We start from the raw sequence: 57,886 nt of genomic DNA, 5'->3' as shown, positions 1-57,886 counted from the left end.
TCTTTTATAAACTTTACCATAACCTAACCATTTTATTTCTCTCCGTCTCACTCACTTTACATGTGTAGATAATAAAGCATTTGACCTTTCCACTGCGTTAACAATAGAGGATTGGTTGATTTCCAGTTTAAGTATTTAAGATGATTAACGAGAAAAGTATTGTCCAACCATCGGGTAACTTGTTTCATGCTTATCAAAGGTGAGGGTGAATTTCAGATGTTTACTGCTTGTATTGATGAATGAGTGGAATCGATGAAGTTCCTCTGCTGTCCCCTGGAATAGATGGAACACGTCATCAATGAAGACTTTTTCAGAGCCTGGTGAGGTGCTAGAATGGATTGTTAGGGCTGACAATCACATTCTTCTCTAACAACCCCACATACAGATTGGCATAATTTAGGGTGACCAAATTTTAGTTTTCCAAAAAGAGGACATGTCCGGGAAAAAGAGGACGTATGGTCACCCTACTGTAAATGCAATATATTTGGAAAAAATCCCATTATTTTCCAGTGTTTCTTTGATGTATTGCGCGATCGTATCAGCTGTCTCATTTGGAGTGTTTTTAACTTCGACTAATTTACTTTGCACGCCACCATTCTTCCAATCAAAATACTGAATAAGCAGAGGGAATATTTTCACAGCACCGTGATTGCTCCCATCAGTAGAAACACCACAGTAAGGTATGTCTTCTAGTGCTTTCTGAGCTATGTCGACAGAATGTGGTGCTATCACAGCGTTAACAATTGTTTCGGTCTTAGTACGAGCGCTTGAAAAAGGTCAAAGCAATGCAAAACCCCCAAAACGCACACAACGAATGGCGACTGTAGGAAGCAAAAGCCGAATCCCGGACATTCTGGGCGATTTAGAAATCCCGGCCGGACGCATTTTTTTAGGTCCAAAAAGAGGACATGTCCGGGAAAAAGAGGACGTATGGTCACCCTACATAATTAGATGCTATTTTAAACTACAATGACCATAATGCACTGCGTGCCTACTTGTCTTGTCTGTGTTTATTTTACACCTGCTATGTAAAAGAGACAGAAGAATGCACGATGGTCAATGCTATCTGGGATCCTTGGGACATCCCTACCCTAAACCCTAACCTTAACCCCTACCTTAACCATTATAAAAGTCAACTTCAACAGGCTAGGGACGTCCCAAGGATGCATCTCTACCTGAAAATACATGATCTAAGTGATTGATAGTTGGTATTCAGCAGTCATAAAGCCTTATTTACTTTAATGAACTACTAAATTAGTGATTTTGTCAGACAGCAGCTCTACACTTTATTGACTGACTGATCCATTCATCCTTCCATCCCTCCTCAGCCTTCCTCTCCTCTGAAGACCCAGTGAGGGTGGAGCTCAGTCAGAGAGCTGTTGAGGGACTGGTTAGGAAGAACACTTCTACAGCCAGAGAGGTGAGAGGTCACACATGGTTTAGATGGTAAATATTTATGTCCCCTTAGCGGTTCATCACGTCAGCAAAAGGGAATATCTATGTTTATTTACATTAGTGCAAATTGTCCACTGATATTGGTGTAATTTCTCACCCCTTTTGGCTGTATGAAAGTTAATTTCCCCTCAGACACACACATTTGTTCTTTGATATTATGAAGGTAATTTGTGTCAAATGTACCTTTCCCCACTTATTCACCCCATCTCTTTACATTGCTTATGCATAATCAGTGGCCTGACTGCATCCAGACTATGTCAAAGGCCCATCCTGGTAGATCTGAACCTAATGCAGCTTGGAGTGATCAGATGACAGAAGTCACATTTAGGTGCCAGGAGTAACTGAGGCCATAGATGCTCCATATCCATTACTTTGAGTGTTTTATATAATATAACTAAATGTGTTTCTGTGTTGCAGGGACAGTCAAGAAATGGAACAGCAAGGCCACAGAACATGACATAATCAGAGCTGTGGGAGACCACCTCAAGCCCCTGGTAGAGCCGGGGGTGGTGTTTACCACTCCACCACGCCTTCAGCAGGCTGGAAAAGTGGGATTGATCTGGTTGATCCATTTGTTTGTTTCAATGTTTAATAGTTGAATCCTTTGTTGATTTCAACACTATTTTTGATATACATCATTTATACTGTTTTTCATACTAAGATATATATTTTTTGTTTAAAAAAATTACATGTATGTAACTAGGCAAGAACAAATTCTTATTTACAATGACGGCCTACCGGGGAACAGTGAGTTAACTGCCTTGTTCAGGGGCATAACAACAGATTTTTACCTTGTCAGCTTGGGGATTCAATCAAGCAAATTTTCAGTTACTGGCCCTACGCTCTAACCACTAGGCTACCTGCTGCCCAAAATATGTGTTGCTTTTGCAAGAGTCTGTTGATTGGTCGGTCATTGGGTTGATTCGTTTCGCAATATATTCAAATCAAGCTTTATTTATATAGCAAATTTCAGACATGGCTTCACGGAAAGAAAAAAATGAATAAAAACTCACATTTACTACATAACAAACTTAAGGATAAAAAACAAGATTAAATGGAAGACTAATGAACATTCTAAGGAAATGCCATTTGATTAAAATATTAACAATATGATGCAACATCCAACCCAAAATAGAAGTTTGTTTGTTGTTACGTTCCCCAGCAGGAAACCAGAAATGTCCCTTAAATAGAAGAGGAACTAACAAAGAGTCACTGACAACAACCACAACTAAACAGGTGGGGTTTTAGGAGGGGCTCTGAAAGACACTATGGGGGTGTCCACTGGAAGTTGACTAGTAACAACAACTGGGACCTAAAAGACACCCACCATGAGACCCACTAAATCTGCCCAAGAAGAGACAAACAAAAGAAAAACCCACACCAAACTTAAAGACAGGAAGCAAACCAAAAAGGTGGAGCAACTAAAGGTGTTGACTCTCCACATGTATCAAGACAACTGGAGCACTGGGCCAGACACTCTTAAATAGAACCTGGACCAGCTCAGGTGAAACACCTTCCCACTAACGAGATGGACAAGCCAGCACAGGTGTAACACATACTGACTAACCAGGCGACACCAATATGTACCCAAGACACATTTCAGTTGAATGCATTCAGTTGTACAATCAATCAATCAATCAATCAATCAATCAAATCAAATGTATTTATAAAGCCCTTCTTACATCAGCTGATATCTCAAAGTGCTGTACAGAAACCCAGCCTAAAACCCCAAACAGCAAGCAATGCAGGTGTAGAAGCACGGTGTCTAGGAAAAACTCCCTAGAAAGACCAGAAACTAGGAAGAAACCTAGAGAGGAACCAGGCTATGAGGGGTGGAGTCCTCTTCTGGCTGTGCCGGGTGGAGATTAGAACACAACATGGCCAAGATGTTCAAATGTTCATAGATGACCAGCAGGGTCAAATTATAATAATCACAGTGGTTGTCGAGGGTGCAACAGGTCAGCACCTCAGGAGTAAATGTCAGTTGGCTTTTCATAGCCGATCATTCAGAGTATCTCTACAACTTCCATTTCACTTAATCATCTACAAAGCTTCACCTTCTACAATATAAACATGGTGTCTACTGGCTGTCAACAAGAAAAAACACGTATTTCTAAATAATAATATACAATCAACAAATAAAAACAAGAAAACAAAATAATAATTATTTATTACACGTATAATTTTTTTAATCCTTTTTCTTTCTATAGAATCCTAAAATTCTAGCTTCTAGAACTCTCGTCTTCCTAAAACTCACTAGCTTCTAGAACTCTCGTCTTCCTAAATCCCACTAGCTTCTAGAACTCTCGTCTTCCTAAAACTCACTAGCTTCTAGAACTCTCGTCTTCCTAAAACTCACTAGCTTCTAGAACTCTCGTCTTCCTAAAACTCACTAGCTTCTAGAACTCTCGTCTTCCTAAAACCCACTAGCTTCTAGAACTCTCGTCTTCCTAAAACCCACTAGCTTCTAGAACTCTCGTCTTCCTAAAACCCACTAGCTTCTAGAACTCTCGTCTTCCTAAAACTCACTAGCTTCTAGAACTCTCGTCTTCCTTGGAACGAGCCCAAACAAAACTCATCTCCAATACGGAAAAACGTGCAGTCAAAATAAATTGGGATCCATGGCAACGCAATGGCTAAACACAAAACATTTTTGACTGCCCACCCTTGAGACAATCAGCAACCAAGTTGTCCTCACCACAGACATGTCTGATTTCAAGAGGAAACTCCTGCAATATCCATAGTAACTTTCCACACCTCACTGCGGAGCTTCTCTCTCTTTTCAGGGTTCACTAGATAGGCATGTTGTTGGATCGGGGCCCAGTCCCCAATGTCATGCTCTAGTACATTTGGGTTGGCACATCTGAGAATGATCCCTGATATTATAAAATTACATTATAAAATTATCCCTGATATTACGTCAATATAATTGTACCCAAAAATTGTCAGTTGGTTGCATAAATCATTGATTACTAAATGTTACATTAATTGTAAATATGAAATATCAAACCAAATGTACACCCCTTTGTTAATATGTATTGGCAATAATTAACTTAATGGTGAGGCATGGAATAATAAAACACGTATCTTTTGTCAGGCTGAATGTTTGAAATATGAGGTGATTTGAGTCATGCTTCTTCAGTAGTGGAATAAAGACAATTAGAATTTGAATGTTGTCAATAAATGCTGGAGTGATGTAGGATTGTTAATACAATTGATTATAGACCAATTTATTATACTGAGTCAATGTGTATAGGCTGCAAGGACGTTGAATTTAAGTTGTTTTCAAGTCAATGAAAAAAACTACATCTTCTCAACTTTCACTTTCAACTAAAACTGAATGTGTATTGGATGTTGGGCATAGTCTTATTTTCAACATCTTTTCAATTACATTTTGCTGGGTGGGATATTTTCCATGCATGGAAAGGGGTTGGAGGCAAAGGACAAATAAATAAGTGCTACCAAACATAACAAGCATTTCACAAACACTACAGTGTATAAATAAGACGCATTAAATAAAACCACAATGAGGACAAGTTTTCATTAATCATTGGGTACATCGTACGAAAAGCATCACAATTATCTTAAATAGGAAAACAATTCAAGTTCAGAATCACAACATAAAATACATAGGCATTTCATCATTAAGTCCTTTAGGAAATAATGTCTGGTGGGCTGTCTAAATCAATAACCAAAATGCAGAAACAGTTTGTGATGTATTGAAAACCTAAACATAACATGTGCTATATACACAAACATCTGCCACAATAATCATATTACTTGTATTTTTATTAAACAAGCTTCTTATAAACTGCACAAGCACCAAAAACACTTGTTTTGACAAGTAGCAATAAATCACTGATATAGTCAGGGGGGAAATCAGGTTGTAGGTGCTGTTGAAACTAACACAACTAAAAAACACATGGAAATGGGAGATATATTTTACCTCACTGATTAGAGGACAACCTGCAGAAGACAGTCAGCTACATTTTGGAGTGACGCATTTAAATTTAGGGGTCGCTAAACAAAGGAACACAACACTTATTCATCGATATCATGCTAAAATCATTTGTGTGACAGGAGGGAGATGAAGTTGCACGTCCTGTTAAAACTAACAGCTCAAAAACCACACGGAATCTGGGAATAATGTGTACATCCCTGGTTAGAGGACAACTGGTAGAAAACAGCCAGATACATTTTGAAGTGTTGCATTTTGATTCAAGTGGGTCACCAACGTGGTAAGTGTAACAACCCTTTCAGAGCCTGGATTTTCCCCAAGGCTAATATCCATATCATGTTGAAATCAATTGATGAAGGGGCAAACGTTTAGGTGTCTACATTGTCCTACTACAATGTGTTAACATTCTACATTGTGAAGTTTATTTATTGATATCATGAAACAACTCCATGTATTTTCTGATATTTGATCAGAGATCTTTTATCAGATTATCTCTGGGCAGGTTTCTCTCCTCTATGTGTTCTCTTGTGTACAGTCAGATTCCCAGAATGAACAAAACTCTTCCCACATTGATCACAGCTATAAGGTTTCTCTCCTGTGTGTATTCTCTGGTGTAGAGTCAGATTGCTAGATGCAGCAAAACTCTTCCCACACTGATCACATGTATAAGGCTTCTCCCCTGTGTGTATTCTCTGGTGTAATGTCAGTTTGCTAGATCTTATAAAACTCTTCCCACATTGATCACAGCAATAGGGTTTCTCTCCTGTGTACAGTCAGACTCCCAGAATGAACAAAACTCTTCCCACATTGATCACAGCTAAAAGGTTTCTCTCCTGTGTGTAGTCTCTGGTGTAATGTCAGTTTGCTAGATCTTATAAAACTCTTCCCACATTGATCACAGCAATAGGGTTTCTCTCCTGTGTGTATTCTCTGGTGTTGAGTCAGATTGCTAGATGCAGAAAAACTCTTCCCACATTGATCACAGCTATAAGGCTTCTCTCCTGTGTGTATTCTCTGGTGTCTTGTCAGATTGCCAGATTCTGTAAAACTCTTCCCACATTGATCACAGCTATAAGGTTTCTCTCCTGTGTGTATTCTCTGGTGTAGAGTCAGATTGCTAGATACAGCAAAACTCTTCCCACATTGATCACAGCTATAAGGCTTCTCTCCTGTGTGTATTCTCTGGTGTACAGTCAGCTGCCCAAATTGACCAAAACTCTTCCCACATTGATCACAGCTATAGGGTTTCTCTCCTGTGTGTATTCTCTGGTGTAGAGTCAGATTGCTAGATGCAGCAAAACTCTTCCCACATTGATCACAGATAAAAGGTTTCTCTCCTGTGTGTGTTCTCTGGTGTAATGTCAGCTGGCGAGATTGAACAAATGTCTTCCCACATTGATCACAGCTATAAGATTTCTCTCCTGTGTGTGTTCGCTGGTGTACAGTCAGCTGCCCAAATCGACCAAAACTCTTCCCACATTGATCACAGCTATAAGATTTCTCTCCTGTGTGTATTCTCTGGTGAAGAGTCAGATTGCTAGATGCAGCAAAACTCTTCCCACATTGATCACAGCTAAAAGGTTTCTCTCCTGTGTGTATTCTCTGGTGTAATGTCAGTTTGCTAGATCTTGTAAAACTCTTCCCACATTGATCACAGCAATAGGGTTTCTCTCCTGTGTGTATTCTCTGGTGTAGAGTCAGATTGCTAGATGCAGCAAAACGCTTTCCACATTGATCACAGCTAAAGGGTTTCTCTCCTGTGTGTATTCTCTGGTGTAGAGTCAGATTGCTAGATGAAGCAAAACGTTTCCCACATTGATCACAGCTAAAAGGTTTCTCTCCTGTGTGTGTTCTCTGGTGTAATGTCAGCTGGTGAGATTGAACAAATGTCTTCCCACATTGACCACAGCTATAAGGTTTCTCTCCTGTGTGTGTTCTCTGGTGTACAGTCAGATTGCTAGATGCAGCAAAACTCTTCCCACATTGATCACAGCTATACGATTTCTCTCCTGTGTGTATTCTCTGGTGTAATGTCAGTTCGCAAGATCTTGTAAAACTCTTCCCACATTGATCACAGCAATAGGGATTCTCTCCTGTGTGTATTCTCTGGTGTAATGTCAGCTGGTGAGATTGAACAAATGTCTTCCCACACTGATCACAGGTATAAGGCTTCTCTGTGTGTATTCTCCTGTGTACAGTCAACTTCCCAGAATGAACAAAACTCTTCCCACAATGATCACACCTATAAGGTTTCTCTCCTGTATGTATTCTCTCATGTTTTTTAAGGTCTGTTGACTGGGTGCATCTCTTCCCACATTGAGCACAGCTATAAGGTTTCTCCCCCGTGTGTATTCTCTCGTGTGATTTTAAATGTCCTGGAGAAACAAACCTCTTCCCACAGTCAGAGCAGCAGTGAGTTCTCTTCCCTGTGGATCTCTGTGGGTGTTTCTTGAGGTGTTCTAATGTGGAGAGACTCTTCTCTGCCTTGTCAGCATCATGAGGTTGTTGAGGCTCCCCAGAGGATCCACGGTAGTGAAGTATCTCTCCTGTGTGAACAACAAAGTCATACAGATGATTTAAAGGCCCACAACAGCGGTAATCCACTGTAAAAGGTGATGCCAACAGCGTAGCCATGATGTTATACAACAATTGACGTCTGTAATGAATGTAAAAATTTGACATTTGCCTTAAAATGAGCAAGAATAGTCATATTTTGTCTTGTTTTCACATTAGTAGTAACATCGATGATTGTAGGCTAGAAATAAGATATTAATGTTGTTGAAACTCTAAGCAGTGTGCCAGACAACTTTTGGTCTCCAATATAGGCCCCTTTCTGTATTTGCTAAAATTGCAGCACGAGGGCAATTTGATTGCAGAAACTCCTCCCTGCTAATGAGGAAAGCGATAGTTATGGATGTACTATATCTGCCTGGAGCAAAAATGGTGAGCAAAGATTTTAGTTTTTCACAATGTATTCTGAATGTGAATGGGGGAAAACTCAGGGGAGTAACCTCCATTTCCAGGTTGCTTATGAGTACATTTCACACTACCTTGGATTATAATTGTAAGGATATTTGAATGTCCTGTTTAATATGTTTGCTAAAGCATTAAGAATTATGTGTAATTATTGAAGAACCGCGTTAATGACAGTATCCATTTGGGTGTTGTCAATAAAGTTAAGATTTTAGTTATTTACTTAACCAGGTAGGCCAGTTGAGAACAAGTTCTCATTTACAACTGTGACCTGGCCAAGATAAAGCAAAGCAGTTCGACACAAACACAGAGTTACACGTGGGATAAACAAATGTACAGTCAATAACACAACAGAAAAATCTATATACAATGTGTGCAAATGGAGTAAGGAGGTAAGGCAATAAATAGGCCATAGTAGCAGAGTAATTACAATGTAGCAAATTAACACTGGAGTGATGGATGTGCAGATGATGATGTGCAAGTAGAGATACTGGGGTGGAAAAGAGCAAAAGAAGTATATAAAAACATGGGGATGAGGTAGGCAGTTGGATGGGCTATTTACAGATGGGCTGTGTACAGCTGCAGCGATCGGTAAGCTGCTCAGATAGCTGATGCTTAAAGTTAGTGAGGGAGATATAAGTCTCCAAAGTCAGCAATTTTTGCAATTCGTTCCAGTGATTGGCAGCAGAGAACTGGAAGGAAAGTCAGCCAAAATAGGTGTTGGCTTTGGGGATGACCAGTGAGATATACCTCCTGGAGTGCGTGCTATGGATGGGTGTTGCTATGGTGACCAGTGAGCTGAGTTAAGGCGACCTTAGCAAAGACTTGTAGATGACCTGGAGCCAGTGGGTTTGGCGACGAATATGTAGCGAGGGCCAGCCGACGAGAGCATACAGGTCGCAGTGGTGGGTGCTATATGGGGCTTTGGTGACAAAACGGTTGGCACTGTGATAGACTGCATCCAGTTTGCTGATTGGAGTGTTGGAGGCTATTTTGAAACTGACATCACCGAAGTCAAGGATGGGTAGTATAGTCAGTTTTACGAGGGTATGTTTGGCAGTGTGAGTGAAGGAGGGTTTGTTGTGAAATAGGAAGCCGATTCTAGATTTAATTTTGGATTGGAGATGCTTAATATGAGTCTGGAAGGAGAGTTTACAGTCTAACCAGACACCTAGGTATTTGTAGTTGTCCACATATTCTAGGTCAGAACCGTCCAGAGTAGTGATGCTAGTCGGGCGGGTTGGTACGGGCAGTGATCGGTTGAAGAGCATGCATTTTGTTTTACTAGCATTTAATAGCAGTTGGAGGCCACCAAAAGAGTGCTGTATTGCATTGAAGCTCGTTTGGAGGTTTGTTAAAACCTCTTAGGGATAGGGGGCAGTATTTTCACGTTCGGATGAAAAACGTACCCAAATTAAACTGCCTCCTACTCAGACTCAGAAGGTAGGATATGCATACTATTAGTAGATTTGGATAGAAAACACTCTGAAGTTTCTAAAACTGTTTGAATGATGTCTGTGAGTATAACAGAACTCGTACTGTATCTACATACTGTATCTACTAAATCCTGAGAAAAATTCAAACAGGAGGTGGGAAATCTGAGAATTGTAGTTTTTCTTTTGAATTCCTATCAAAACTACAGTGTCTAAGGGGTCATGTTGCACTTCCTAAGGCTTCCATTGGCTGTCAACAGTCTTTAGAAACTGGTTTAAATTTACATTTACATTTTAGTCATTTAGCAGACGCTCTTATCCAGAGCGACTTACAGTAGTGAATACATACATTTGTTTTGTACTGGCCCCCCGTGGGAATCGAACCCACAACCCTGGCGTTGCACACACCATGCTGGCATTGCAAACACCATGCTCTACCAACTGAGCCACAGGGGGGCCTGCAGGGGGGTTTCATCCTTCTCCTGTTACTAGACAGAAAACAGGAGCTCAGTCAATGAGTGGCCTGTCTGAGGACATGGGACTTGGTGAGGCGCGCCTTTCCTTCTTTTCCTTCTGGAATGAATACGCTATTGTCCGGTTGGAAAATTATCGCATTTTTACATTAAAAATACCCCAAAGATTGATTGTAAACATCGTTTGACATGTTTCTACAAACTGTAATGGAACTTTTGAGCTTTTCGTCTATTTATGTGCGCCCCCGTCTCGTGCCTTTGGAATAGTGTTCTGGACGCGCCAACAAAACGGAGGTATTTGGACATAAATTATGGACTTTATCGAACAAATGAACATTTCTTGTGGAAGTGGGAATCCTTCGAGTGCATTCTGCCAAAGATCAGCAAAGGTAAGGAAAGATTTAATTTAAAGACCCTTGCTCCCTTCGGTCTCAACATAGACTTTGATCTGAAGCAATTTTTGTGATAATTGTGATTTTGCCATTGTAATTGTTTGTTAGATACATTTTAGACTACAAATGCTATGATCGTATGCTATCCATTTGTTTGTCTTTTTGTATGTTCTTTGTATGCCATTTTTTAAATATTTGAGTTAACCAATGATATTAGGCCATACTTGGCCATGATTACAAACACCTGTGTGTCTCTTGACACTATATAAATGACTCATCTCGCAGTGTTTGATGATACCCTGATGAAGACAGCTTCGCTGTCGAAACGTTGGTTATTACATTTTTGCATCTGAGCTCTTAGAGTGTGCGGCTTTCCTTTATTTTCTAAGGAAAGATTTATAACACTATTTTGGAGTTTTGCAGATGCCATGACTTGGCGGGTAACTGTATAGCTTGCTTTGATGGCTGAGCTCTGTACTCAGAATATTGAACAATGTGCTTTCCCCGTAAAGTTGTTTTGAAATCTGACACAGCGGTTGCATTAAAAGTAGTATATCTATAATTCTTTAAATAATTGTTATGTAATTTGTCAACGTTTATGACGAGTATTTCTGTAATATGTGTGCACATTGTGTGTGAACATTTTCTGAACATCACGGGCCAATGTAAAATGCTGTTTTTGGATATAAATCTGAACTTGATCGAACAAAACATACATGTATTTTGTAACATGATGTCCTATGAGTGTCATCTGATGAAGATCGTCAAAGGTTAGTGCTTAATTTTAGCTGTATTTCGGGTTTTTGTGACGCATCTCCTTGCTAGGAAAATGGCTGTGTGGCTTTTCTTGTTTTGGTGGTGTCCTATCATAATGTAATGTATTGCTTTCGCTGTAAAGCCTTTTTGAAATCGAACAATGTGGTTGCATTAACGAGAAGTGTATCTTTAAAATGGTGTAAAATAGTTGTATGTTTTAAAAAATTGAAATTATTAGAATTTTGTTGTTTTAAAATTTCATGCCATGCTATTTTGTCAAACAATCCCGTTAACGGGATCCTATCTCGAAGCAAGAGGTTAACCTGTTAGGGCTAGGGGGCAGCATTGACACGGCTGGATAAAAAACATACCCGATTTAATCTGGTTACCACTCCTACTCAGTAACTAGAATATGCATATACTTATTACATATGGATAGAAAACACCCTAAATTTTCTAAAACTGTTTGAATGGTGTCTGTGAGTATAACAGAACTCAAATGGCAGGTCAAAACCTGAGAGATTCCTTTACAGGAAGTGGCCTGTCTGACCATTTCTGGAACTTCTTTGCCATCTCTATCATTTACTAAGGATCTCTGCTCTAACGTGACACTTCCCACGTCGTCCATAGGCTCTCATAGCCCGGGAAAAAAGAGAATGTCGTCATTCCAGCCCCAGGCTGAAACACATTATCGCCTTTCTCAAGTGGCCCATCAAGAGACACTAGCTTATGCGCGTGACCCCGACCGCCCCCGCCTTTGGGATTTTTTCCTCTGTTTGCCGAAAAGGAGATTCCCTGTCGGAATTTTACCGCTTTTCTACGAGAAAAATGACGTAAAAATTGATTTTAAACAGCGGTTGACATGCTTCGACGTACGGCAATTGAATACTTTGAATTTTATTGTCAGGAATTGCGCCAAGCGCGCGACACTTCTTTACTATTTCGGATAGTGTCTGGAACGCACGAACAAAACGCCGCTATTCGGATATAACGATGGATTATTTTGGACCAAACCAACATTTGTTATTGAAGTAGACGTCCTGGGTGTGCATTCTGACGAAGACAACAAAAGGTAATGACATTTTTATAATAGTAAATATGATTATGGTGAGTGCTAAACTTGCCGGATGTCTAAATAGCGAGCCCGTGATGCCTGGGCTATATACTTAGAATATTGCAAAATGTGCTTTCACCAAAAAGCTATTTTAAAATCGGACATATCGAGTGCATAGAGGAGGTCTGTATCTATAATTCTTAAAATAATTGTTATGCTTTTTGTGAACGTTTATCGTGAGTAATTTAGTAAAATGTTAGCGAATTCCCCGTAAGTTTGCGGGGGGTATGCTAGTTCTGAACGTCACATGCTAATGTAAAAAGCTGGTTTTTGATATAAATATGAACTTGATTGAACAAAACATGCATGTATTGTATAACATAATGTCCTAGGGTTGTCATCTGATGAAGATCATCAAAGGTGAGTGCTGCATTTAGCTGTCTTCTGGGTTTTGGTGACATTATATGCTGGCTTGAAAAATGGGTGTCTGATTATTTCTGGCTTGGTACTCTGCTGACATAATCTAATGTTTTGCTTTCGTTGTAAAGCCTTTTTGAAATCGGACAGTGTGGTTAGATTAACGAGAGTCTTATCTTTAAATGGCTGTAAAATAGTCATATGTTTGAGAAATTGAAGTAATAGGATTTTGAAGATTTTGAAAATCGCGCCACAGGCTGGCAGTGGATGTTACGTAGGTGGGACGAATTCGTCCCGCCGGTCCCATAGAGGTTAACACAGTCTCCAAAGAAGGGCCAGATGTATACAGAATGGTGTCGTCTGCGGAGAGGTGAATCAAGGAATCACCCGCAGCAAGAGCGACATCGCTGATATATGCAGAGAAAAGAGTCGGCCCGAGATTTGAATCCTGTGGTACCCCCATAGAGACTGCCAGAGGTTCGGACAACAGGCCAGGTCAATGAAGACGGCTGCACAGTACTGTCCTTTAACGATCGCGGTTATGATATCGTTTAGTACCTTGAGCGTGGATGAGGTGCAACAATGATCAGTTCGGAAACCGGATTGCACAGCGGAGAAGGTACGGTGGGATTCGAAATAATCAGTGATCTGTTTATTAACTTGGCTTTCGAAGACTTTAGAAAGGCAGGACAGGATGGATATAGGTCTGTAACAGTTTGGGTCTAGAGTGTCACCCCCTTTGAAGAGGGGGTTGACCACGGAAGCTTTCTGATTTTTAGGAATCTCGAACTATACGAAAGAAAGGTTGAACAGTCTAGTAATAGGGGTTGCAACAATGGCGGCAGATAATTTTAGAAAGAGGGTCCAGCTTGTCTAGCCCAGCTGATTTGTACGGGTCCAGGTTTTACAGCTCTTTCAGAACATCACCTATCTGGATTTTGATGAAGGAGAAGCTGGGGAGGCTTGGGCAAGTAGCTTCGGGGGGTGCGGAGCTGTTGACCGGGGTTGGGGTAGCCAGGAGGAAAGCATCTCCAGCCGTAGAGAAAAGCTTATTGAAATTCTCCATTATTGTGGATTTATCGGTGGTGACAGTGTTTCCTAGCCTCACTGCAGATTGGCAGCTGGGAGGAGGTGCTCTTAGTCTCCATGGACTTTACAGTGTCCCAAATTTTTTTGGAGTTAGAGCTACGGGATGCACATTTCTATTTGAAAAAGCCTTTGCTTTCCTAACTGACTGTGTGTATTGGTTCCGGACTTCTCTGAAAAGTTGCATATCGCGGAGACTATTCGATGCTAGTGCAGTACGCCAGAGGATGTTTTTGTAATGGTCGAGGGCAGTCAGGTCTGGAGTGAACCAAGGGCTATATCTGTTCTTAGTTATACATTTTTTAAAGGGGCATGCTAATTTAAGAAAATCCTTATTTAGGAAATTTCTTTTAAAGAACAACCAGGCATCCTATACTGATGGGATGAGGTCAATGTCCTTCCAGGATACCCGGGCAAGGTCGATTAGAAAGGCCTGCTCGCAGGAGTGTTTAACAGTGATGAGGGGTGGTCGTTTGACCACGAACACATAACAGATGCAGGCAATGAGGCAGTGATCGCTGAGATCCTGATTGAAAACAGCAGAGGTGTATTTGGAGGGCAAGTTGGTCAGGATAATATCTATGAGGGTGCCCATCTAGCTTGGATTGTAGGACGGCCGGGGTGTTAAGCATATCCCAGTTTAGGTCACCTAACAGAACAAACTCTGAAGATAGATGGGGGGCAATCGATTCACATATGGTGTCCAGGGCACAGCTGGGAGCTGAGGTGGGTCTATAACAGCTGGCAACAGTGAGAGACTTGTTTCTGGAGAGATTCATTTTTAAAATTAGAAGCTCGAACTGTTTGGGCATAGACCTGGAAAGTATGACAGAACTTTGCAAGCCATCTCTGCAGTAGATTGCAACTCCTCCCCCTTTGGCAGTTCTATCTTGACGGAAAATGTTGTAGTTGGGGATGGAAATTTCAGAATTTTGGTGGCCTTCCAAAGGCAGGATTCAGACACGGCAAGGACATCAAGGTTGGCGGAGTGTGCTAAAGCAGTGAGTCAAACAAACAAGGCTTCTGATGTTAACATGCATGAAACCAAGGCTTTTACGGTTACAGAAGTCAACAAATGAGAGCGCCTGGGGACACACAGGGCCTGGGTTAACCTCTACATCACCCGAGGAACAGAGGAGTAGGATGAGGGTACGGCTAAAGGCTATCAGAACTGCTCATCTAGTGCGTTGTGAACAGAAAATAAAAGGAGCAGAATGCTGGGTAGTATAGATTCAAGGCCTAATGTACAGACAGGGGTATGGTAGGGTGCGGGTACAGTGGAGGTAAACCTAGGCGTTGAGTGACGATAAGAGAGGTTGCATCTCTGGAGGCACCAGTTATGCTAGGTGAGGTCACCGCATGTGTGGGAGGTGGGACAAAAGAGTTCTCTGAGGCATGTTCAGTGGGACTAGGGGCTCCGCAGTAAAATAAAACAATGATAACTACCCTAAACAACAGTATACAAGGCATATTGACATTAGAGAGACATAAAGCGAGGCAAAAAGCAATCACAGGTGTTGATTGGGAGAGCTAGCTAAGACAACAACGGGTAAGACAACAACAACAGGTAAAGTGGTGATGAATGGGCAGAGGGTCAGTTAACTACACACAGGGCCTGAGTTCGAGGCTGGGGCCAACAGATAAACAAAACAGAGTACCGTGATTAATGAACAGTCCAGCAGGCATCAGCTATGTAGCCAAGTGATCATAGGGTCCAGTGAACAGGAATATATGAACCAGGGAAGCCGTTAGGTAGTCATTACTACGCTAGCCGGGAGATGCGCCTGGCTCGAGGCTAACTGGTGCTAGCTTCGGGACAAGGGCATCACCGACATCTGGCAAAGGCCAGTTGAAGGCACATCAGACGGAATTGCGTCGACAGACCAGTCGTGATGGATCGGCGGGGCTCTGTGTCGACAAAGGGTCCAGGCCAATTGGCAAAAGAGGTATTGTAGCTGGAGTAATTTTGTTTGCTAGCCGGGAGATACACCCGGCTCGAGGCTAACTGGTGCTAGCTTCGGGACAAGGGCGTTAGCCACTATAGCCACTCTGGTGCAAAGGTCCAGAGCTTACAGCAGGAATCCGGTGATGTAGTGGCTTCTAGTCGTCTTAGTGAAGAGTCCGGGAGGCGTCAGCTGTGTAGCTGAGTGATCCTAGGGTCCACTGAGCAGGCCGGGAGATGGGCCTGGCTCAAGGCTAGCTTGAGGCTAGGTCACTCGGTAGCAGCTAGCTAGCTGCGATTATCCGGTGTAATGGTCCAGAGCTTACGGCAGGAATACGGTGATGTAGTGGAGAAAAACAGTTCGATATGCTCAGGGTTGATATCGCGCTGTGCAGACTGGCAGGTATTATCCAGGCTAAAAGCGGCTGGTATCTGAGCTAAAAAGGTAAAGACATCTAGCAGTGGTTAACAATGACTAAATAGCTGCCAGCTAATTAGCTGGTTAGCTGCTGATGGAGGTTCTAGCTATAAGGCCTAAAAAATAGCAGATCCGTATTATAATGGGTGAGGCGGGTTGCCGGAAGGTGTATTTAATTTAAAAATGGAAAAAAAAGATTGAAATATATTGCAATATATTTTAAAAAAGACGAAAAAAACATAACATTTACAACACGCCATTGGATTACAAGATGAATCTCAGTTAAAAACCATTGGATTTAGCAAACTCTGAAATTATTCAGTATTTCTGTGCCCACGAAAACTGTTTTCCCAGCATAACATAAGGAGCCACTAAATGATACGTAATTCGAGTGCATTTCAGAATTTAAAAAAAACTGTCCGACAGCAAGATCCAGTATTTAAGTTGAAGTTCATCATATGACAAGCGTAACGTTATGACTATAACTACTGTTCCCTTTCATTCGGTCAACTTCGGTACAACATACTATAGACAATCAATTCCCATGCCGACCCAAACGGACACTAAATGAAACGGCCCCTGGCAGACCACCCAGATCCGACCTCGCAATTTATTAATTGTCTTTGCTTGAAACACTCCTGTCAATGTTGAGTAAGGACGCACACCTAATTACGCATATAGAAGTAGGACTAGTCTACCTGGCCTGCACGCAAATGTAGGCCTATAAATGTGCCCATTTGGGGATGTCTGATAGTATTTCTGATTGTCTTAATGCACCACCACTAATGAGTTGTGGAGCTTCTCAAAGTAATTTTTCCTTCACCTCAAACAGCAAGTAAACAAAGTCTAATCAAAATCAATTGCGTACGACAATAGTTCCTCTAAGTATTTTCGTAAAATATTTCCACTCGGCATGAAAGGGAAAAATGTTATGCTCTGATCCAGTGGAAATGTCATAAAATACCTGATTACTTCTTTTCCTTTGCACAAATAGCCGACAGCTGTGTCTGTCCTGAACTCACTGGCGCCGGGAAACTGAGGGCCGAGAATATTTTATACAATGTTGCAAGCTTGCTATCACAAGTTTCGGAGGACCCAATTGATAGTTGATACAATGTTTCAAGTTTATTTTTACATAGTTGGCAATGGCAATAAAAGTTACTTTTAGATTTGTATAATTTTCATTTAGATTTAGATAGAATGTAGATTAATCACAGACAATGATTTTGAGATACTATTATGAATTAAATTAAACTGTTCCAGTAAAATATGCATATGAAAATCCTAACTGGCACGCAAATCGGTAGAAATGGTAAGATACATTGTCACTCTAAATGGAAAAGTTTTACGACCTCTGGTGTAGTCAATTACTGAAAAAAACTTCAGGAGCAAAACGGCAGAATTTACGAAGTCCAGCAGCAGCGGGGGGAGGAGGAGGGAAGAGTTTTTCTTGGTTAAATTGGTGACTGGCTCCCTCGAGTAACTTGTGTATCTGTAATTATTTAATCAAACAGCATGCTTACAGCATCAGACAAGTTACGTACATATAGTTGATTTTATAAAAACACATGGGGCGATTTGTAGAAAGAACAGATGACTCTTGGTTGACCAAGATGTATTTTAGTTGGGGACAGCACTAGAACATGATTTTGGGGCTCCCGAGTGGCACAGCGGTCTAAGACACTGCATCTCAGTGCTTGAGGTGTCACTACAGGCTGTATCACAACCGGCCGTGATTGGGAGTCCCATAGGGTGGTGCACAATTGGCCCAGCGTTGTCCGGGGTAGGCCATCATTGGAAATAAGAATTTGTTCTTAACTGACTTGCCCAGTTAACTTGTTGGGGATAGGGGGCAGTATTTTCACGGCCGGATAAAAAACGTACCCGATTTAAACTGGTTACTACTCTTACCCACAAACAAGAATATGCAGATAATTAGTAGATTTGGATAGAAAACACTGAAGTTTCTAAAACTGTTTGAATGGTGTCTGTGAGTATAACAGAACTCATATGGCAGTCAAAACCCTGAGACAAACCCTAACAGGAAGTGGAAATCTGATTTGTGGAATCACTTTCAACCCTTTGCCTATGAAACACACCGTGAGTTAGGATTCATTTAGCACTTCCTAAGGCTTCCACTAGATGTCAACAGTCTTTACAAAGTGGTTTGAGTCTTCTCCGGTAAAAACTGACCGAACGAGAGGCCTGGAAAGTTTGTCATAGAGGGAGGGCCATTACTACTATGATGCGCGTGCCCGTGGGTACTCTCTCGCTCTGAAACGTTTAGTAAGACAATGCAATCGTCCGCCTTGAATATTTTTGAAGTTCTGATTGAAAAAGGCCCTAAAGATTTATGTTATACAACGTTTGACATGTTTGAACGAACGTAAATACATTTTTTTTTGCACATTCGTGAGGACAAGTCCGCGCGCGCTTCGTAAATTATGAGTAGCCTTCGGAACGCGCTAACAAGAAGGAGCTATTGGGACATAAATTAACAACTTTTTCTAACAAAACTACATTTGTTGTGGACCTGGGATTCCTGGAAGTGCCTTCTGATGAAGATAATCAAAGGTAAGTGAATATTTACAATAGTATATTTGATTTTAGATGGTTCCAAGATGGCGCTAACCTGTATCGCCTAGCCTATTTTTCTGAGCATAGCACCTCGTTTATTGCAAAGTGTGATTTCCCAGTAAAGTTACTTTTAAATCTGGCAATGCGGTTGCATTCACGAGATGTTAATCTATAATTCTTTGAATGACAATATTATATTTGATTCACCGGAAGCATTTGAGGGAAAATATTTTCTGAACGTCACGCGCCGATGTAAAATGCTGTTTTTATATATAAATATGAACTTTATCGAACAAAAAATGCATATATTGTGTAACATGATGTCCTAGGAGTGTCATCTGATGAAGATTGTCAAAGGTTAGCGCTGCATTTAGCTGTGTTTTGGGGTATTTGTGATGCATGCTAGTTGCTTTGAAAATGGCAGTGTGATTATTTTTGGCAGGGTACTCTCCTAACATAATCTGTTTTGCTTTTGCTGTAAAGCCTTTTTGAAATTGGACAACGTGGTTCGATTCAGGAGAGGTGTATCTATAAAATGGTGTAAAATAGTCATATATTTGAGAAATTGAAGTGATAGCATTTATGAGGTATTTGTATTTTGCGCGACATGATTCCACTGGCTGTTGACTAGGGTGGGACGCAAATGTCCCACGTTGCCCAGACAGGTTAAATAAAGGTAACATTTAAATAAGTGTTTTTTGACAAACCGTCTTTCACAAATCCGTCAAGGCACCAACTTTGAGAAGGGTTTAAAACAAAGGTTTCAAACCAATTCATGAATGTTATTGAATCTAGGAATGTTTCGCCTTTTATGTAATGGCATGAAAAAATTGTCTGAATATTATACAATGACTTATCAACAGCTGTAATAATTTGACCCCCACAGGAAATCTACACTGGTAATTCTAGAATATACTATATAGTCTAGAAACCTGGTTAAACTATCATTATGACATCATGGATGAATTCTAGAATATACTATAAAGCCTAGAAACCTGGTTAAACTATCATTATGACATCATGGATGAATTCTAGAATATACTATTTAGCCTAGAAACCTGGTTAAACTATCATTATGACATCATGAACAGCCAGTCTTTGTATTCATAGTGTAGTGAATTCAGGGGATAGCCTGAAGGTTGCTACAATAGCTTTCTCTTTCAATTTGAGAGTGATTACATTTCTCCTTCCCCCATCCCTCAGCTGTTTACCAAACCAAGTCTCTAGGCAGCCATTTTGTTGCTGTTTAAAAAAACTCACACAGCAATCACTCAACCAATCTGCGGTTCAAACACTGTTTTGGTAATAAGATGATGGGTTTGGAGAAATGTAACTACTTTCAAATGCATAGACAGACCTATGGATGCAATGACTGACCATCCATGATATCAACATTACAGTTTTAACCATGTTGAGGCTGTACAGTGTTGATTTACATTGTTTCTAGATGTTGGAGTAAAAAAAAGCTTATTTGGGGATCTGATGGGGTAAACTAAGCTCATGAGGCATGTGTTATATTCTTCAAGAATCAATGGCTATATATAAATCATTTAAAAGTCCAAATATGGATGTAGAAATTTTATATTTCCCCTTTAACACCAAACATCAGTTCAACAACTGCAGAGTTTGTGCCTCTGTTAAGACAGTACTTACTAGTGTTAATCGGGGAACGGTTTCTCAAAACCATCTTATGGCTAAGTTCACCGTTAGAACCATTGGATGCCTTAAGTTGCGTTTGGGAAACCGGGCCCAGATGTCCAGTTTCCTCCTCTATCGATGTAACAGTCATCTCCCCCTCTTCCTCTTTCACTCCATAAACTGCATCCTCCTCTTCTTTTACTGTGACATCCTCCTCCTCTTTCACTCTGAACGCGTCTTTTTCTTCTTTCACAGTAACGGCCTCACCCTCTACTTCTTGTTTTACTGTGATGTCCTCTTCTTTAGCAGGAGAGTAGCTCAGTGAACGCATGGTCGGAGATGTTAGCTAGGCTAATGCTAACTTAACCAGCCTGCTAGTGTGGTGGAAAATTGTCTTAAGAATAACACTTCTTACAAGAACTTGTAAATTTAATATAGTCTTTAATACAGAGTAGTAAAGCCGAGCCGGTCCGCGGAACAACGACTCCCTTCCTTAGGCCCCGGCTCTGCTTTTATGCACATACAATACATAGGTCCACCCTTTATGTAAATGAAGTAAAACCATGCGTTCTGCCACCATTTTCTTTCAACCCAATGGATAACGCCCTCATCTGCTTTTAGCTCTAACATAGTAGTGGCTGGATAACGCCCTCATCTGCTTTTAGCTCTAACATTTTGGTGGCTAGATTCTCCTCATATGGATATGAAAATAAGGCATGCTTTGCATGCTTACGCTTGGCATATATTTAGTCATGGCCATACATTCAGCTTGCCTGGCCGTTGCGTGGTTCCTACTTGGGGATGTATGGCCACCTGTTATCTCCACTCAGGGCCAGCTGCCAGTCTCCTCTTTCGCTAGCTAATGTATTTATATTTCTTTCCCTCAGCAGTCTCCCACATAAATCCCTCCTCTGGGACTAATTAGTCCCACATCAAACCTGATTAAACTAGAGACAATAAGGATGGAAGCAAAATAATAGATACATAGAATAGTAAGTGTGTTGAACGAAATGTGAACAGATAAAACATAATCATATACTGGACCAAACATCTCAAACATGGGTAGGAGTAAAAGATCCAGTCAGGCTTAAAATAGTAAATGAGGATACACATAACAAATTAGTATACTATGAAGAAGCATGAGCACGTAGTACATAGCCTTGTCTGAGGTTATCTCAGTTATGTAGAGTATAGAATATAACAAGAATTTAAAAGAATAATAAACATAATAGACCTAATTAAAGTTAATATTCTTACTATGAATCTGAACAAGGCCTGAGTGAGCAAAAATAAAAGTTACAGACAACATTCCAAATTGACACGATTCTTCCTCGCGGACCCCTTTCTAACAGAAATTAAGCATACATCACTCATTACTGCTAGAAGATTAAGGGCATGGTCCGTAGACACTTGTAACCGGAATACCTTCTGTTACCTAGCGTGTAATAAATGATCCTCATTTTAGGAAGGCAAAACTGGCTTAAATTTAAAAGAAAATGCATACATTTATATATGTATGAAAACCATAAAACAAACATAAAATACGACATACACTTAAGGTTTGTTCAAAGTCATACCAGAATTTACATCATAGGGGCACATTCCTTATTTCCACATATAGGGCAATCCTCTCTTTGACACATTGCACATAATAAGGGTTCAGGATGATGGTAATGTCCATCATTGTCCTCTTGGGAGCACCACTTGCAACGCCTGGGTTGCAGACATTTTTTGTGTACATGGACAAGCACTATCTCATCTGAATCAGGGTCTTTGGCATACACAGGAAACCCACCAGGACGCCAATCATGGCACTCATAACCTCCCCCAAGAATTACCCCATGACGACAGTTAGGATTACCAAAAGGTCAATCAAGGGGTCCTCCAACAGCATTGCAAGGTTTTCCATACTTGTCCGTATAATGTCCAGGGTTACCAGGGACAGGATTGATTATGAGAGGTGGATCCAGTATATGTTCCTTAAACTTCTTTCTTGACCCCCCTCTTATGTCTAGGGTCTGCTCCATGTACTGCCATCTGTTTTTAACAGTGGTTTTGACCACAAGTGATTTAACCAAAGGCACCACACAGCAAAATACAATGCCCAATGCTACTAGACCTCCACCCATCATAATGGCCAGCCTAGTAAACATAGCACCCCATTTTCCCAAAGCCAGGTCCAACCAATCCCAGACATGAGAATCAAACCCCGCATTCACCTTTACTTCTGCTCTTAAGCCTTTAAGTTTATTCATAGCTAGGGAAAATGTTCCATTAGGTGCAGTGTTGTTGGGAATAAAAGTACAACAAGCATCTCCATACATTACACAAACTCCCCCTTTCTCTGCCAAAAGCCAGTTGAGAGCTTCCCTATTCTGCCATGTCATCTGGCTTGTGGCCTTTACCTGTTCTCCTAAGGCTGTCAAGGCAGAGTCAGTATAATTAATACATCTTTGTTGGTTATAGTATATATAATTAATCCACTCTAAGTTCTTATTGGGTGTTACCCACAAAAATATAGATTCAAATCCAGATTTAATCTCATCTCTGGCCTTAAACTCGTTGGGCACACCTCTGGGTTGTCCAATTGAATCAAGGTACACTCTAGGATCTGGTTCGTACTCCCTCCTAGTTCTAGTTTTAACATGTTCCTCCTGTGGTGTTTTGATGACGGTAACCTGTTGGACTGCTCTGACTAAAGCACATAATCCAGTCCATTCTTCAGGAAGAACATTCAGAAGTTTGTTTTTCCCACACATCCAAAAGCTATCAGCAATACCTCTATCTTGGTTCTTTAACATAGTAAGAGATGGTGCAACCTGAGTGATGTGGCCACATGAACCCCTCCTATTGGTAATTAATCCTTTCTCATCAAATTTGCTAATCCCCGCAATCTCTAACACCCAGATAGTGTCACATTTAACAGTTGTGTTTCCTACGTTAATCCCACCAATACCATAGTTATAGAAACATTAATATTTTCCCTTAACCACAGTACTTTTTTCTATGTGAGGTCTAGTTAAATCAGTTTTAATGTTGTATGCAGCACATTCCTTATTAGCCAGTACAGTCTAATTTAACATAGTTTTACCCCTAGTACTACCCAAGGCCATTCTGCATTCAATGTCACAAAGGAATATGGTACTTTCCCGGTTTACAATTAGCATTTTTCCAATTAGCACAACTGTCAAATGATGCAGGTTCAGGTACTATTAACACTTCAGACAAGGGTGATTTGCTGCACAAGATACAATCGTCCATTCAATGTCTGTCCGCCGTATACCTAGCCCATTTATACTAATCATTCTTTACTGCTTCTTCCAATGTTTTGTCCTTGAGCGGTTCTGGTTCTAACATATTTGCTGTTTCATCCGCGTCGTTCTCTTGAGGTGGACTGTTGGGTTTTGTCAACAAGTTCCAAATGTCAGTAAAGAACCCTGCTGTTTCTGATGCTTTTGGTTTTGTTGTAGGTATAGTGGATTTTTCACCCAGAGTAGTAGTTGGTACTCTGGTGGTGACCACTGTGGTGTGTACAGCAGCTGCCACAGTCGTCGTGGTTCTAGTCGTTGTAAGCACCTCTAGATTGGGTGCCGGTGTGAATTCGATTTTCATGGTGGTTGAACTGCTCCCTTCAGTCAGTCCTGTACGTGCCAGTTCAACTATAAATTCTTCTCCTTCAACGGGTTCAATGTTATTTATGCTGAGCACCCATTCATTTTCTTCTTTGGTTATTGTTAAGTCACATCCTTTCGGATCCCAAATCACTTCTCCCTTCGTCTGATGATGAGTCCATCCACAGTACGCGACATCAGGTAGGGGTTTTACCCTGTATATCGTGACCGATCTTTGTTCTCCTGTTTCCGTTATGATCTGAGGTGGGACTGGAATGCTAACCTTGTTTGTCCTACCCGGTTGTTCGGCAGGTTCCTCTCTTTTTTTCCTATTCAATTGTTCATCAAGGGGACCGGGTGAGTGTCGAGAAGTCAATTGTGGGAAAAGTCCCTTGCCCTTTGGCCCGTGGAACGTCTCCCTCTTTTCTCCATTGGGAAGTTTCTCCTCCTGCTGTTTGAGTAGTTTCTCCTTCGGCAGCTCCTGTTGGGCTCGTCTCTCCTTCAGTAGCTTCTGTTGGGATATTTCCTTCTTCAGTGGCTCCTGTAGGGGTATTTCCTTCTTTAGCTTGTGGATCTCCCTCCTCTGACCCACCTGGCTCCCCATCTGGGTAGTCATTAATTCCAGGGAAGAATTGTTCCCATTCTCTGGGGTGTACTTCTGGGTCCCATTGTATTGGGCTTTCGCCATAGATATCTGCCACAGCAGGCATATCACCAGGAGTATCAGGCATATCGTTCCCCCCCTCCCCTTGGAGTCTCTGGTCCCACAGGTTTGAATATTGTTGGTTGGCAGGTTTCTTCTCCCGCCCTGTTTCTTCGTTTACTTCTTCTGAGAGCAGTTGGTGGTGTATCAGTTGTTTCTTGGCTTCCACTTGGCCTGTTAGCTTCCTGGCTTCCTTTTGGAGCCACAATTTCTTCCGCTGCTTCTTCTCCTGTCGCGTCCCCGTTTGGTGTATCAGCATCCTCTTTTCTATCCGGTTGTTTCTTCCTTTCTGTTGGGACTCTGGTGCAGTGGTTGAGATGATACCAAGTCTTGCTTCCTTTCACCTGGACGGCTGTTGATGTTGCTTCGGCCACCTCGTAGGGTCCTTCTCTCCTTGGTTGATCCCACTTTCTCCGGAACACCCGAATGTAGACCAGGTCCCCTGGTATTACCTGGCGTGGCCCCTCTGGTCTCTACTCCGGTTCCTTCTTTTTCTCCTGTGAATATATAACTTCATGTATCTTGGTTAGGTGCTTTACATATGATTTTAGTTCTGTTTCTAGTATGTCTAAAGAGGGACCTTTGTACAGTCCCCCTAGTGATGGCACAGGCATGGGTCGACCCGTAAGCATTTCATGCGGTGACAAGTGCGTGTTTCTGTTAGTTTCCATGCGACTGCTCATTAGTGCAAGCGGCAAAGCATCTACCCAGTTAAGCCCTGTGGATAGGCAAATCTTTAATGCAAGGCTGCCAATCCCTGATAACAGGGTGGGTAGCCTTGGGCTACTGGATCTAATTTAGTACTGTAGCACGCAATAGGCTGTTTCTTCCTACCACTACATGTTTCCTGCATGAGAATAGCAGCCGCACAGTTGTCACACCTATTTGCTACGTATAACAAAAATGGTTTAGTGTAGTCGGGGGCCGCTAGGGCCGGTGCTGTCTGCATCTCTTTTTTAAGTGTTTCAAACGCAACTACAGCATCCGCGTTCCACTCCAGCGGTGCTCTTAGATTAAGCTGTCCTGCTTCCTTCATTATTTCTCTCAGAGGAGCTGTCTTGACTACATACTCCTTTGTCCAGTCAGGTTAAGTCCTGTCATTCCTAAAAAGGTCATCATTTGCGCTACCGTTTGTGGTAATGGTGCTTTGCTAATTCCCTCTAGCTGTCCTGGAGCTATGGCTTTGGTTCCATGGGCTATTGTTCTGCCTAAGTACTCAACCTGGGGTTGACAGTACTGTCATTTTGTTTTAGAGACCTTGTGTCCTCCGTCTGCTAACCGCTGCAGTACTTTTAGTGAGTCTGAGTGGCACTGTTCTACTGTGGAGGCACAGATTAACAGGTCATCTACATATTGGATCAGAGTGCCGTCAAGCATTAATTCTTCTAGATCTGCTCTCAATATTTGATTGAACAAGTGCGGGCTATTTTTAAATCCTTGGGGGAGACGAGAGTAAGACAGAGTTTTTCCTCTGTACCTAAATGCAAACAAGTACCTACATTCCTCCGCCAGGGGGACACTAAAAAATGCTCCACATAGATCAATCACGGTGAAGTATTTGGCATCTGGGGGAACGTTAGTCAACAGCGTGTGAGGATTGGGAACTTCCGCTGGACAATCTTGTGCTATATCATTAATAGCCCTTAAGTCATGTACCAATCTCCATTTTTTACCATCGGCTTTAAGCACAGGTAGCAAAGGTGTATTGCAAACACTTGGCATCTCAATCAATACTCCTGTCTTGATCAATCCTTCAATTGTTGAATTTATTCCTTCTTCAGCTTCAGGCTTCATAGGATACTGGGCTTTCCAGGGGAGTTTGGCGTCTGGTTTTACTTTTATGTTGATCGGACTTGCTGATTTGACAAGCCCCACGTCGGTGTCATGTTGTGACCATACTTCTGATGGTATGGTTTTTTTCCATTTCTTCTCTAAGCTCCCTAAGTAGCCCTATCCCTTCACCTAACACTACTTGTTGGCCTGCACTGACCTCTATCTCCCTAGAATCGCCAATCATCATTGTAGTGGTTACTATCTTGATAAATGCTTTATCTTCGGAATGGAAGATCAATGGATTGTCTGTTTTGTCCCATATTGTCTTTTTAGCTTTCCTCATCATGGGTCCTAGATCTTTTGATGTGAAACCTTGATTCACCAGCAATGTGATGTGAGGGATAGAGTCAGAAACATTGAACCATTTTTGTACAAATTCAGATCCATCTTCGTCCATCACATCCATGGCTGCTCCCTGTTCTCCAATGATTATATATTGGGACATAATTGGTGCTTTCCTACCATTTGCCCCCATAACCCAGAGCTGTTCTAATAATGGGTCCTGATGAGGGTCAAATTGCATTGTGCAGTGATATTCAGCTTTTGCTCTAACGGCTTTAGGTATTTGGGCCTGAATAAATTTACCCCATCTCCTCGCTGTTCTGTCTACATCTGTCTCAATTCCTCCTAACCAATATACGTTGGCCATGACTCCTGTGCTTACCACTGGTAATTGTAGTCCTATTTTTTCTATTATCACCCCGTCGGGGGAACATTTAATTTGTATACCCATTTTGCATAGGGCATCTCTTCCTAAAAGATTAACTGGTGTTTGATCTGATACCAGTATTGGGATTGTGGCTGATTTACCATTGGCAGTAAGATGAACTGGAGCGGTCATTGGAATTAGCTGCGTATTTCCCGAGAATCCTATTGTTTTGGCATATTTACCAGACATGGGGAGATGAGAGGCATAATTTGAACTCACACATGTGTAAGTGGCTCCAGTATATATCATCATGGGTATGTCTTTATTCTCTATTTGAACCTGCAACACAGGTTCTTGGTCAGCTCTTGTGGTTAGAATTGGGAACTGACCCTCCCCTTTAGGATTCTCTGGGCACCCCTAGTACGTCTGATTGGGTCCTGACCATGGGTTCACAGGGCCCGGGGGTGGGTTTTGGCTGCCCTGCCATCCCCCAGTAGGGCCCCAGCCATTATGGTTTCCACCAGCAGGTGGCCGCCAGCCACCGGAGCTGTTGTTTGTTGGTGGACGCCTATTGTAGGTGTTATCCCCAGTCCGATCCTGCCATGGGTTTGTGGGACATTCACGTCTGGTGTGTCCTGGTTGGTAGCAACCCCAACACACACCAGGCGACCCCCGCGGGTTCCTGGGCCCTCTCCCTTGATCCACCATGTTTTTCTGTTGTCTATTCCCACCATTCCAATTCTGGGGCTGTGCATACACATTTGCTACTGGCAATGGGGCAGGCACTTGGGCCCGCCCGGGGGTTGACGGTTGCGTCCCTCCTGGGGAAACAGCAGCCATTGTTCCAATCTCGGGCACAGGAGTGGTTACCGAGGCCTGGACTTTCTTCTTTCCCTTGGTCAGTTCTTCCAGCTGCAACTGGGCCAACCTTCTCTGGATTTCCTTTCCTTGTTCAGCTTGTTTCCAGTTACCATGGGGGTTCGTTCACTTCCCACTCTGTGCCGTTGATTCCTCCCTCCTGCATGATTTCTCCCATTCTCTGCACGCTCGTTACCCATGCCAACAATGCCCTTATGTCGCCCACCGCCAGCAATTTCCCCATTGTAAATTATTCAAAGGTCCTGATCCACTTTCCAGCTCCCTCATGGAGGTCCGGCAACCGGGCAACCAACCCTTCCAGGTCCTGCGTAGCCCATGGTATGTAGTGTTCTTGATTTCCTTTAATCAGGATTGGACATTGTTTATTCGGGACTATAGTGTCCTGCTTTCTTCTTTGCCCCTTCTCTGAGTACTCTGCGATCTGTTTCTGTGGGCTCATATCTCAAATAGGGGACAGTCTTGGTGAAGAATCTGAAGAAGAGGAAGAAAGTGGTAGACTTGGTATAAATCAACTAGAAAGAAGAAGTAAACTATTAACACAACAGATACAAGAGGAGTATGAACGAGCACAGGAAGAATATGTACAAGAGCAAGAAAGACAAGATGAGGCGATAGCTCGCAACCTACAGGAGAGCCTGAGATATGAGCCCACAGAAACAGATCACAGGTGGGGGTTCGTTCTCCCTTTTCCTCATGGGAATCTGTCCATGGGAGTAAGGTGGGGGTTCGTTCTCCCTCTTCCTCATGGGAATCTGTCCATGGGAGTAAGGTGGGGGTTCGTTCTCCCTTTTCCTCATGGGAATCTGTCCATGGGAGTAAGGTGGGGGTTCGTTCTCCCTTTTCCTCATGGGAATCTGTCCATGGGAGTAAGGTGGGGGTTCGTTCTCCCTTTTCCTCATGGGAATCTGTCCATGGGAGTAAGGTGGGGGTTCGTTCTCCCTCTTCCTCATGGGAATCTGTCCATGGGAGTAAGGTGGGGGTTCGTTCTCCCTTTTCCTCATGGGAATCTGTCCATGGGAGTAAGGTGGGGGTTCGTTCTCCCTTTTCCTCATGGGAATCTGTCCATGGGAGTAAGGTGGGGGTTCGTTCTCCCTCTTCCTCATGGGAATCTGTCCATGGGAGTAAGGTGGGGGTTCGTTCTCCCTTTTCCTCATGGGAATCTGTCCATGGGAGTAAGGTGGGGGTTCGTTCTCCCTTTTCATCATGATAATCTGTCCATGGGAGTAAGGTGGGGGTTCGTTCTCCCTTTTCCTCATGGGAATCTGTCCATGGGAGTAAGGTGGGGGTTCGTTCTCCCTTTTCCTCATGGGAATCTGTCCATGGGAGTAAGGTGGGGGTTCGTTCTCCCTCTTCATCATGGGAATCTGTCCATGGGAGTAAGGTGGGGGTTCGTTCTCCCTCTTCCTCATGGGAATCAGTCCATGGGAGTAAGGTGGGGGTTCGTTCTCCCTCTTCCTCATGGGAATCTGTCCATGGGAGTAAGGTGGGGGTTCGTTCTCCCTCTTCCTCATGGGAATCTGTCCATGGGAGTAAGGTGGGGGTTTGTTCTCCCTCTTCCTCATGGGAATCTGTCCATGGGAGTAAGGTGGGGGTTTGTTCTCCCTCTTCCTCATGGGAATCTGTCCATGGGAGTAAGGTGGGGGTTCGTTCTCCCTTTTCCTCATGGGAATCTGTCCATGGGAGTAAGGTGGGGGTTCGTTCTCCCTTTTCCTCATGGGAATCTGTCCATGGGAGTAAGGTGGGGGTTCGTTCTCCCTTTTCCTCATGGGAATCTGTCCATGGGAGTAAGGTGGGGGTTCGTTCTCCCTCTTCCTCATGGGAATCTGTCCATGGGAGTAAGGTGGGGGTTCGTTCTCCCTCTTCCTCATGGGAATCTGTCCATGGGAGAAAGGTGGGGGTTCGTTCTCCCTCTTCCTCATGGGAATCTGTCCATGGGAGTAAGGTGGGGGTTCGTTCTCCCTCTTCCTCATGGGAATCTGTCCATGGGAGTAAGGTGGGGGTTCGTTCTCCCTCTTCCTCATGGGAATCTGTCCATGGGAGTAAGGTGGGGGTTCGTTCTCCCTCTTCCTCATGGGAATCTGTCCATGGGAGTAAGGTGGAGGTTCGTTCTCCCTCTTCCTCATGGGAATCTGTCCATGGGAGTAAGGTGGGGGTTCGTTCTCCCTTTTCCTCATGGGAATCTGTCCATGGGAGTAAGGTGGGGGTTCGTTCTCCCTTTTCCTCATGGGAATCTGTCCATGGGAGTAAGGTGGGGGTTCGTTCTCCCTTTTCCTCATGGGAATCTGTCCATGGGAGTAAGGTGGGGGTTCGTTCTCCCTTTTCCTCATGGGAATCTGTCCATGGGAGTAAGGTGGGGGTTCGTTCTCCCTCTTCCTCATGGGAATCTGTCCATGGGAGTAAGGTGGGGGTTCGTTCTCCCTTTTCCTCATGGGAATCTGTCCATGGGAGTAAGGTGGGGGTTCGTTCTCCCTTTTCCTCATGGGAATCTGTCCATGGGAGTAAGGTGGGGGTTCGTTCTCCCTCTTCCTCATGGGAATCTGTCCATGGGAGTAAGGTGGGGGTTCGTTCTCCCTCTTCCTCATGGGAATCTGTCCATGGGAGTAAGGTGGGGGTTCGTTCTCCCTCTTCCACATGGGAATCTGTCCATGGGAGTAAGGTGGGGGTTCGTTCTCCCTTTTCCTCATGGGAATCTGTCCATGGGAGTAAGGTGGGGGTTCGTTCTCCCTCTTCCTTTTGGGAATCTGTCCATGGGAGTAAGGTGGGGGTTTGTTCTCCCTCTTCCTCATGGGAATCTGTCCATGGGAGTAAGGTGGGGATTCGTTCTCCCTTTTCCTCATGGGAATCTGTCCATGGGAGTAAGGTGGGGGTTCGTTCTCCCTCTTCCTCATGGGAATCTGTCCATGGGAGTAAGGTGGGGGTTCGTTCTCCCTCTTCCTCATGGGAATCTGTCCATGGGAGTAAGGTGGGGGTTCGTTCTCCCTTTTCCTCATGGGAATCTGTCCATGGGAGTAAGGTGGGGGTTCGTTCTCCCTTTTCCTCATGGGAATCTGTCCATGGGAGTAAGGTGGGGGTTCGTTCTCCCTTTTCCTCATGGGAATCTGTCCATGGGAGTAAGGTGGGGGTTCGTTCTCCCTCTTCCTCATGGGAATCTGTCCATGGGAGTAAGGTGGGGGTTCGTTCTCCCTCTTCCTCATGGGAATCTGTCCATGGGAGTAAGGTGGGGGTTCGTTCTCCCTTTTCCTCATGGGAATCTGTCCATGGGAGTAAGGTGGGGGTTCGTTCTCCCTCTTCCTCATGGGAATCTGTCCATGGGAGTAAGGTGGGGGTTCGTTCTCCCTCTTCCTCATGGGAATCTGTCCATGGGAGTAAGGTGGGGGTTCGTTCTCCCTTTTCCTCATGGGAATCTGTCCATGGGAGTAAGGTGGGGGTTCGTTCTCCCTTTTCCTCATGGGAATCTGTCCATGGGAGTAAGGTGGGGGTTCGTTCTCCCTCTTCCTCATGGGAATCTGTCCATGGGAGTAAGGTGGGGGTTCGTTCTCCCTTTTCCTCATGGGAATCTGTCCATGGGAGTAAGGTGGGGGTTCGTTCTCCCTTTTCCTCATGGGAATCTGTCCATGGGAGTAAGGTGGGGGTTCGTTCTCCCTTTTCCTCATGGGAATCTGTCCATGGGAGTAAGGTGGGGGTTCGTTCTCCCTCTTCCTCATGGGAATCTGTCCATGGAAGTAAGGTGGGGGTTCGTTCTCCCTTTTCCTCATGGGAATCTGTCCATGGGAGTAAGGTGGGGGTTCGTTCTCCCTCTTCCTCATGGGAATCTGTCCATGGGAGTAAGGTGGGGGTTCGTTCTCCCTTTTCCTCATGGGAATCTGTCCATGGGAGTAAGGTGGGGGTTCGTTCTCCCTCTTCCTCATGGGAATCTGTCCATGGGAGTAAGGTGGGGGTTCGTTCTCCCTCTTCCTCATGGTAATCTGTCCATGGGAGTAAGGTGGGGGTTCGTTCTCCCTTTTCCTCATGGGAATCTGTCCATGGGAGTAAGGTGGGGGTTCGTTCTCCCTTTTCCTCATGGGAATCTGTCCATGGGAGTAAGGTGGGGGTTCGTTCTCCCTTTTCCTCATGGGAATCTGTCCATGGGAGTAAGGTGGGGGTTCGTTCTCCCTTTTCCTCATGGGAATCTGTCCATGGGAGTAAGGTGGGGGTTCGTTCTCCCTTTTCCTCATGGGAATCTGTCCATGGGAGTAAGGTGGGGGTTTGTTCTCCCTCTTCCTCATGGGAATCTGTCCATGGGAGTAAGGTGGGGGTTTGTTCTCCCTCTTCCTCATGGGAATCTGTCCATGGGAGTAAGGTGGGGGAATCTGTCCATGGGAGTAAGGTGGGGGTTCGTTCTCCCTCTTCCTCATGGGAATCTGTCCATGGGAGTAAGGTGGGGGAATCTGTCCATGAGAGTAAGGTGGGGGTTCGTTCTCCCTCTTCCTCATGGGAATCTGTCCATGGGAGTAAGGTGGGGGTTCGTTCTCCCTCTTCCTCATGGGAATCTGTCCATGGGAGTAAGGTGGGGGTTCGTTCTCCCTTTTCCTCATGGGAATCTGTCCATGGGAGTAAGGTGGGGGTTCGTTCTCCCTCTTCCTCATGGGAATCTGTCCATGGGAGTAAGGTGGGGGTTCGTTCTCCCTCTTCCTCATGGGAATCTGTCCATGGGAGTAAGGTGGGGGTTCGTTCTCCCTCTTCCTCATGGGAATCTGTCCATGGGAGTAAGGTGGGGGAATCTGTCCATGGGAGTAAGGTGGGGGTTCGTTCTCCCTCTTCCTCATGGGAATCTGTCCATGGGAGTAAGGTGGGGGTTCGTTCTCCCTCTTCCTCATGGGAATCTGTCCATGGGAGTAAGGTGGGGGAATCTGTCCATGGGAGTAAGGTGGGGGAATCTCTCCATGGGAGTAAGGTGGGGGAATCTGTCCATGGGAGTAAGGTGGGGGAATCTGTCCATGGGAGTAAGGTGGGGGTTCGTTCTCCCTTTTCCTCATGGGAATCTGTCCATGGGAGTAAGGTAGGGGTTCGTTCTCCCTCTTCCTCATGGGAATCTGTCCATGGGCGTAAGGTGGGGGTTCGTTCTCCCTCTTCCTCATGGGAATCTGTCCATGGGAGTAAGGTGGGGGAATCTGTCCATGGGAGTAAGGTGGGGGTTCGTTCTCCCTTTTCCTCATGGGAATCTGTCCATGGGAGTAAGGTGGGGGTTCATTCTCCCTTTTCCTCATGGGAATCTGTCCATGGGAGTAAGGTGGGGGTTCGTTCTCCCTTTTCCTCATGGGAATCTGTCCATGGGAGTAAGGTGGGGGTTCGTTCTCCCTCTTCCTCATGGGAATCTGTCCATGGGAGTAAGGTGGGGGTTCGTTCTCCCTTTTCCTCATGGGAATCTGTCCATGGGAGTAAGGTGGGGGTTCGTTCTCCCTTTTCCTCATGGGAATCTGTCCATGGGAGTAAGGTGGGGGTTCGTTCTCCCTCTTCCTCATGGGAATCTGTCCATGGGAGTAAGGTGGGGGTTCGTTCTCCCTATTCCACATGGGAATCTGTCCATGGGAGTAAGGTGGGGGTTCGTTCTCCCTTTTCCTCATGGGAATCTGTCCATGGGAGTAAGGTGGGGGTTCGTTCTCTCTCTTCGTCATGGGAATCTGTCCATTTGAGTAAGGTGGGGGTTCGTTCTCCCTCTTCCTCATGGGAATCTGTCCATGGGAGTAAGGTGGGGGTTCGTTCTCCCTTTTCCTCATGGGAATCTGTCCATGGGAGTAAGGTGGGGGTTCGTTCTCCCTTTTCCTCATGGGAATCTGTCCATGGGAGTAAGGTAGGGGTTCGTTCTCCCTCTTCCTCATGGGAATCTGTCCATGGGCGTAAGGTGGGGGTTCGTTCTCCCTCTTCCTCATGGGAATCTGTCCATGGGAGTAAGGTGGGGGAATCTGTCCATGGGAGTAAGGTGGGGGTTCGTTCTCCCTTTTCCTCATGGGAATCTGTCCATGGGAGTAAGGTGGGGGTTCGTTCTCCCTTTTCCTCATGGGAATCTGTCCATGGGAGTAAGGTGGGGGAATCTGTCCATGGGAGTAAGGTGGGGGTTCGTTCTCCCTTTTCCTCATGGGAATCTGTCCATGGGAGTAAGGTGGGGGAATCTGTCCATGGGAGTAAGGTAGGGGTTCGTTCTCCCTCTTCCTCATGGGAATCTGTCCATGGGCGTAAGGTGGGGGTTCGTTCTCCCTCTTCCTCATGGGAATCTGTCCATGGGAGTAAGGTGGGGGAATCTGTCCATGGGAGTAAGGTGGGGGTTCGTTCTCCCTTTTCCTCATGGGAATCTGTCCATGGGAGTAAGGTGGGGGTTCGTTCTCCCTCTTCCTCATGGGAATCTGTCCATGGGAGTAAGGTGGGGGTTCGTTCTCCCTCTTCCTCATGGGAATCTGTCCATGGGAGTAAGGTGGGGGTTCGTTCTCCCTCTTCCTCATGGGAATCTGTCCATGGGAGTAAGGTGGGGGTTCGTTCTCCCTCTTCCTCATGGGAATCTGTCCATGGGAGTAAGGTGGGGGTTCGTTCTCCTTTTTCCTCATGGGAATCTGTCCATGGGAGTAAGGTGGGGGTTCGTTCTCCCTTTTCCTCATGGGAATCTGTCCATGGGAGTAAGGTGGGGGTTCGTTCTCCCTCTTCCTCATGGGAATCTGTCCATGGGAGTAAGGTGGGGGTTCGTTCTCCCTATTCCACATGGGAATCTGTCCATGGGAGTAAGGTGGGGGTTCGTTCTCCCTTTTCCTCATGGGAATCTGTCCATGGGAGTAAGGTGGGGGTTCGTTCTCTCTCTTCGTCATGGGAATCTGTCCATTTGAGTAAGGTGGGGGTTCGTTCTCCCTCTTCCTCATGGGAATCTGTCCATGGGAGTAAGGTGGGGGTTCGTTCTCCCTTTTCCTCATGGGAATCTGTCCATGGGAGTAAGGTGGGGGTTCGTTCTCCCTCTTCCTCATGGGAATCTGTCCATGGGAGTAAGGTGGGGGTTCGTTCTCCCTTTTCCTCATGGGAATCTGTCCATGGGAGTAAGGTGGGGGTTCGTTCTCCCTTTTCCTCATGGGAATCTGTCCATGGGAGTAAGGTCGGGGTTCGTTCTCCCTCTTCCTCATGGGAATCTGTCCATGGGAGTAAGGTGGGGGTTCGTTCTCCCTTTTCCTCATGGGAATCTGTCCATGGGAGTAAGGTGGGGGTTCGTTCTCCATTTTCCTCATGGGAATCTGTCCATGGGAGTAAGGTGGGGGTTCGTTCTCCCTTTTCCTCATGGGAATCTGTCCATGGGAGTAAGGTGGGGGTTCGTTCTCCCTTTTCCTCATGGGAATCTGTCCATGGGAGTAAGGTGGGGGTTCGTTCTCCCTCTTCCTCATGGGAATCTGTCCATGGGAGTAAGGTAGGGGTTTGTTCTCCCTCTTCCTCATGGGAATCTGTCCATGGGAGTAAGGTGGGGGTTCGTTCTCCCTCTTCGTCATGGGAATCTGTCCATTTGAGTAAGGTGGGGGTTCGTTCTCCCTCTTCCTCATGGGAATCTGTCCATGGGAGTAAGGTGGGGGTTCGTTCTCCCTTTTCCTCATGGGAATCTGTCCATGGGAGTAAGGTGGGGGTTCGTTCTCCCTCTTCCTCATGGGAATCTGTCCATGGGAGAAAGGTGGGGGTTCGTTCTCCCTCTTCCTCATGGGAATCTGTCCATGGGAGTAAGGTGGGGGTTCGTTCTCCCTCTTCCTCATGGGAATCTGTCCATGGGAGTAAGTTGGGGGTTCGTTCTCCCTCTTCCTCATGGGAATCTGTCCATGGGAGTAAGGTGGGGGTTCGTTCTCCCTCTTCCTCATGGGAATCTGTCCATGGGAGTAAGGTGGGGGTTCGTTCTCCCTCTTCCTCATGGGAATCTGTCCATGGGAGTAAGGTGGGGGTTCGTTCTCCCTTTTCCTCATGGGAATCTGTCCATGGGAGTAAGGTGGGGGTTCGTTCTCCCTTTTCGTCATGGGAATCTGTCCATGGGAGTAAGGTGGGGGTTCGTTCTCCCTCTTCCTCATGGGAATCTGTCCATGGGAGTAAGGTGGGGGTTCGTTCTCCCTTTTCCTCATGGGAATCTGTCCATGGGAGTAAGGTGGGGGTTTGTTCTCCCTCTTCCTCATGGGAATCTGTCCATGGGAGTAAGGTGGGGGTTCGTTCTCCCTTTTCCTCATGGGAATCTGTCCATGGGAGTAAGGTGGGGGTTCGTTCTCCCTTTTCCTCATGGGAATCTGTCCATGGGAGTAAGGTGGGGGTTCGTTCTCCCTCTTCCTCATGGGAATCTGTCCATGGGAGTAAGGTGGGGGTTCGTTCTCCCTCTTCCTCATGGGAATCTGTCCATGGGAGTAAGGTGGGGGTTCGTTCTCCCTCTTCCTCATGGGAATCTGTCCATGGGAGTAAGGTGGGGGAATCTGTCCATGGGAGTAAGGTGGGGGTTCGTTCTCCCTCTTCCTCATGGGAATCTGTCCATGGGAGTAAGGTGGGGGTTCGTTCTCCCTCTTCCTCATGGGAATCTGTCCATGGGAGTAAGGTGGGGGAATCTGTCCATGGGAGTAAGGTGGGGGAATCTGTCCATGGGAGTAAGGTGGGGGAATCTGTCCATGGGAGTAAGGTGGGGGTTCGTTCTCCCTTTTCCTCATGGGAATCTGTCCATGGGAGTAAGGTAGGGGTTCGTTCTCCCTCTTCCTCATGGGAATCTGTCCATGGGCGTAAGGTGGGGGTTCGTTCTCCCTCTTCCTCATGGGAATCTGTCCATGGGAGTAAGGTGGGGGAATCTGTCCATGGGAGTAAGGTGGGGGTTCGTTCTCCCTTTTCCTCATGGGAATCTGTCCATGGGAGTAAGGTGGGGGTTCGTTCTCCCTTTTCCTCATGGGAATCTGTCCATGGGAGTAAGGTGGGGGTTCGTTCTCCCTTTTCCTCATGGGAATCTGTCCATGGGAGTAAGGTGGGGGTTCGTTCTCCCTCTTCCTCATGGGAATCTGTCCATGGGAGTAAGGTGGGGGTTCGTTCTCCCTTTTCCTCATGGGAATCTGTCCATGGGAGTAAGGTGGGGGTTCGTTCTCCCTTTTCCTCATGGGAATCTGTCCATGGGAGTAAGGTGGGGGTTCGTTCTCCCTTTTCCTCATGGGAATCTGTCCATGGGAGTAAGGTGGGGGTTCGTTCTCTCTCTTCGTCATGGGAATCTGTCCATTTGAGTAAGGTGGGGGTTCGTTCTCCCTCTTCCTCATGGGAATCTGTCCATGGGAGTAAGGTGGGGGTTCGTTCTCCCTTTTCCTCATGGGAATCTGTCCATGGGAGTAAGGTGGGGGTTCGTTCTCCCTTTTCCTCATGGGAATCTGTCCATGGGAGTAAGGTAGGGGTTCGTTCTCCCTCTTCCTCATGGGAATCTGTCCATGGGCGTAAGGTGGGGGTTCGTTCTCCCTCTTCCTCATGGGAATCTGTCCATGGGAGTAAGGTGGGGGAATCTGTCCATGGGAGTAAGGTGGGGGAATCTGTCCATGGGAGTAAGGTGGGGGTTCGTTCTCCCTCTTCCTCATGGGAATCTGTCCATGGGAGTAAGGTGGGGGAATCTGTCCATGGGAGTAAGGTGGGGGTTTGTTCTCCCTTTTCCTCATGGGAATCTGTCCATGGGAGTAAGGTGGGGGTTCGTTCTCCCTTTTCCTAATGAGAATCTGTCCATGGGAGTAAGGTGGGGATTCGTTCTCCCTTTTCCTCATGGGAATCTGTCCATGGGAGTAAGGTGGGGGTTCGTTCTCCCTCTTCCTCATGGGAATCTGTCCATGGGAGTAAGGTGGGGGTTCGTTCTCCCTATTCCACATGGGAATCTGTCCATGGGAGTAAGGTGGGGGTTCGTTCTCCCTTTTCCTCATGGGAATCTGTCCATGGGAGTAAGGTGGGGGTTCGTTCTCTCTCTTCGTCATGGGAATCTGTCCATTTGAGTAAGGTGGGGGTTCGTTCTCCCTCTTCCTCATGGGAATCTGTCCATGGGAGTAAGGTGGGGGTTCGTTCTCCCTTTTCCTCATGGGAATCTGTCCATGGGAGTAAGGTGGGGGTTCGTTCTCCCTCTTCCTCATGGGAATCTGTCCATGGGAGTAAGGTGGGGGTTCGTTCTCCCTTTTCCTCATGGGAATCTGTCCATGGGAGTAAGGTGGGGGTTCGTTCTCCCTCTTCCTCATGGGAATCTGTCCATGGGAGTAAGGTGGGGGTTCGTTCTCCCTTTTCCTCATGGGAATCTGTCCATGGGAGTAAGGTGGGGGTTCGTTCTCCTTTTTCCTCATGGGAATCTGTCCATGGGAGTAAGGTGGGGGTTCGTTCTCCCTTTTCCTCATGGGAATCTGTCCATGGGAGTAAGGTGGGGGTTCGTTCTCCCTCTTCCTCATGGGAATCTGTCCATGGGAGTAAGGTGGGGGTTCGTTCTCCCTCTTCCTCATGGGAATCTGTCCATGGGAGTAAGGTGGGGGTTCGTTCTCCCTTTTCCTCATGGGAATCTGTCCATGGGAGTAAGGTGGGGGTTCGTTCTCCCTTTTCCTCATGGGAATCTGTCCATGGGAGTAAGGTGGGGGTTCGTTCTCCCTCTTCCTCATGGGAATCTGTCCATGGGAGTAAGGTGGGGGTTTGTTCTCCCTCTTCCTCATGGGAATCTGTCCATGGGAGTAAGGTGGGGGTTCGTTCTCCCTCTTCGTCATGGGAATATGTCCATTTGAGTAAGGTGGGGGTTCGTTCTCCCTCTTCCTCATGGGAATCTGTCCATGGGAGTAAGGTGGGGGTTCGTTCTCTCTTTTCCTCATGGGAATCTGTCCATGGGAGTAAGGTGGGGGTTCGTTCTCCCTCTTCCTCATGGGAATCTGTCCATGGGAGAAAGGTGGGGGTTCGTTCTCCCTCTTCCTCATGGGAATCTGTCCATGGGAGTAAGGTGGGGGTTCGTTCTCCCTCTTCCTCATGGGAATCTGTCCATGGGAGTAAGGTGGGGGTTCGTTCTCCCTCTTCCTCATGGGAATCTGTCCATGGGAGTAAGGTGGGGGTTCGTTCTCCCTCTTCCTCATGGGAATCTGTCCATGGGAGTAAGGTGGGGGTTCGTTCTCCCTCTTCCTCATGGGAATCTGTCCATGGGAGTAAGGTGGGGGTTCGTTCTCCCTTTTCCTCATGGGAATCTGTCCATGGGAGTAAGGTGGGGGTTCGTTCTCCCTCTTCCTTTTCGGAATCTGTCCATGGGAGTAAGGTGGGGGTTCGTTCTCCCTTTTCCTCATGGGAATCTGTCCATGGGAGTAAGGTGGGGGTTCGTTCTCCCTTTTCCTCATGGGAATCTGTCCATGGGAGTAAGGTGGGGGAATCTGTCCATGGGAGTAAGGTGGGGGAATCTGTCCATGGGAGTAAGGTGGGGGAATCTGTCCATGGGAGTAAGGTGGGGGAATCTGTCCATGGGAGTAAGGTGGGGGAATCTGTCCATGGGAGTGAGGTGGGGGAATCTGTCCATGGGAGTAAGGTGGGGGAATCTGTCCATGGGAGTAAGGTGGGGGAATCTGTCCATGGGAGTGAGGTGGGGGAATCTGTCCATGGGAGTGAGGTGGGGGAATCTGTCCATGGGAGTGAGGTGGGGGAATCTGTCCATGGGAGTGAGGTGGGGGAATCTGTCCATGGGAGTGAGGTGGGGGAATCTGTCCATGGGAGTGAGGTGGGGGAATCTGTCCATGGGAGTGAGGTGGGGGAATCTGTCCATGGGAGTGAGGTGGGGGAATCTGTCCATGGGAGTGAGGTGGGGGAATCTGTCCATGGGAGTGAGGTGGGGGAATCTGTCCATGGGAGTGAGGTGGGGGAATCTGTCCATGGGAGTGAGGTGGGGGAATCTGTCCATGGGAGTGAGGTGGGGGAATCTGTCCATGGGAGTGAGGTGGGGGAATCTGTCCATGGGAGTGAGGTGGGGGTTCGTTCTCTTGCCGTTTTCATGCTTCGTAATAGGCCCATTCCTTCTTCTTTAAACATTTTTAATATTTCATTTTCTCTTTCCCGTTTGTCCTTTCTTTTCTGTCTTTTGTCGTTTGGTTTATAGTTCTTTATTAAAATCTCCATTTCCTCACACACAGAGACATCCAATGTCCCCACTGCAGGCCACTTAGTGTTAAATTTTCTGGTGCGTTTTTTTCCCATTTTTCAGACGTTTTCTTTATTTCATCTTTACTTAAGGGGTGTCTGGCCCCCAAGGTTTCTACTGGCGTCCTATTCATTTTGAGGGTTATCTATACCTCAGCTTTACTTTATTCAATCCTTTTTTTTTTCCTTATAATGTCTATTATTTTCTTTTTATATTTATTGCTTCTTATTGCTTCGTTCCTATTTTATTCTGTCTATTTTATTATTCTATTTTATTATTCTGTCTGTTTATTTTATTCTGTCTATCTTAGTCCTGGTTCCTATTTTTCAGGGTTTTTCCAGCTCCTCTCTGTCTCTCCTAGTTATCGTAATCTGATCCTTTTTCCCCTAGGCTGCGGCCCCCTAGGGAACCAGCAGCTCTATGGTATTTTATTCTTTACTAGTGTTTCTACTGCGCTATGCTATAACTTTATATCGCGGTTGGGTGTTTTATCTTAGAATAAAATAACTTGGCTTTATTTAACTACTCTCTGTAGTTTATATTTTATTCTTTACTAGTGTTTCTACTGCGCTATGCTATAACTTTATATCGCGGTTGGGTGTTTTATCTTAGAATAAAATAACTTGGCTTTATTTAACTACTCTCTGTAGTTTATATTTTATTCTTTACTAGTGTTTCTACTGCGCTATGCTATAACTTTATATCGCGGTTGGGTGTTTTATCTTAGCTAGAATAAAATACCTTTATTTAAATCTGTAGTTTATATTTTATTCGTATGTTTTTCCTGCCTACACACTATGTGTATGCGTTTACTGCTTTTTATTGTATCCTATGTATTTCCCAGGTTTATCAGTTCAACATACTTTATTATATCAATGTTCTATTTTTACATATAGCTTTCCTTATCCGTTATCTATTGGTTTTGTCGCCTTTTCCCCAACGAGAGTTTAACCCCACTCTCCCTCCTATATCATATATCAAGCGGCTGACAAATTGGCCCATAACTTCACCTAGCAACAACATAGACCTGCTGTAGGACCCATAACTTCACCTAACAACAACAACATAGACCTAGAACTATAAATCATTTAATATTTCAGGTGAAACATGGAAACTAAAATGTCTTTGTCATGACAATTCATAACCTGATCACCAGATAATTTTGTGAATAATCCCACTAGGCTACTCTGTAATGTGTTGTCATTCTAAATGTCCTGAATAAAGGAAAATAGCTCTGTGTGTTGTACAATAGCCTATCCACCAAGGAACAGTTCTCTACACATTATGAGCTAAGTATCTCCGTTTCCAAACGGACTAACGAGACCCTACTGTAAATCAAGTAAACAATAACACATTATAAACATCAATTTGTTAGGGATGTTGGATCCAACATGGAGCACGGCATAACTGTCTTTACCAGGGTAATGAATGAAGAAGCACTTTGGTTAATTTTTTTATTTCACCTTTATTTAACCAGGTAGGCTAGTTGAGAACAAGTTCTCATTTACAACTGCGACCTGGCCAAGATAAAGCAAGGCAGTGCGACAAAAACACAACAACACGTGGGATAAACAAAAGTAGTCAATAACAATAGAAAAATCTAAATACAGTGTGTGCAAATGGAGTAAGGAGGTAAGGCAATAAATAGGCCATAGTAGTGAAGTAATTACAATTTACAAATTAACACTGGAGTGATAGATGTGCAGATGATGATGTGTAAGAAGAAATACTGGTGTGCAAAAGGGAGAAAAAAATATAAATAAAAACAATATGGGGATATGGTAGGTAGTTGGATGGGCTATTTACAGATGGGCTATGTACAGCTGCAGTGATCGGTAAGCTGCTCAGATAGCTGATGTTTAAAGTTAGTGAGGGAAATATAAGTCTCCAGCTTCAGCAATTTTTGCAATTCGTTCCAGTCACTGGCAGCAGAGAACTGGAAGGAAAGGCGGCCAAAGGAGGTGTTGGCTTTGGGGATGACCAGTGAGATATACCTGCTGGAGCGCGTGCTATGGGTGGGGGTTGCTATGGTGACCAGTGAGCTGAGATAAGGTGGAGCTTTTACTAGCAAAGACCTATAGATGACCTGGAGCAAATGGGTCTGGCGACGAATATGTAGCGAGGGTCAGCCGACGAGAGCATACAGGTCGCAGTGGTGGGTGGTATATGGGGTTTTGGTGACAAAACGGATGGCACTGTGATAGACTGTATCCAGTTTTCTGAGTAGTGTTGGAAGCTATTTTGTAAATGACATCGCCGAAGTCGAGGATCGGTAGGATAGTCAGTTTTAGGAGGGTATGTTTGGCGGTGTGAGTGAAGGAGGCTTTGTTCCTCTGAGGAGATGGGAGAACCTTGCAGAAGGACAACCATCTCTGCAGCACTCCACCAATCAGACCTTTATGGTAGAGTGGGCCAGACAGAAGCCACTCCCTCAGTAAAAAAACTGTGTTCTGCCCCTCCCAAAAGATAGAATTTGTAGATAATTGGCCCTCTTTCTGGGACTCACCCACAAACAGGACCAAGCCTGGCCTGTTTGAGGAGTGACGGTCTCCATCCTAGGGTGGAGGCGTGCTCTCATCTTATCTACGAACATAGACAGGGCTCTAACTCCTCTAGCTCCATAATGAAATAGGGTGCAGGCCAGGCAGCAGGCTGTTAGCCAGCCTGCTAGTTTAGTGGAGTCTGCCACTAGCACAGTCAGTGTAGTCAGCTCAGCTTTCCCCATTGAGACGTGTCTGTGCCTCGATCTAGGTTGGGTAAAACTAAACATGGCGGTGTTCGCCCTTAGCAATCTCACTGGGAATAAAGACCTCCTCCATTCCTGCCATTATTGAAAGAGATTGTGATACCTCACATCTCAATATTGGGTTACTTAATGTTAGATCCCTCACTTCCAAGGCAGTTATAGTCAATGAACTAATCACTGATCATAATCTTGATGTGATTGGCCTGACTGAAACATGGCTTAAGCCTGATGAATTTACTGTGTTAAATGAGGCCTCACCTCCTGGTTACACCAGTGACCATACCCCCCGTGCATCCGGCAAAGGCGGAGGTGTTGCTAACATAAACAATGACGTTTTCGTCTTTTGAGCTTCTAGTCATGAAATCTATGCAGCCTACTCAATCACTTTTTACAGCTACTGTTTACAGGCCTCCTGGGCCATATGCAGTGTTCCTCACTGAGTTCCCTGAATTCCTATCGGATCTTGTAGTCATAGCAGATAATATTCAAATTTTTGGTGACTTTAACATTCACATGGAAAAGTCCACAGACCCACTCCAAAAGGCCTTTCGGAGCCATCATCGACTCAGTGGGTTTTGTCCAACATGTCTCTGGACCTACTCACTGCCACAGTCATACTCTGGACCTAGTTTTGTCCCATGGAATAAATGTTGTGGATTCTTAATGTTTTTCCTCATAATCCTGGATTATCGGACCACCATTTTATTGCGTTTGCAATTGCAACAAATAATCTGCTCAGACCCCAACCAAGGAGCATTAAAAGTCGTGCTATAAATTCTCAGACAACCCAAAGATTCCTTGATGCCCTTCCAGACTCCCTCTGCCTACCCAAGGACGTCAGAGGACAAAAATCAGTTAACCACCTAACCGAGGAACTCAATTTAACCTTGCGCAATACCCTAGATACAGTTGCACCCCTAAAAACATCTGTCATAAGAAACTAGCTCCCTGATATACAGAAAATACACGAGCTCTGAAGCAAGCTTCCAGAAAATTGGAACGGAAATGGCGCCACACCAAACTGGAAGTCTTCCGACTAGCTTGGAAAGACAGTACCGTGCAGTATCGAAGAGCCCTCACTGCTGCTCGATCATCCTATTTTTCCAACTTAATTGAGGAAAATAAGAACAATCCGAAATTTCTTTTTGATACTGTCGCAAAGCTAACTAAAAAGCAGCATTCGCAAATGGAGGATGGCTTTCACTTCAGCAGTAATAAATTTATGAACTTCTTTGAGGAAAAGATCATGATCATTAGAAAGCAAATTACGGACTCCTCTTTAAATCTGCTTATTCCTCCAAAGCTCAGTTGTCCTTTGTCTGCACAACTCTGTCAGGACCTAGGATCAAGGGAGACACTAAAGTGTTTTAGTACTATATCTCTTGACACAATGATGAAAATAATCATGGCCTCTAAACCCTCAAGCTGCATACTGGACCCTATTCCAACTAAACTACTGAAAGAGCTGCTTCCTGTGCTTGGCCCTCCTATGTTGAACATAATAAACGGCTCTCTATCCACCGGATGTGTACCAAGCTCACTAAAAGCGGCAGTAATAAAGCCTCTCTTGAAAAAGCTGAATCTTGACCCAGAAATTATAAAAAACTAAATCGGCCTATATCGAATCTTCCATTCCTCTCAAAAATGTTAGAAAAAGCTGTTGCGCAGCAACTCACTGCCTTCCTGAAGACAAACAATGTATACGAAACGCTTCAGTCTGGTTTTAGACCCCATCATAGCACTGAGACTGCACTTGTGAAGGTGGTAAATGACCTTTTAATGACGTCAGACCGAGGCTCTGCATCTGTCCTCGTGCTCCTAGATCTTAGTGCTGCTTTTGATACCATCGATCACCACATTCTTTTGGAGAGATTGGAAACCCAAATTGGTCTACATGGACAAGTTCTGGCCTGGTTTAGATCTTATCTGTCGGAAAGATATCAGTTTGTCTCTGTGAATGGTTTGTCCTCTGACAAATCAATTGTAAATTTCGGTGTTCCTCAAGGTTCCGTTTTAGGACCACTATTGTTTTCACTATATATTTTACCTCTTGGGGATGTCATTCGAAAACATAATGTTAAATTTCACTGCTATGCGGACGACACACAGCTGTACATTTCAATGAAACATGGTGAAGCCCCAAAATTGTCCTCGCTGGAAGCCTGCGTTTCAGACATAAAGAAGTGGATGGCTGCAAACTTTCTATTTTTAAACTCGGACAAAACAGAGATGCTTGTTCTAGGTCCCAAGAAACAAAGAGATCTTCTGTTGAATCTGACAATTAATCTTGATGGTTGTACAGTTGTCTCAAATAAAACTGTGAAGGACCTCGGCGTTACTCTGGACCCTGATCTCTCTTTTGACGAACATATCAAGACTGTTTCAAGGACAGCTTCTTTCCATTTATGTAACATTGCAAAAATCAGAAATGTTCTGTCCAAAAATGATGCAGAAAAATTAATCCATGCTTTTGTTACTTCTAGGTTGGACTACTGCAATGCTCTACTTTCCGGCTACCCGGATAAAGCACTAAATAAACTTCAGTTAGTGCTGAATACGGCTGCTAGAATCCTGACTAAACCCAACATTTTTATCATATTACTCCAGTGCTAGCCTCCCTACACTGGCTTCCTGTTAAGGCAAGTGCTGATTTCAATGTTTTACTGCTAACCTACAAAGCATTACATGGCTTGCTCCTACCTATCTTTCCGATTTGGTCCTTCCCTACATACCTACACGTACGCTATGGTCACAAGACGCAGGCCTCCTAATTGTCCCTAGAATTTCTAAGCAAACAGCTGGAAGCAGGGCTTTCTCCTATAGAGCTCATTTTTATGGAATGGTCTGCCTACCCATGTGAGAGATGCAGACTCGGTCTCAACCTTTAAGTCTTTACTGAAGACTCATCTCTTCAGTAGGTCCTATGATTGAGTGTAGTCTGGCCCAGGAGTGTGAAGGTGAACGGAAAGGCTCTGGAGCAACGAACCGCCCTTGCTGTCTCTGCCTGGCCGGTTCCCCTCTCTCCACTGGGATTCTCTGCCTCTATCCCTATTACAGGGGCTGAGTCACTGGCTTACTGGTTTTCTTCCATGCAGTCCCTAGGAGGGGTGCGTCACTTGAGTGGGTTGAGTCACTGACGTGGTCTTCCTGTCTGGGTTGGCGCCCCCCCCTTGGGTTGTGCCGTGGAGGAGATCTTTGTGGGCTATACTTGGCCTTGTCTCAGGATTGGTAAGTTGGTGGGTGAAGATATCCCTCTAGTGGTGTGGGGGCTGTGCTTTGGCAAAGTGGGTGGGGTTATATACTGCCTGTTTGGCCCTGTCCGGGGGTATCATCGGATGGGGCCCACAGTGTCTCCTGACCCCTCCTGTCTCAGCCTCCAGTATTTGTGCTGCAGTAGTTTATGTGTCGAGGGGCTAGGGTCAGTCTGTTATATCTGGAGTATTTCTTCTGTCTTATCTGGTGTCCTGTGTGAATTTAAGTATGCTCTCTCTAATTCTCTCTTTCTCTCTCGGAGGACCTGAGCCCTAGGACCATGCCTCAGGACTACCTGGCATGATGACTCCTTGCTGTCCCCAGTCCACCTGGCCGTGCTGCTGCTCCAGTTTCAACTGTTCTGCCTGCGGCTATGGAACTCTGACCTGTTCACCGGACGTGCTACCTGTCCCAGACCTGCTGATTTCAACTCTCTAGAGATAGCAGAAGCGGTAGAGATACTCTGAATGATCGGCTATGAAAAGCCAACTGACATTTACTCCTGAGGTGCTGACTTGTTGCACCCTCGACAACTACTATGATTATTATTATTTGACCCTGCTGGTCATTTATGAACATTTGAACATCTTGGCCATGTTCTGTTATAATCTCCACCCGGCACAGCCAGCAGAGGACTGACCACCCCTCATAGCCTGGTTCCTCTCTAGGTTTCTTCCTAGGTTCTGGCCTTTCTACGGAGTTTTTCCTAGCCACTGTGCTTCTACACCTGCATTGCTTGCTGTTTGGGGTTTTAGGCTGGGATTCTGTACAGCACTTTGAGATATCAGCTGATGTAAGAAGGGCTATATAAATAGATTTGATTTGATAAATTGGTTGAGAACTTGTTGGAGGCTATTTTGTTGCAATACCCATCTATGTTTAAAACCTGTTTTCTCTACAGGATGTTTCTGATCTGCCAATGGCCTGGGGGAATGAGAATGGCCAAGACCATTGTGTAAAAGGGGGAGGAGTTGTGGTTTGTATGACTAACAATGTAGGCAGAGGAAGGTTGAGACCGGATTGTCATAGGTAACAGTAATGCCTCTGGCTCGGATGTACATGCATGGACGTGCGCATCGTACCCCCTGGTTTAGCACCTCATGAAATACTCACAGAAAGACCCATGGGAATCCTAAACACCCCGTTCCCACAGAACAGTTTGACACTGACGGGTTGCGAGGATCAAATGGTAAGCTACTGTGCTGCACTCAACAATGTTCTGAAGTCTATTTTCCCCAGGATAAAAGTGGCTTTGCCTGAACCAAAAGGAGGACAGCTCCAAAAATTGCAGCCAGGAGATTGAGTGATCAACAAAGACCTCCGCAGAAAGACTTGGCACCAACAGCGCTGGACTGGTCCATTCCAGGTGCTCCTGATGGTTGCAGAGCGGTTGACGTGGGTTCACGCAAGCCACTGCAGGAAAGTGCCCCACAACCCAGACGAAGATGCACCAGCCGATGAATCGTCATATGTGACCCCAGTGGCCATAGAAAGACCAGGACCGGACTCTATGCATCATTTCTTTTGCTTTCGTGGTCAGTCTTTTCATTGTTAGCTGTTGTCTGGGCCCTTGGACAAGTGACAACAATACAACTGAAGTATACAACACCAGCATAGTCCCACGGTGGGACTTAAATAACAGCCGCTCCAGCTCAAGCCAATGGCTCAGGACGGGAGTCCAGCTAATAATAGCTGCCCCGTTGTTTAACCTCTATGGGCTAGGTGGGACGCTAGCGTCCCCCCCGTGGTGCACTCCATCAACAGCAGGTGCATTTCAAGAGCGGCAAATTTGAAACCAAATAAATGTCAAAATTCAAATTTTTCAAACATACAACTATCTTACACCCTTTGAAAGATAAACATCTCCTTAATCTAACCACGTTGTCCGATTTCAAAAAGGTTTTACGGCGAAAGCATAAAGTTAGATTATGTTAGGAGAGTACATTGACAATAGCTGTGTGTAATGTTTTGTCAATTCAAAGACAGGCGTCACCTAAAAACCATAAAACCAGCTAAAATGATGCACTAACCTTTGACAATCTCCATCAGATGACACTCCTAGGACATTATGTTAGACAATACATGCATTTTTAGTTCTATCAAGTTCATATTTATATCCAAAAACAGCGGTTTACTATGGCGTTGATGTTCAGGAAATCGTTTCCTTCCAATAACCGGCAGTCAAGTCAGCACCACAAATTAAATAATTAAAATTAGAAAACATTGGTAAAATATTATATTGTCATTTAAAGAATTATAGATTTACATCTCTTGAACGCAATCAACTTGCCAGATTTAAAAATAACCTTACTGGGAAATCACACTTTGCAATAATCTGAGCACTGCGCCCAGAAAAATACGCGTTGCGATACAGACTAGACGTCATGTTGGGGAGATCTAAAATCGAAAATACTATGTAAATAATCCATTACCTTTGATTCTCTTCATCAGATGTCACTTCCAGGTATCACAGGTCCATAACGAATGTAGTTTTGTTCAAAAAAGCTCATCATTTATGTCCAAAAATCTCCGTCTCGTTAGCACATGATGTAAGCCAGCCGGACTTCTCGTCATGAACGAGGGGAAAAAAATATATTTCCGTTCGTTCAAACATGTCAAACGTTGTATAGCATAAATAATTAGGGCCTTTTTTAACCAGAACATGAATAATATTCAAGGTGGACGAATGCATACTCTTTTATAACGTATTGGAACGAGGGTACCCAACATGAACTCGCGCGCCAGGTGTCTAATGGGCCATCATCGTTCCATGGCTCTTGTTCGGTCAGATCTCCCTCCAGAAGACTCAAAACACTTTGTAAAGGCTGGTGACATCTAGTGGAAGCAATAGGAAGTGCCAAAATATTCCTCAGCCCCTGTGTTTTTCAATGGGATAGGTTTAAAGGTAATACAACACATCAGGTATCCACTTCCTGTCAGAAAATGTCTCAGGGTTTTGCCTGCCAAATGAGTTCTGTTATACTCACAGACACCATTCAAACAGTTTTAGAAACTTTAGAGTGTTTTTCTATCCATATATAATAAGTATATGCATATTCTAGTTACTGGGTAGGATTAGTAACCAGATTAAATCGGGTACATTTTTTTTTATCCAGCCGTGCAAATACTGCCCCCTAGCCTTAACAGGTTAAAGGTAATTCAACACATCAGGTATCCACTTCCTGTCAGAAAATGTCTCAGGGTTTTGCCTGCCAAATGAGTTCTGTTATACTCACAGACACCATTCAAACAGTTTTAGAAACTTTAGGGTGTTTTCTATCCATATATAATAAGTATATGCATATTCTAGTTGCTGGGGTAGGATTAGTAACCAGATTAAATCGGGTACATTTTTTTATCCAGCAGTGAAAATACTGCCCCCTAGCCCCAACAGGTTAAAGCATTGGGGGGGATTTTTTCTTACACTAGTACATTATCTGTGTAAATGGCTTCTGTTGAGCCACTGAGTGTTTTACCTTCACATGGTGCAAAACAGGGAATCATTAAACAATGAAAACAGTTCTACAGAAGTACACTCTTCATCTGTACAAAGAGGACAATCATCACGCCGATGCATCAATCTCCGTCTTCTTAACCTGTTAGGGCTAGGGGGCAGTATTGACACGGCTGGATAAAAAACATACCCGATTTAATCTGGTTACCACTCCTACCCAGTAACTAGAATATGCATATGCTAGTTCTGAACGTCACATGCTAATGTAAAAAGCTGGTTTTTGATATAAATATGAACTTGATTGAACAAAACATGCATGTATTGAATAACATAATGTCCTAGGGTTGTCATCTGATGAAGATCATCAAAGCTTAGTGCTGCATTTAGCTGTCTTCTGGGTATATGTGACATTATATGCTAGCTTGAAAAATGGGTGTCTGATTATTTCTGGCTGGGTACTCTGCTGACATAATCTAATGTTTTGCTTTCGTTGTAAAGCCTTTTTGAAATCGGACAGTGTGGTTAGATTAACGAGAGTCTTGTCTTTAGAATGGTGTAAAATAGTCATATGTTTGAGAAATTGAAGTAATAGCATTTCTAAGGTATTTGAATAACGCGCCACAGGATTCCACTGGCTGTTACGTAGGTGGGACGATTTCGTCCCACCTACCCTAGAGAGGATAAACCGCAGCCGTCGACACAGCAGTTCTTAAAATTGGATGTAAACATAGACAACGCTGTATTAAAATTGTCAGTGTAGAGCACCAGTGAAAGGGATTTCGAAATGGGAGAAGTTAGGAGCAATTTATATAAGGACGGTATTTGGTATCATGAGAAGTTACCAATACTACCTAAGTCATTGTTTAGAGATGCGGCAAGATTGACACATGGGCAGAGCCATGTGTCAACAGGGGGATAGTAGAGCAGGTTCGGAAACACTTTGTGGCCTATTGGATAACGAACTACTTTAAAAAAACATTTTTTATAATAGATAAGCATATTAAATGGGAAGAAGTGGTCACAACTTACTGGGTGGACACGATTAGGGTAGTTGGTTTACTACGGGGGGCCAGCACAGAAAAAAATGTATGAAATTGTATGAAATGTATGCATTCACTACTGTAAGTCGCTCTGGATAAGAGCGTCTGCTAAATGACTAAAAATGTAAATGTAAAATGTAGGATCTCTCTCTTAAATAATGGATTACATTTTAGCTGATCAGGTAAACCATATAGAATGCCAGAGTTAGGGAGGCCAGAACAGGTAGACATAGAAGTTGAAGATACACTAACAGAACACATGGTTAACCAAACCCGTATGTCCGAGACTTTGTGTCCAACAGGTGAATTACAGGAGAAGATGATTCACTCAATCCAACCAGGAGACTGGGTGTGGATCCAGTCCCTGAGGAGAAAAGAACTGGAAGCAGCCACGGTGGGAGGGCCCATACCAAGTGTTCCTGGTAATAGCCTTTGTGGTGAGAATAGCTGAAAGAGCTACCTGGGTTCATATCACACATTGCGGGAGGGTAAGACACACTGACACTGTCGAACAATCACAGAGTTAGGAGAAGAACCGAATACCAATAAGGTTCGGGGGTTACCTCTCTAATGAAGATTCCCAAACCCGCCCGATCCTCACTGTGTGCGTTCATAGAAGTGAAAGTGTGGGTTGGCCTCTAGCCGGTGATATATTCTCCGGGAGGGGGTGGGGCTTTACAGGGGTACTGGTCAGTCTGAGCTGTCTGATTGTGGGAGCCATATTCCTAATACACCATGAACCACTCGAGAAGTCAGAAAGTTGTAACTTGACCCATAGTGTAGAAGATGAGGAGTTTTTATGGCCTAGGTACAAAAGGTCACTCGATCTGGATAAAAAGGAAGTGAGATTAGAGTTAGGGAAGGATGTCTCAATAGAGTTCTATGCAGACCAAATGGGGTCCCTAACCTCCTGGCAGTCTAGGACTCGGACTTCATGGGGAAGATATCTGTGTAGATCCCGGTGTAACTCATGGAATCATAGCTCACACAGAGAGAGAAGGCTATGTCAATCCACACACCCAATATAGAAACAGATGGAATATAGTGAAGGCCAGGGTTTTTGACTGCAATCCAGAGCAAGGGAAGTATTGCTTGAAGATAGGAATGACCATTAAAAGCATAAAGAAAGAGGATTTAGGGTTATGGTATGTTGGCCTTGACCAGACCATTGTCGACACTGCGGTACCATTCCGAGTAGTAGAGGTTAGGACAGGAGATAGTTCTACCGCCAGCCAGAATACCAGTAGTACCCCTGATAAAACTGACATTACCCGTGTAGTCATCCAGAGCCAAGGACCGGTGAGGATAGTTCAGACGAAAGATCTTAACCTGTTGGGTCTAGGGGGCAGCATTTGCACGTCTGGATAAAAAAAATGTACCCGATTTAATCTGGTTACTAATCCTACCCAGTAACTAGAATATGCATATACTTATTATATATGGATAGAAAACACTCTAAAGTTTCTAAAACTGTTTGAATGGTGTCTGTGAGTATAACAGAACTCATTTGGCAGGCAAAACCCTGAGACATTTTCTGACAGGAAGTGGATACCTGATGTGTTGTATTGACTTTAAACCTATCCCATTGAAAAACACAGGGGTTTAGCAATATTTTGGCACTTCCTATTGCTTCCACTAGATGTCACCAGCCTTTACAAAGTGTTTTGAGTCTTCTGGAGGGAGATCTGACCGAACAAGAGCCATGGAACGATGATGGCCCATTAGACACCTTGCGCGCGAGTTGATGTTGGGTACCCTCGTTCCAATACGTTATAAAAGAGTATGCATTCGTCCACCTTGAATATTATTCATGTTCTGGTTAAAAAAGGCCCTAATTATTTATGCTATACAACGTTTGACATGTTTGAACGAACGGAAATATATTTTTTCCCCTCGTTCATGACGAGAAGTCCGGCTGGCTTACATCATGTGCTAACGAGACGGAGATTTTTGGACATAAATGATGAGCTTTTTTGAACAAAACTACATTCGTTATGGACCTGTGATACCTGGAAGTGACATCTGATGAAGAGAATCAAAGGTAATGGATTATTTACATAGTATTTTCGATTTTAGATCTCCCCAACATGACGTCTAGTCTGTATCGCAACGCGTATTTTTCTGGGCGCAGTGCTCAGATTATTGCAAAGTGTGATTTCCCAGTAAGGTTATTTTTAAATCTGGCAAGTTGATTGCGTTCAAGAGATGTAAATCTATAATTCTTTAAATGACAATATAATATTTTACCAATGTTTTCTAATTTTAATTATTTAATTTCTGACGCTGACTTGACTGCCGGTTATTGGAGGGAAACGATTTCCTCAACATCAATGCCATAGTAAAACGCTGTTTTTGGATATAAATATCAACTTGATAGAACTAAAAATGCATGCATTGTCTAACATAATGTCCTAGGAGTGTCATCTGATGGAGATTGTAAAAGGTTAGTGCATCATTTTAGCTGGTTTTATGGTTTTGGTGACCCTGTCTTTGACTTGACAAAACATTACACACAACTCTTGTAAATGTACTGTCCTAACATACTCTAAATTTATGCTTTCGCCGTAAAACCTTTTTGAAATCGTAAAACGTGGTTAGATTAAGGAGATGTTTATCTTTCAAATGGTGTAACATAGTTGTATTTTTGAAAAATGTGAATTTTGACATTTATTTGGATTCAAATTTGCCGCTCTTGAAATGCACCTGCTGTTGATGGAGTGCACCACGGGTGGCACGCTAGCGTCCCACCTAGCCCCAAGAGGTTAAGAAGGTAGAGCAGGGCTTTATTATGGACAGACTTCTCCCATTCTTAGCTACTGTCGTATCAATATGTTTTGACCATGGCAGTTTACAATCCAGGGTTACTCCAAGCAGTTTAGTCACCTCAACTTGCTCAATTTCCACATTATTCATTACGAGATGAACAGGTGAGCAGTACGCGTCTATGTAATGAGAGCATGAACAGTGTGAGGACCGTTAAAACGTCTTAGGGCTAGGGGGCAGTTTTCGGAAGTTCGGAGAGTCTGGCGAGCCCAAAGTAAAATGCCTGTTACTCAGGCCCAGAAGCTATGCATATAATTGGTAGATTTGGAAAGAAAACACTCTGACGTTTCCAAAATTGTTAAAACTGTATGTGGTACTGTATGTGGATGATCAGGGCTTTATTCAGAAAAAGTTTCTTGGGCTACTTTGATTTGCCAAGTGGGCGAGATGTGAATTCCGTGTTTAATTTCATGGACAAACTTGTTGTTCAAACCTACGATGGCTCACCTTCAAGGGAACGTATCTGCTATTTGTATTTCCAGCTAAGTCCCCTCCTGTTCCATGGTTTAACAAGCGATGACCACTCTACTTCCATTGTCAACTAACTCCTCACATGAACTGGAAGCCACGTCTCATGTGGCCCACTCAACCACTGGCACATTGAATGTTTCCTCTCCAAGCACGGTGAGGGAACCCCTGTTAATTTTCTCTCATTACTTTATGTAGAGTCAATCACAAACACAATCACATTATTACACATCTATGATTTGACTCCTTGCTTGGACTAACTCATTCTTAGCTCTTTTGTCTCACTGTGTAGTGTTTTTGTGTTGTCTTCCCAGTCAAACCCTGCCCTGCACTGGTCAAGCCTCTGAACACCTCAACTCATGCCTCATACCCTCATTCAATCACTGCTGTGATCCCTTCCCAAAATGGTGTAAGTAGCCCTCTCATTCCTATTCCCCATAATATTGTACTATAAGTGTCTTTATTAAATGCTTTAGGTTAAAATAATTACTCTTTGACGATTTTTGAAACACATTTTTGACATCTCTGTGCGTTCTGCTCCTATACTGTGGGTCTCCCATCCTCCTCAACAACAGACATGTCTAATAACGTGTAATACAATTCATCATTAATAATTCTGCAAGTTTTCTGTTTTCAGAAGCCTGATTCTACTCACTGTGGTAGTGTGGAAGTGTTGAGCTGTATTATTTGGCCTGTGGTCCTGTTGTCCCCAGTCCCAGTGGTGAAGATAATGTCTTAATTGAGCTTCTTGTCTGTGACTGAGATACGTAATCTGCACATTTACTAAAACGTCAGCTCTCATCTCTCCCAATGTTCTCAATGTCAAACAATGAAGGCCGGGTAGTTTTTTTTCATGATTGCAACCCAGGTCATTTTAGTCGGCTGGACCTCGCTACATATTCGTCGCCAGACCCACTGGCTCCAGGTCATCTACAAGTCTATGCTAGGTAAAGCTCTGCCTTATCTCAGCTCACTGGTCACGATAACAACACACACTCGTAGCAAGCGCTCCAGCAGGTACATCTCACTGGTCATCCCCAAAGCCAACACCTCCTTTGGCCGCCTCTCCTTCCAGTTCTCTGCTGCCAATGACTGGAATGAATTGCAAAAATCGCTGAAGCCGGAGACTTATTGCTCCCTCACTAACTTTAAACATCAGCTATCTGAGCAGCTAACCGATCGCTGCAGCTGTACATAGTCCATCTGTAAATAGCCCAACCAATCTACCTACCTCATCATTGTTTTTATTTACTTTGCTGCTCTTTTGCACACCAGTATCACTACTTGCACATCATCATCTGCTCATCTATCACTCCAGTGTTAATCTGCTAAATTGTGATTACTTTGCTACTATGGCCTATTTATTGCCATAAGTCCTCACGCCATTTGCACAACCTGTATATAGACTTTTTTTAAATTTTGTGTTGACTGTACACTTGTTTATTCTATGTAACTCTGTGTTGTTGTTTCTGTCACACTGCTTTGCTTTATTCTTGGCCAGGTCGCAGTTGTAAATGAGAACTTCTCAACTAGCAACCTTGTTAAATAAAGTTGAAATAATAAAAATAAAAATATCCTATATCATAATGAGTCAGATTACATGGAGAGGGGGGACCTGATCCTAGATCATAATGAATCAGATTACATGGAGAGGGGGGACCTGATCCTATATCATAATGAATCAGATTACATGGAGAGGGGGGGACCTGATCCTAGATCATAATGAATCAGATTACATGGAGAGGGGGGACCTGATCCTAGATCATAATGAATCAGATTACATGGAGAGGGGGGACCTGATCCTAGATTATAATGAGTCAGATTACATGGAGAGGAGGGACCTGATCCTAGATCATAATGAGTCAGATTACATGGAGAGGGGGGACCTGATCCTAGATCATAAATAATCAGATTACATGGAGAGGGGGGGACCTGATCCTAGATTATAATGAGTCAGATTACATGGAGAGGGGGGACCTGATCCTAGATCATAATGAATCAGATTACATGGAAAGGGGGGGACCTGATCCTAGATTATAATGAGTCAGATTACATGGAGAGGGGGGGACCTGATCCTAGATCATAATGAATCAGATTACATGGAGAGGAGGGACCTGATCCTAGATCATAATGAATCAGATTACATGGAGAGGGGGGACCTGATCCTAGATCATAATGAATCAGATTACATGGAGAGCCGGATATATATAATATACCCTACTATTGTTTAATATTTAATATGCCATAAACTATTGTTTTTTTAACAGTTTCATTAATTCATTGTAATTAACTTAATCATTATGACACACCCCTCTCTATTGTCATTGGTTGCACTAATTGCACTGTTTGTCAACATAACCTGGTTCAAGTATTGATGACATCACCCTGAAGACGGCACAGTGATGCTGAAACGTTGGTAAATATCCAATCAATTACTGGGAGTTTATATATGGAGTGTGGGATTCTCTTTATTTTGATAGTTTATAACTCTTATGTAGTTGCCATCTTTTTGTGTTTTTCAGGCAGCCTGGGAAAGAACTGAAAAAACTCACTAAAGAGTCAAGACAGAGACACCAGAAAGACCCAAGAAGACTTGGACGCAGCATCAGAGGACAGAGAGGGATGTTCAGAACTCACTCAGTCTGGTCAGTTGGTGAGGGTAGACTTGGAGGCTGCTTACCTGACACGAAGTCTGGAGGACATGGAGGAAGTCCCCCCTCCTCTCCCCTACCTTCCCTATACCCCCTCCTCTCCCCTACCTTCCCTATACCCCCTCCTCTCCCCTACCTTCCCTATACCCCCCCCCTCTCCTCTACCTTCCTATACCCCCTCCTCTCCCCTACCTTCCCTATACCCCCTCCTCTCCCCTACCTTCCCTATACCCCCCTCCTCTCCCCTACCTTCCCTATACCCCCCTCCTCTCCCCTACCTTCCCTATACCCCCCTCCTCTCCCCTACCTTCCCTATACCCCCCCCTCTCCCCTACCTTCCCTATACCCCCTCCTCTCCCCTACCTTCCCTATACCCCCTCCTCTCCCCTACCTTCCCTATACCCCCTCCCCTACCTTCCCTATACCCCCCTCCTCTCCCCTACCTTCCCTATACCCCCCTCCTCTCCCCTACCTTCCCTATACCCCCCTCCTCTCCCCTACTTTCCCTATATCCTCTCCCCTACCTTCCCTATAACCCCCTCCTCTCCCCTACCTTCCCTACCTTCCCTATACCCCCCCCCTCTCCTCTACCTTCCTATACCCCCTCCTCTCCCCTACCTTCCCTATACCCCCTCCTCTCCCCTACCTTCCCTATACCCCCCCCCTCTCCTCTACCTTCCTATACCCCCTCCTCTCCCCTACCTTCCCTATACCCCCTCCTCTCCCCTACCTTCCCTATACCCCCCTCCTCTCCCCTACCTTCCCTATACCCCCCTCCTCTCCCCTACCTTCCCTATACCCCCCTCCTCTCCCCTACCTTCCCTATACCCCCCCCTCTCCCCTACCTTCCCTATACCCCCTCCTCTCCCCTACCTTCCCTATACCCCCTCCTCTCCCCTACCTTCCCTATACCCCCTCCCCTACCTTCCCTATACCCCCCTCCTCTCCCCTACCTTCCCTATACCCCCCTCCTCTCCCCTACCTTCCCTATACCCCCCTCCTCTCCCCTACTTTCCCTATATCCTCTCCCCTACCTTCCCTATAACCCCCTCCTCTCCCCTACCTTCCCTACCTTCCCTAT

At 44.5% G+C, this 57,886-nt stretch overlaps 1 protein-coding gene and 1 long non-coding RNA gene across 2 annotated transcripts; one reads left to right on the top strand and one right to left on the bottom strand.

Annotated features, from left to right (window-relative positions):
* Positions 1–6,022: 6,022 nt before the first annotated feature.
* On the bottom strand, positions 6,023–24,871 carry LOC145876312 (uncharacterized). The gene is made up of 2 exons (XM_082972104.1): positions 24,580–24,871; positions 6,023–7,959 (listed from the first exon to the last, which is right to left on the bottom strand). The coding sequence occupies exons 1-2, from the start codon at positions 24,869–24,871 to the stop codon at positions 6,155–6,157; spliced, it is 2,097 nt and encodes a 698-aa protein (XP_082828230.1). The 3' UTR covers positions 6,023–6,154.
* A 28,743-nt stretch (positions 24,872–53,614) lies between these two features.
* Positions 53,615–55,764, top strand: LOC145876343 (uncharacterized). Its single transcript, XR_014391500.1, has 3 exons — positions 53,615–54,310; positions 54,469–54,563; positions 54,792–55,764. It is a non-coding gene; the product is annotated as an uncharacterized LOC145876343 (long non-coding RNA).
* Positions 55,765–57,886: the final 2,122 nt, after the last annotated feature.

The sequence above is a fragment of the Salmo salar genome, unplaced genomic scaffold, assembly GCF_965601325.2.
Source record: "Salmo salar unplaced genomic scaffold, fSalSal1 ptg000578l, whole genome shotgun sequence".
In the NCBI taxonomy this organism is placed as follows: domain Eukaryota; kingdom Metazoa; phylum Chordata; class Actinopteri; order Salmoniformes; family Salmonidae; genus Salmo; species Salmo salar.
This window is presented reverse-complemented; position numbering and strand designations above follow the sequence as displayed.

What these genes read in the sequence shown, in the direction of transcription:
- LOC145876312 (XM_082972104.1), bottom strand. Translation starts at nt 24,871, where the DNA reads ATGGCGAAAGCCCAATACAATGGGACCCAGAAGTACACCCCAGAGAAT. An exon ending in GACGTTCCACGGGCCAAAGG is followed by an intron (nt 7,960 to 24,579) that starts GCAAGGGACTTT and finishes TTGTTCACACAG; the next exon opens with GAGAGATACTTCACTACCGT.